The 63,355-nt window shown below is 36.3% G+C and overlaps 4 protein-coding genes, 3 long non-coding RNA genes and 1 pseudogene across 8 annotated transcripts; 6 read left to right on the top strand and 2 right to left on the bottom strand.

Moving 5' to 3' along the window:
• Window positions 1-2,729: 2,729 nt before the first annotated feature.
• Window positions 2,730-3,944, top strand: LOC116195969 (glycine-rich cell wall structural protein-like). Its single transcript, XM_031525437.1, has 2 exons — window positions 2,730-3,228; window positions 3,259-3,944. Exons 1-2 carry the CDS (start codon window positions 2,850-2,852, stop codon window positions 3,654-3,656), a joined length of 777 nt encoding a protein of 258 aa, XP_031381297.1. The 5' UTR covers window positions 2,730-2,849; the 3' UTR covers window positions 3,657-3,944.
• A 3,894-nt stretch (window positions 3,945-7,838) lies between these two features.
• On the top strand, window positions 7,839-10,621 carry LOC116198485. The gene is made up of 3 exons (XR_004155328.1): window positions 7,839-7,986; window positions 9,235-9,302; window positions 9,680-10,621. It is a non-coding gene; the product is annotated as an uncharacterized LOC116198485 (long non-coding RNA).
• A 14,209-nt stretch (window positions 10,622-24,830) lies between these two features.
• On the top strand, window positions 24,831-25,649 carry LOC116203399 (glycine-rich cell wall structural protein-like). Its single transcript, XM_031535104.1, has one exon. It carries the CDS (start codon window positions 24,831-24,833, stop codon window positions 25,647-25,649), a length of 819 nt encoding a protein of 272 aa, XP_031390964.1.
• A 5,952-nt stretch (window positions 25,650-31,601) lies between these two features.
• On the top strand, window positions 31,602-34,081 carry LOC116188804 (GDSL esterase/lipase At4g16230-like). The gene is made up of 5 exons (XM_031518279.1): window positions 31,602-32,287; window positions 32,370-32,500; window positions 32,706-32,951; window positions 33,048-33,303; window positions 33,539-34,081. The coding sequence occupies exons 1-5, from the start codon at window positions 32,035-32,037 to the stop codon at window positions 33,760-33,762; spliced, it is 1,110 nt and encodes a 369-aa protein (XP_031374139.1). The 5' UTR covers window positions 31,602-32,034; the 3' UTR covers window positions 33,763-34,081.
• On the bottom strand, window positions 33,381-35,843 carry LOC116188815. The gene is made up of 2 exons (XR_004152284.1): window positions 33,921-35,843; window positions 33,381-33,767 (listed from the first exon to the last, which is right to left on the bottom strand). It is a non-coding gene; the product is annotated as an uncharacterized LOC116188815 (long non-coding RNA).
• Window positions 35,844-36,320: 477 nt separating this feature from the next.
• Window positions 36,321-44,220, bottom strand: LOC116209210. 2 transcript variants are annotated; one of them, XR_004157176.1, is made up of 4 exons: window positions 44,127-44,220; window positions 43,207-43,274; window positions 42,099-42,183; window positions 36,321-36,812 (listed from the first exon to the last, which is right to left on the bottom strand). It is a non-coding gene; the product is annotated as an uncharacterized LOC116209210 (long non-coding RNA). The 2 variants fall into 2 exon arrangements; XR_004157175.1 differs by lacking the exon at window positions 36,321-36,812 and having other exon boundaries at window positions 41,966-42,183.
• On the top strand, window positions 36,848-39,953 carry LOC116209195 (probable enoyl-CoA hydratase 1, peroxisomal). Its single transcript, XM_031542778.1, has 3 exons — window positions 36,848-37,882; window positions 38,533-38,815; window positions 39,491-39,953. The coding sequence occupies exons 1-3, from the start codon at window positions 37,479-37,481 to the stop codon at window positions 39,593-39,595; spliced, it is 792 nt and encodes a 263-aa protein (XP_031398638.1). The 5' UTR covers window positions 36,848-37,478; the 3' UTR covers window positions 39,596-39,953.
• Window positions 44,221-50,137: 5,917 nt separating the features above from the next.
• LOC116209204 lies at window positions 50,138-53,456 on the top strand (annotated as a pseudogene).
• Window positions 53,457-63,355: the final 9,899 nt, after the last annotated feature.

The following is a 63,355-nucleotide window of genomic DNA, read 5'->3' on the forward strand; positions in this document are numbered from 1 at the left end:
TTTGCGCTCCTCAGACGACTTAGCATATCTTGTATGGAATGTGCTGTTGCAGGCAGTGACCGGCAGCCACCCCCCCGGCCTTGCTGAAACCACCACCACTGCTTGAGGATACTGACTATAAGGTCGGACCGGTTCAAACACATAATCACATACCACAAATTGATCTAGCTTAGGCTGCTCGGTCGACCCAAGCCGAAGGTCAAGCCCAGAAATCCAAGATTGCCTACACCTGTTCAAGTTTAGAGCTCTCCATAACTACAAGTACATCAAATTCCATGACCTATAGAGCATTTTTAGTGTAATACTAAGTGAATTCCCGCGTGTTGCGTGGCCGCCCTTATCTATTAAATGTTATGAATATTAAATATAATAATTTACTAATTTTCTTTACATGAATATTGAATTAATTATATTGTAATATGTAATTATAATTTTTTGTTGCTATATAAATTATAAAACATAATTCTACGATCTCTATCGTATCTTAAACTTATATTTGACAAATATTTTATTTTTCCAAGGAATTATTCTAGTAATTATCTTAAAGATTTTAAAAATCAGACTTATTTTTATTTAAATTTATATGGCAGAACAAATATTTTTTAATTTTTCAAACATAATAATTAAAAGGGAATAAGAATGGTTATCCAAGAAAGAAAAGTGTAATACTGCCAATATTGCCGATTGGACAAAGCCGATCCACTAGCATAGAGCTCTTTACATCAACATTTATTGGGCAGTATTTCAATGAAGGTATAATTATATATTGAAATTACTGACAGTGTTTAAGCCTCCTTCATGAGGTAACTATTTGAACAAATTGATTGAGAATTTTTATTCGCTTGCATGCATTAAGAAGCCCTAATTTCATGAGAAGTGATAATTTAATAAATAAACCAATTTTGTATTGAAAGAAAATATATATTTAGTAAAAAGTGCAAACATACCTCTTCGTCAAGAAAATCATGTCAAAATTAATGATTTTGTTACTCTTTGTATTCACGGCATCTCACACTCTTGTAAATCTCACTCTATTTTGATGTATATTTTTTAGATTTCAATTTTTTCATCATATAATAAATCTTTGTAGCGCCTTAAAATCTGCAAAATTAGATATAGAAAATATAAATAACAAAAAAATTAATTATAGTCACATGTGAGCATGAATTTAGTCTTGCCTAGAACACACTTCATCAAGTTTAATGGAAGAGAGAGGTCATAGTCACCTTTGCTCACGTTGCACACCAGAATGTTACTCTTCTTTAAAAGATTCCAGCAATATGTTCAATTTCTGATTTTTCGTGAGATATATGTATATATATATATATAAAGATTAGAAGAGTCAAATCGACATATATAATCTACATATATTTTTGTATATAATTTAATTGGCATATATATATATATATGCACATATATGCAGGCGGCATATATACGCTCTATATATTAAACAGCATACATAATCTATAAACTGCACACATATAATATAGTAGATATATGCAAACCACATATATATAGATTATATATAAAATCTTGCAAACGGCATATATATGCACACATATAAGCAAACGCTATATATACAATATATGCATATAATTTGGACTATATTTCGTTCTATATAATTTATATATTGGACTATATTGAATTATATCTCGAAATTCTTGACTGCGTATAAGTCTCTTTCACGAAGTAATCATACAAGAATATAAAAGATTTCCTAAATAACAGCTAATTAATCATAATTTTATGAAAAGCAGCTAATTAGATCTCATAGTGTATACAATTGCATAATTAATCATAAAGAATATAAAAAAATTATTGAATAGCATTTAATGAAATAGTCTACTATATATTATGTTCTCTTGTATATGTTTTATTGAGCTATATACAAATAATATATATTCTATTGTATAGTTAATATAAAAAATTTTCTTAATACATAAATGATGATGTGGCAAAGTAAGAGAGTTTCGTTTCTTATTTTTGATGATGTGACGGCATGAGAATTGAGTCCGTGCTTTGTTTATATATATATATATATCTCAGTGTGTGTGTGTGTGTGAACAGATTCAAAGCTGGTTTTATGCTAACTATATTATGAAGACGATGAGGTCGGTAGAAAAGAAATTGGCATTACTATTATTATTGGTATTAGTTATTATTCTGTACATCAGATGATCGATCGAGTAGTTGAGGAAATGGGGAGCATGCAATTTATGAATTCACCGGCCTTTTAATTCTTCTTTCCTAATTGAGTTGAAATTTGCGTGCCTTTGCATATAGTAAAACGTTAGTACTCAAGAGAGGGTATACTGCACTGACGCATCTTCCACCTGATAATCGAGAGGTCTCAGTTTCGATATTCAGCGGGACTACCGGTGCTCTTTTATTAGATATTTTAAATTTTTATTTCAATATAATAAACTCATAAGCCTCGCTTGTAATCGAAAAAAAATTATTAGTACATTCTCAAAAGCCAACAGTTGCATGTGGAATTCTGAGAAATTAGATCTCAACTACTTGCATTAATGCAATTCGTATCACATTCGGAAAATATCATTACTGCTTGATCACAGTTCAGTAGACTGATCTAATCTGTCATATCGACCGACGCGTTTACGATTTGTATAGTGGACCCTACATGGGAAAATTGGAGACGCAGAGGTAATTTGAATAATTGACAACTATCTGTTCTACAAGATCTCACGTTATCTGAGACCAGTGGATAGTATCTTCTCAATCCATTTTGTAGCTGTGTGCCTAAACTATAAATAGGCCTAGACCTCATAGCTCTAAGCACTAAGAAGCAAAGCATTTCTTGGTTTTGAGCTCTTCCTTGTCTTCTCAAAATGGGAAAACTTCGTAAGCATGTCGGGATATTGAGCCTACTCCTAGTGTTGCTCCTCGGTATAGCCGAGTGCCGGAGAATCGAGGAAGACACGTTCTCCGAAGGCAATGGAGGAGGTTTCGGCGGTGGCGGTGGTTTTGGAGGTGGAAAGGGGGGTGGTGGAGGAATAGGTGGTGGTGCAGGAGGAGGATACGGCGGTGGTGCCGGTGGCGGCGGCGGTGCTGGTGGTGGTTTCGGAGGTGGAAAGGGTGGTGGTGGAGGAATAGGTGGTGGCGCCGGAGGAGGATCCGGTGGTGGAGCTGGCGGTGGCTTTGGAGGTGGTAAAGGCGGTGGCGGAGGAATAGGTGGCGGAAAAGGTGGTGGTGCTGGCGGTGGCTTTGGTGGTGGAAAGGGTGGTGGTGGAGGAATAGGTGGTGGAAAGGGTGGTGGTGCTGGCGGAGGAATAGGCGGTGGAGGTGGTGCAGGGGGTGGCGCTGGTGGCGGCTTCGGAGGTGGAAAGGGCGGCGGAGGAGGCATTGGTGGTGGTGCAGGAGGAGGTGGTGGTGCAGGCGGAGGTGCCGGTGGTGGCTTTGGAGGTGGAAAGGGTGGAGGAGGAGGAATTGGGGGTGGACATGGTGGCGGTGCTGGAGGAGGTGTCGGTGGTGGCTTTGGAGGCGGAAAAGGAGGTGGTGCTGGTGGTGGATTCGGCGGTGGAAAAGGTGGTGGCGTAGGGGGAGGTGTTGGTGGAGGTGGTGGTGCAGGTGGCGGTGGAGGTTTCGGCGGTGGCTCCCGTGGAGGTTTCGGCGGTGGGGCCGGAGGAGGATTTTAACTGGCTCTGCTGCCTAAGCGGGCTTTTGTACTCTCCATCTTGATTTGCCAATAGGCTAAATGCCAAGTGTATCGGCAGAATTAGTTCAAGGATAATTAGATGTCCTTCATTTTAATTAGTTGATGTTTCATTTTCACTAAAGTTACTTTACTTATGTATCGACGATAAATTGTTTTTGAGAAAAACTTGCTGGCTTAATTCTGTGGATGAAATCTTCGTGATATTTATTTCACAAATGCTATTCCTGTAATCGACATTGTTGATCAATCCCTCTCAGGTCTCATGCAATATTAGTGGCATTAAATTAATAGACGAAAATCATTTATGAAAACGCATATGTTGTAAATTATATCACTTGGTGAAAGGATTATTCATATTCTTCTCATAGTTGTATTTTGCATTCGTTATTAAAGTTTCTGTAAAATACATTTTATCAAAACATTAAAACATTTATTCAGAATTTTTTTTATTTTCAATAATGTTTTTTTTTGTGTACTCTAGTATTCGAAAAGTGGATCACAACAAATCTACTTCAAACTGAGTTGGTACAGTAATGGGATAAAATTCTCCTAGTATGAATTTTTTCATTTATAAGACTCGAATTTGAGATTTTACTTAAGAAAAACAAGTACTGAACAGTTTGAATTAATTCATATTAGTTATTTTCAGTAATATTTTACCACAAATTTGAACAGAATAAACACCATCAAAAGTTCATGAGAAGGGCAAAGGCGTAGTCTATATATCTATATCTATCTCCCTATATATCCAGTAAAAGCAAAACAAACCGTGCAATGCAATAGATGATCTGCTATCAATATTTTAAAAATAAATGTTACTTAATATGCAAACATAACAAACAAATAATTCTACCAAAAAAAAGTAGAAATTATTATTAACCTATGTACATCTATATATAATTATAAAAGCTAATGCAACTCACCGGGTATGCCATGTAGGACGTAGATGGCTCCTGGTCGAATGACTTCTAAAGTATAACTAATCATAACATAACAAATGACATGTTATAATTTCATCACATCACTGATATAGTTTCAAAAGTTCTTCAATTACAAAAGTCAAAGAGTCTTTTTTATATGTACTTATGTATTTATATAAAAGAAAAACTCACCGATTGTGGATATACACTCCCATTATCTTTCAAAATAACAATCTAAAACATATTCTATCCTATGAACCGATGGATCTCCCATTATTATAAAAGCACAAAAATATATATCTAACACGTATTCTGTAAATAAAGGTCTCGACCTCACAAGATAAACGTAGAAACTTTATCAAAATTGCATATGACAAAAAAAAGAAGAAGAATAAAACTCACTTCCTCCTGGACAAGTTTAGTCACAAATAAACGTTTGTTTTACTATTTCTTTGGATTATATCTAAAAACTCTAGTCCACTCATAAGCGTAGGCCTTTCGACTATTATATATAATAAATAGAACACATTGGCTAGAATAGTAACAATCTTTATTATAGTAAAATTAACAATTAACCCTACAATTATTTTACAAGTTACTATTGTAAACTATATATTTAAATAATAAATGGAAATTAAAATTGGATATTAGAATAATCCCTCTTAAATAATTGAGCATATATATAGAAATTATTACAAGTCACCAATTATATGAATTTGTTGCCAAACAATACAAATATAACATTTAAAAATAAGGTTGTGAAACAACAATTTTAAAAAAGATTAATAACCTAGAAAAGCACGACATTTGCACTTTTTTCTAAATATAGCACGATCTTTGAAAAATGTTGCAGAAAGGCGCAACCATTATATTCAGTTGTGATTCTAACACGGCATTAATTATTCCGTCAAATATAACGGTCACAGTAGATGTGGCGCTAACGATGCCATGTCACAACACGATTGGACGAGTGGGGCCTACATATTTTTATGAACTAAAAATAATTCTAAAAATTTATAAAAAAAATAAAAAGAAAGGAATCAACACCTTTCTAAATATTTTTTATTTTTTACAAAAGAAAGGAGCGAAATTAAAGGAAGCGGAAGAGGCTGATAGTGATCGTCGCGGCGGTAGCCAACACCCCCCAAACGAGGTCGCTGACCATAGCAGAGGTGGCTGACAACCTTGATCAGGATGGTGGTCACCGCAATTGGGGCCCCACAAACAGAATCAAAGGAATCCCAAAATTGAGGGCTTTTCGATTCCATTGGTGGGGGCCCCGACTGTGACCACCACCCTCCCAATTGAGGTGGTCGGCCACCTCTGCTATAGCCGGCGACGTCGATTGGAGGGGTGGTGGCTGCCGTTGTGGCCACCACCATTGGCCCCTGCCCCCCCCCCGCGCAATTATGCTTCTTTCTTTTTTAATTTTTTTAGAATTATTTTTAATTAAAAGCACGGAGGCCACACTAGTGCAATTATGTTGTGTCACGTTGTACTGTTAACGCCACACCAATCGTTACTATTACATTCAACGGAATAATTAATGTCGTGCTAGAATCACAACTAATTCTAAAGGTCGTGTTTATTTGTAGTATTTTTCAAAGGTTGTGTTGTATTTAGGAAAAAGTACAAAGTTCATGCTTTTTCCTAAGTTATTACCCTTTAAAAAAACTAAAAATAAAATTTATAAGTATGAACTGAATTGATCAGTATGTGTAAATTGGGTATCTCTAATATATTCATGTCCTTTACTGGTAATTAAAGGAGGACGCAATGCATTTTAAATAATATAATTTACATGCAAATAAGGGACTATTTTTTTTATAAGTAAGATAATTCATTAAATACAAGAATTAAGTATAGAGTTTGAGAGTCTCAGGTTGGGATATCCTTGAAACATACAAAGCGAGGGGGCATTAGACAATAATCCAAATTGGCCTAAGTCATGAGTAATGGAATTTTCCTCCCTCGGTACCCAAGAACAAACCCAGGAAGAGAAAAAACTAAGAGCTAAAGAAATATCCTCAATTATGCTTTTAATCTCCCAAGGGGAGCTACCAGGGTGCAGAATAGCATTCACAAGTTGCAAGGCATCACATCTCAACCATATCTTCGTCAATCCTCTTTCAGCAGAAATTGATAGTGCGAGAAGGGCTGCTTTGGCTTTTGCTTGGAGAGGTGTATCTTCGTTAGAGGATTGAAACCAGGATAATGAAGGAGTGCCGTTCAAAAGTTGAAGAGTCCCGGAGAGGCATGTTTTATTGATGGTCCAGGCTGCATCTGTGTTTAAGATATGCTTGTGATGCAAATAAGGGACTAAACATCTATTATATCATATAATAAAAATTGTCTGCAGTGCATTTAATGCAAGAATCATTTGAAAAATTACTATTGCACATGTTTTACTGAAACAATAAATACGCGTGTGAAAATAAATGTTTTTGAGTATAATTATTTAAGCATATATATAAATTATCACAAACCACTAATTATAGGAATTTATGGCAAAAAAAGAAATAGAAAATTTGAAAATAAGGATTTGGCATAACAATATATAAAAAGAAAATGCAAAATAAAATTTATAAATCTAAACTACATCTTTATGTATGAACTAAATATTTGAAACATATTCATACATTATATCCGCAGCTGAATCAATATATAATATATATAAAATAAAATAATCACTTGCGAAATTGTCATGAAATCAAATATTGTTGGAAAATAACTCACTGATGCTATTCATGGAAGTTACCAAACACAATTATTACAAGACACGATTCTATGAAGTCATGGCAATGTAAAAATAAAAATTCAGCATTTTGAAAATATTCATTTCGTAAATGTGCAAGGTCCAGTTTATATGTATCCTAATGCAATAGTTGTAATGAAACTGTATATTGTATTAACAGTTACCTAGAGGAATTATTTATACCTATTTATTAGTTATTTATGAGTTATTTTTCATTATACAAGGCCTTTGGCCTTCTTTGTGACCAAAAATAATAATAAGTCGTGTTCATCCACTGCTTAACTGTGAGACCTGGCATATTTTAAAAAAAAATCCATCCATACACATATGCATATATATAAATATGTATATATTATATGTTGGACCTTTATGTTGCTGAAGGGAAAAAAAATAGAAAAGAAAAGAAAGGGGTGAAAAGGGTCCCACGTGGCCCTTATTTCCCCTTAAGCCAAACTGCCACCGCCATTGCTTTTTCCATTTCATTTGTTTTCTTTCTTCCTTCTTTCCCTGCGTTTTGTTCTGTCTTTTTCTTGGCTGGGGTCGAAGAAGAAACAGGGGAAACAAAGAGATTGAGAGAGAGAGAGGATCAGCTTGAGTTGCAGAAACCACAAAGAAGACGAACTGCTAAGTGCACGGTAAGCTGGTCTTCCATGGTCTTAGCACCGATATCTACTGGGTTTAAGTTTAGATTTTTCCCCTCTTATTTGTTTGGGTTTAGTCTTATTTTGAGCTAAAGGAATAGATTAGATGAGATTGCTTAAGCTTGATGAGGGTTCAATGGAGGATGAAATTCACATGTTGATTTTATAATTGAATATTGCAATTGATGTGATTGTTTGTGCGAGAGCTGATCCGTGAAAGTTGAGTTCTCTTAAATGGTGGATTGCTTGATAATACCGTTGTGTTGTTTTTTTTCATGAAGTTTGTATGTATATATGAGCTCATTAAAACACTATGCGGAAGGAATTAAAGGTTTTCCGGTGTTGATTAATTAAGCATAGAGAACTCATTTTATATTTGGGTTTACTAACAGATTTTTTTCCTTATTAATCAAGTTGCTTTATATTAGCGATGAAATGTCGAACCTCCTGCATTTGCTGGTTTGAAGTGATTGCATATAGAAATATGTTTCAATGGAGGAGTTTGAGTAGTATTATTGGTGTTAGTTTATGGCCAAAGGAGCTTTAAATTGCCTTGTTCTAGGAGCTTGGGTAAATGTTCATTAAAACATATAATTACATATATATTATATATTTTGTGCTATGAGTTGACTTACATACTCGGTTGCCATTTCTTTTAGAGGAATAGGTAATGTACATATTTGAGGAAGTTGGGACCTAGCTAGCTATGGGAGTTGGTGAGGTAGCTGAAGAATAATGATTGTAATTTGATTTGTATTAGCTATATATATGGTTAGTGAATTCAACTATATATATTGTTGTTGTTAAGTTACTAAAGTTTTAATATTGTAATTTTAGTTTAGACAAGTTATTATAAATTTTTATAAATAATATTGGGTAAACAATGCTAAGAGATTACGCTTTGCTGTATTGAGTTTTATGATGTCAAATTTCTTGTATAGAATATTATCTGGTTGTTGTTATTATGGTGATTATATATTTTTGGTCTTTTATAAATCTTTCATTTACTTGGAAATTGACAAGAACAATTAGGTTCGTTTAAATGGGAGTTATGGAGATTGTTTTAAGTAATTTTTGACATAGATGAGAAATGGACATAATGAATATGATATCTATATTTATATATATATAAATCGAAACTTATTGAAAATAATAGGCTGTAAGGAAGATTGTGGGTGGTATCGAAAGTTCCTGTGATGGTGCTATATTTTTATTATCTAATCTAATGTTTGCGAATAATAGGGATCGTGGAGACTGAAACCTTGCACTCTGAAGTGTTGACTGAATTTGCTATCTCTGGAGGGTTTTCGGTGAGTACTTCATTCTATTGTGAAATGATATATATGTGTGTGTGTGTGTGTGTGTGTGTGTGTGTGTCACGTGAGTACTCTATTCCCTTATGAAATGATGTATCATAGTTATATAAATTATTTAAGAGGAATATTGTGATAGTTAGGGATTAAGAAATCGGTCTTGCTAGGTTGTGTGTATTGATTTGAGAGATATTGCCTTTTATGTTTCATTTTGATTTGAGATATGCAGTGTGATTATGTATACTTATTGAATATGAGATGTGTCATGATAATATTATGTCATTGTAATGTGATTGGGATTGTGCTGGTGTAATATATGAGGTGAGATGACATTGTTGCAATTATTTATGCTTGTGATTGTTGTTTGATTATAGCCATGGGACCGCTGATCCGGCGGTATATAAATAGAACGCCTAGACCGCTGATCCGGTGGAATACAAAAAGGGACGTCTAGACCGCTGATCCGGCAGGATATAAAAAGGGACGCCTAGACCGCTGATCCGGTGGGATACAAAAATGAATGCCTAGGCCGCTGATCCGGCAGGATATAAAATGGACTCCTAGACTCCTATTGCCAGAGGATAATGGGCAGCCCCCGCTTATGAGATATAGATATTGAGAGTTGAGAATGATATGAATGAGATGTGCGGGGTAACGGTACCGTCATAATTCTGTTGCGAGAAAATGCAACCCTATGACTATATTGATTGGTCGTGTTGTATATTATTTGTCTGGTTTGATTGCTATAAATGTGATGATTGTTGAGATTATTTAAAGTTGTTCTGTGGAAGCTGTGTTGCTTTCTGAAGCTTGATGTAGTTAGTGTGTGCGTGTTAGGTGGTGCTGAGTTAATAGTTAATTCTAATACTATTATATGGTTATAAAGATAATTGATTGTTTACGAATGAATTTAGTATGTATTTGTATGTATTGTATAATATGCTGTGTTGGTGAATTAAATGACGGACTTGGTTATGCTAGTATTATCTATATGAATATTTAGTAGTTTAAAAAAATATTATTACTTAATATTAATTCATTTTACTTTGGAATATAGTACTCACTAACATGCAGTTCACACCCTGCATATATTTTCCATATAAGTTTCTAGCTGCACAGAAGAACCATTTTTGATATCGGGGATCAGCTTGGAGAACTAGGTAGGGACCTTAGTTGTTTGATAGGTATTCTTTTTGTATAGAATGTATTTGAAAATGTTACGACCTAAAACTTTTGTCTAGTTGGTTTAGTGATGTAGCTCTGCTGGAATTATATTTATATAAATATATATGTGAGAGCTTGTTGGATTAGTTATATGTTTTGGGAGTTATGAAAAGCATGTTTTTATATGAATAGTTATGGGATAAGGTATATCGAGGAAATATAGAGAAAATTCTGTTGAAATTTCGGGTCGTGACAATTTTGGTATCAAAGCATCGGTTAGGAGATCTTGTAGACTTAATTTGAGGTTTGATCCCCGAGATTTTTTTTTTGATAATTGTGAAGATTTTGATCAGGTTTGTTTAAATTCCATGCTTATAAACATTTGAGTTATTTATGGTTTGGACTTGTTGGTGAATAAGCATGGGCTTAGGTGAGTTTGTTGAAATTTATATATACACTGTACAATAGGGAAATTGATATTAAGCAGTTGAGGATTGAAAATATCATTAAACAATTGGGCTTTACATATAAGGTTTTACAGAAGTTCTTGCAATTCTTTGAGCATATATATTTGATTTAGTTTGTTGGAATATTATTCGGATCTCCGATTGAATTTAGGATTTGCTGTCATGTTTGTAATCTCCTTCTTTCTTTTGGTAAACAATGAAAATATAGACTTTTGGCACGTGTATACTGATATTCTTGTATATTTATAATTTGACTTGGCTTATATTTGAGAGGGTTGTTCTGCTTGAAAGAAACACAGTGATAGAGAGCTTGATTAGGAGCTCATAATAGGAAGAAAGTCATATAAGGATGATCTGGGGGTCAAGAATAGTAGAAAGAGTGTGATTGATTGAATTTTTGACGATAAGGAAAAATAAAGAAGACTTGATATTGTTTTTGGCTAAATTATTGTCATATTATGTATGTGTTGAGTTCCTATTAATCATATTCTGCTTTTTTCTTAAATCATGTTCCTTCTCTATAAATTGGTTAATGATCCGATCTGGAGCGAAGTAAGGATATATGTGATACATAAATAGAAAGCGTAAGTTATGTGGTTTATTTTGATTTTTTAGGAGACTTATTGGAATCGGAAATTTGGAGAATGGCCTTAAGCAGTAGTAATTTGAGCTTGAAATCAGTTTATTATGGAAGTGTTATGTATGTGCTAACGATTTGATTTCTTCTTGTGTCTGAATATATGTTTTGTGTGAGTTCGATGGTAATGAGCAAATCGAAGAACTAAATTGGCAAGTAGATGGTTAATCCGCTGGAATTTTATTTTATTTTTCTCTGAACTAAGTAAGAGAGGGATTTGTTCACGGACTGATTTAGTGGATTGCCAAATTGGAGAAGTAAAAGGCAAGATCTAAATTGGGGCTTCAGAACAAAGGTGAATTGAATTGGAAGCAGATGTGGCTGGGTTTTAATTGTGATTTCCTTTTTTAGTTGTTATGTTAGTTACTTGATTAGTTTCGAACTTAATTACCCTGTTTACTTATGAGAAACTTTTAATACTTTACTGATATATTAGTAAGATTTTTCAGAGGTTGATGTTCATTAATTTATTTGCGCTTGATTAAAGAATAAACTTGGGACTTAAGTATACTTTTCGAGACCTATCTACATAATTATTATAATGCTATTAAGATGGGTAGAGGGAAGCACCTCAGGTTCCCCATTGGTCAAGTTCCCCATTAAATCGGCGTCAGGATCAGTTATTCTTCGAGCTCCAAACGAGTATTGAATTCAGTTAAGTATCAAAGTGAAGATACATCTCAGCTATACAGACATGATTTCGCAAGGATTCTTTACAGATCAGGTTCAGATGTATTCTTTCAAGAAGTTCCTGCAATTTTTGAGCCTATAAGTCAGATTTATTTCATTGGGATATTTCTTGGAATATCTATTATTCAATTTTGTTGGTCATCTTGCGTTCTTCGGTTCTAGCAAATGGTGATTCCATATTATTTTCTCCTTTATATCTGCAACTAGTCAGGGTTTATGCTGCTGTAAAAATGATTTGACAGGATCAAGAGAATTGTTGCTCTGCTTACTGAACATGATCTTATTTGGTTTTCATAATTGATCTTGGGATTCTATTATTAGCTTTATATCCATGAATTATAGCTCTTTCAATGCTTTTGGAAGTGACACTAGGCCTCGTGTGAAAATTTCTTGCGCACCCATAAAATCTATAATGATGAAAGTCAGCGTACCATGTTTGATGTGAATAAGTGGAAATGATCTAGCATTACATTAGACATTATCATGCAGTTGCCCGTGAAGAAGGCCATAGGGCCTCGTGCAAGAAAAGAATTACTTGTCCGATTTTAATATCCAAAAATGGGAATAGTGGAAGCCTTTAGACCATCTATTGCGATAAGATTCGTTATTTCTTGTGCCGCTTTGAGATTAAGTTATTCGTGCTAAATAATTTACATGCTTTTTAAACAAAGTGAATTGGGGAGCTTCTGATAAACGCCTATTCTATTGACCGGACAATAATAGTAGTAGTAATAATAATAATAATAATAATATTTTCAAGAAAAGAGCAACATAAACCAATGGGCAGCTGTCTTTCTCTGCCTCGGTTTTTTCGGGTTCTGATTGATGGATGATCATTATATTATTATAATTATGACATTGAGTCACACCCAGGAATAGCATAGCAGCCAAGTTGAGGCAATTTGTTTTTTATAGTAATGCAATAGAATATAGTCAAGCTAGAAAGCTTATAAACCTCTTGTGAAACCTTTGATTCCTGATCCGTCGGGGTACGTAGGCACTCCACCCTAGAGCTCAAGTTCCTCGTCACACAACTGGCACATTCCCAGTGAACCAATCGCTCCTCATGGGGCCCCAGCCTTCAGCTAGGCGACACCAGCAAGTCGCGTGACTGCCCCAATAGCAACGTCGGCATCCGACGACTCAGCACTCTCGGGACAGTGTCCTAAGCAAAGCTCTGACCCAACGGCAAGCAAACTCTCCAGGCTCGAGACACGCCCCGAAATGAGGGTCGAATTGTCAATTCCAACGGATGCAATCTCAACCCAAATGGATGGCCCTCAGGAAGGCACATGACGCTGTTGTCCAACCAATCCCCAATCATGCGACGAGCGGTGAACGAGCGGCGAACAACACCTACCATTGCGCCGTCATAAGCCTAATCTGAACTCAAATCCAACGAATCAGAATCTCCCCTTTTCGACGCCCCCCGCCATTCCCTAATACTATTCGTTGCTTCTGCATTCCCTGCATTTTCGCATCATGCCCACATTTACTGCTTTCTGGACTTCACGTCCATATTTACTGCTTTCTAGATTTCGCGTCCATATTTATTGCTTTTCGGACTTCGCCTCTCCATTTACTGCTTTTGGACTTTGCGTCCATATTTACTGCTTTCTGAACTTCGCGTTCATATTTACTGCTTTCCGGACTTCGCGTCCACATTTACTGCTTTCTGGACTTCGCGTTCGCATTTACTATTTTTCTGGACTTCACGTCCTCATTTACTGCTTTTCAGACTTCACGTCCACATTTACTGTTTTTCGGACTTCGCGTCCCCATTTACTGCTTTCTGGACTCGCATCCACATTTACTGCTTTCCGGATTTCGCATCCGCATTTACTGTTTTTCGGACTTTGCGTCCACATTCACTGCTTTCCGGACTTCGCGTCCCCATTTACTGTTTTTCGGACTTTGCGTCCACATTCACTGCTTTCCGGACTTCGCGTCCCCATTTATTGCTTTCTGGACCTTTCGTCCACGAACTTCGCGTCTACATTTACTGCTTTCCGGACTTTGTGTCCTCATTTACTGCTTTTCAGACTTCGCGTCCACACTTACTGTTTTTCGAACTTCACGTCCCCATTTACTGCTTTCTGAACTTCGCGTCCACATTTACTACTTTCCGGACTTCGCATCCGCATTTACTGTTTTTCGGACTTCGCGTTCATATTCACTGCTTTCCGGATTTCGCGTTCCCATTTACTGCTTTCTGGACCTCGCGTCCACATTTACCGCTTTCCGGACTTCGCCTCTACATTTACTGCTTTCGGACTCCGCGTCCACATTTAGTGCTTTCCGAACTTCGCGTCCACATCTACGGCTTTTCAGACTTAGAGTCCACATTTACTGTTTTTCGGACTTCACGTCTGCATTTGTTTGTTTTCCGGACTTCTTGTCCACATCTACGGCTTTCACGGGTTTCGGCCTCGCATTTACTGCTTTGAGTTACAAATTCACGTTTTTTCGCTTCCTTGCCACAATTCATTTATCTTTTTCTCTCGCAACAGGTCCGTATACTCGTACGGTTTTCTCCCATACATCCAAAACTGGAGAGCAAGCGACCATGGGAGAGGTACCAAATCGGTCACCAAGGCCAAGCGGGGTGCTTCTCGTAGTCTTTGGCTGCATCCTCTATCCGAGCACACAACCAAAGAGGGGCAAGCTGTCAGCACCCCATTTTGGTTCATCGGCTCCAAGATAGGACATCAGCAAGGCTCCCGACTAGGATTCTAGAACTCTAACAAAAATGGCAAGGGCAACATATGGAATTTTGCGGCACACACAGTCGATCCCGAAGAGTAAGACACGAATTATCAATATTCGAATCAAAAGCAGTGGACAAAGAGGAAATCACGTCTCTGTATCATTTTCTTCGGTGAGAACGACTATCTTCATGGATCCTAGGGCCAAGTTCGGTATTTTTAGATCAAGGTTTGGTGAGTCAAGGGCATTTCAACACAAAAATTATGTCGAGAGCCCATTCGAGCAAAGAGATAAATTTCGTGGGAACTGGGGTGCCTAAACAGTGAATACAACAACTTGAGCACGGGATTCGACGCATCATATCTTGATCAATCCTGAACCTAAAAGGGTGAATTTCATATGTTTGACCTACGAAATCGAGTTAGGTTCAATTTGACGGGTCATTCATTCCAAGATTCAATACACAGAGAGAGTTATGAATTTTTTAGCGTGCCATGCCCGAAACTGTTAAACCGGGACAGACTCTGCCAGTCAAGGGAGAAAATCCATAAAAAATTCAATTCTTCGTATTTTCGAGCAAGGCCAATGTTTTCGGATTCCCAATTCACTGAAGATTCAGAAAATCAAGAAAAACGGGATGTGTTTTAGGCTAGATTAGTATAGAATTGGAGATTTCCTTATAGATCAGAACCAAATCTCCCAGTTTTGACCATCTGTTGGAGAAAAATTCTTTCAAGTACTTCCCGAAGTCGAACGATCTTCAAATTTTACAAGGATGTGCCTAACTCGTGTAGGAATCAAGGAAAAATATCATGTAGACGGAAAGGTTCATGAACAATTCAAGAAAAATTCGGATGTTCAGGTCAGCTCATGGACCACTGGTCACGGCTCTGTTCCTTCTGCTTCGTCAGAAGGTTGAGTACATGGCACCCTTTTCCCCCCTTCCTCTCCTTCGACACGCCACCTCTGCTCCTCTCCTGCAACTCCCCAGAAACCACCTCCTCAGCTTCTTCTTCTTCTTCTTCTTGACGTAAAGAAAGGCAGCAGAGGACAGACAGAAGAGGGGGCCAACTCTCCTGCCCTCTTGCTCCCTGCTACACGCCAAGATCACGCCTCCGTCAATTCAAGCTTCATCATCTCCAGAGCTCACAAGTCACGGGCTCTCGTGCTCTCCTTCTCACGACTCCTCCACCTCTCTCACGCCCATCAGCGCCATTCCCTCTACCAGCTCGACTCTCATTCCCCTTCAGATCAGTTCACTCCCATTCTTCCCGCAACAATACCTCAGTCCACTCTTTGATTCTCCCGCGAGAACACTTCAGTTGACTCTCAGCTCTCATTACTTCAACCCAACTAATGGATCGCTCGTAAAGCACCTCGAACAGAAGAGAAGTCAACTTTTTTCTGTTCCCAGCTGATGATGGAGGCCAGCACGAAGTGCTTAGCTCGAGCATTGGCAATTACCTTTTGTCACACACCAGCAACAACTCTGAGCTAAGCTTCCAACTCTCAGCCCTTTCCGTTTATCTTTTCTTCTCGTTACATTATGCTTGTCATGCTACTGGCTACCGCTCCCTGGCTTTCTTTTGCAGGTCATTGTTTCCTTTTCAAAGCTACGTTGTTGTTGCTCGACCACCCTCTAGACTTCATAAGCCACTGCAGCCACTGCCACTGGAGCTCCTCGCTGTGCCTCTTGCGTCTGCTGGCTGTTCGTTTTGCAGCCACACTTGACCCTGAGCTGCTGTTGCCACTCCCTCGAGTTCCCTTGGACTGTTGCCTAGCTTCCTGCTTGCAGTTCCCTGTCCCGAGCTGCTGCGATTTTTTTTTTCTCCCTTACAAGTTATTGTTGCTGACCAGTTCTTCCCCGAGTTCATTGTTTTCGTTTTGCTATCCTTCTCCCCCTTTTTTCAGGTCCAAATTCCCATGCTTGACGAGGTCAATTGCCGCTATCCCTCCTCATGACAATAGTGACCCCGTGAGCTCGACTCTTGCGGATTTTTAGATCTTCACGTAGTCTTCTTGACACTAGCACAAGAAAGGTACATGGCTCGGACTTAGTATCATGTGTAGGACTCTCATTTCGGTTGATTCGATGCTCGCATGAATGATATCGATGTGAAATAAGTATTTTGATAGAGGTAACACGAACATGATTAATACGAACTCGACATAAAAAAAAAAGGGAATGTGTAATAAAAAAATTGATATGAGCACGGACTTGAATTCTTGAAGAATCAGACTTCAAATTGACTGTTTGAAACGAGAACGAACCCACACGAACTGGACTCCATGTGCACTTGGCCTTAAGAAATAAAATCGATTAAATACACCAAACCAACCTCATTAATCACTCGGACTTAAAACCGACAAATTAAATATCATTGTGATTATTTTTGCCTACATTCACGTGCTTTGGAATGTTGAATATGTCCTTGATTAAGACCTCGCATGAATTGATTTAATAATGTAAAGTCGATTAAAAATTGGATTTAATTTCAAGACGGTCGGAAATTAGAGTTTTATCGGGCAGTCCACCAACGGCCATTCCGACGGCTTGAAATCCGTAAATTAAAACATTTGGTAAATTTTAATTAACATAATCGATAATTCCACCAAAGGGGTAATTGGGACGTTCATACATTTAATTAAGTCACTTGGCCCTAATAACTTTGCACGAATTGGTAATTAACCGATAACACGCGTCGACAGGTTGCAAACAGACGTTGGTGCCCTTCTCAAAAACTCACAACTTTACAAAATTTGAGATACGCGGTCCGATGTGGCATGGATGTCTAGGAAGGATTTGCACGTCTTGACTCGAGGTTTCATCTATTTCAGGTAACTCGAGTCGAGGTGTGGAAGTCCTTTTTAGATCACTTCCGGATAGACTGACCGTTTCTTTGGCTCTTTCAGGGTTCCTGTACAGCCCTAGAAGATCCAGGGAATCGGTCGACGCCGGTCACAGGCCGAGGTGGCCCACATCGCGTAGTCTCTCTTTTTTTGAAAATAATTTTTATTACAAGGGAAAAATCGTTTATTTGTAGCTTAGCGACACCCTCAGGTTAAAATAAGAGAAACACTACGGTATTAGGGAAGGGACGGACTACCTGTCTAGTCGCATGTTCATTCTGCATAGCCCTTTCTATCCGGCTGATGAGTTTCTGTTATTCTAACATAATTATGGGTAATTAGATCGGGTATTTCGGCTCAAAATACAAATACCGAACTAACCATACACTCGGCTTAAGACAAAACGGGCAATAGTGGGTTAGGCACTAGATTCTAGGACTTTCGGGCAAAATCCATGTTCTATGATAACTTGTAATAGCCATAGTATCACGATACAAAATAAATCCTAAAAAGCAACCCACAAACACAAGACTTGACTATGGACATCACGTCCGTTAGGTCTTCGAAACAATGCCAAATGCGAAATACTCTCTCGGGGTGATCCTTGATCGATTTATATCCATCACCCGTTTGTCTGCTTTAGGGTAGGATTTGCATGCCTAGATATCCCGGTTAATAATCGGTTAACTCACGTAAATTCGGTAATAATGAACCCCTTGCATGCTTTTCTATGCTTGTTTGTTACATTTTCGTACTTGTCTGTTATGCAGGTCGAGCCCGAATTCCTAGGTCGTAATGCACATGAGATCTAACGTCCCAACTATCAATCACGGGGTCCAACGCCCCCATACACCAAGCGCGCACCTTAATTTCAATATTAGTCTTTTCAAATCACATGGTGAGCACAAGCAGAATAATGGTCGAATGCGAATCGACAGGGATTCAGTTATTGTAATTTGTATTTTATTTATTTATTTGAGAGAACAATGTAAGGGTTTATGTTGTACATTTATTCATGTAAGAATCCCGGTCGGAGTGTTTCTTCGAATTTACGGTGTCAAAACGGACGAGTCGAGCGTAACCCTAAATCATGCGGTAAATAAATAAAATGGCAAGCCTATCAAGCTAGAGTACCGAAAGGGCGTGTGGGATATAGGCCCACACGTAATAGAACCTCCGAATTCGGAATTTTCGGTTTCATACGGACTATTGTCTTAGCATACTAGGTGTATCCCAAATTTTCTAGACCCGGGCGACTCACCTGCCCTCAACCTTCAGGTCGTAAATAGGTAGTGACAACTCCTTCTCACGTGTGCCCGTCGTGCGTCCCCGGGAAGGTGGACACTCCCAAGTCGCGTTACATCGAGCGTGCCCATGCGTGCCCCGACGAGATGAAATTCGGGTGCGCACAAGTGAAGTCCATGATATCATCAACAGAACAGAGTAATTGTTAGAACACTTTCATTGCTAGAACAAAAAGACAAGGGAATGGAGAGGTTCCCTTTGCCAGCTACCTTTGCCACCCGATAGTATTGCAGGTTGTTATTGGCCAAGGTACTGTCGGAGGCATTCAAGCAGGTGCCATCAAGATCGGAGACTTTGCTGGATCTATTGACAACATCATTCATTGCAACTTGTACAGACACTGCTGGAACTATTTTCAAGCAGCCTTTTTGTGATGTAAAGTGAAACATGTTTGTAGACGGAGGCATGTGTAAAGAAATGTATAACACCATCGCTCCTGTGACTTATGGAATTAGAATCTATGAAGGTATCCCAATTTGCTGTCTAGATGCTTGCTGGGGAAATTTAGTGGTATTTGTAACTTAAGAGCTAACTTGGACATACATTTGGATACTTTCTAGGAATCGCAGTTGGAAGATATGTGTTCCCTGGATCGACTCTTTCTGACCATGTTTTGCGATTTAACAACATTCCGCAGGTAACGACTTTTATTATATAAAAGCATGAACAAGATATTCATACGGTTTATGAGACTAGGACACCTCTCCCTTGATGCACAACTCTTATCATTTTAGGACTGCCCTTTTCCCTCACAACATGTCAAGCACATGTTAAAATGATGGTTATACTTGGAGAACTCGGGGGTCCAGATGAGTATTACCTTTTTGAAGCACTAAAACAGGGAAAAGTGACCAGACCAGTTGTTGCCTGGGATAGCGGAACTTAGCACAATTGTTCCCACTTCATATGAAGCTTTCGAGGCTGCCATTTAGGAGGCATGTGACAAACTGGTTAAGGAAACAAGATGTTCCTTCTCTAGTTAATACACTAAATTTGCTCCTCTTTGACAATGTTCAGTATCTCTTAATTTCTAGATTGAAGAAGGATAAATAACACCTGTGAAGTCACCCCTCCACGGATCCCTTAGGATCTTAACATTGCGATTAAGAGTGGCAAAGCTCGGGGCCCCACTCATAGTATTTGCACGATTACTTCAGACGATAGAGGTACATTTGGGAACAATGCTTGTTATAATTGAATAGTTGGATGATAAGATACTATGATCCTCATTCAGAAGTGCCACAACATTTATCTATCTGGATTAACCTCTCAGGTGAGGAATAGCATTTGTCTACCATGGCTTCCATGTTCCCGGCGCTTGCAACACGCTACTAACAATTGGTCCTCAATTTCATGGTGCAATTGATGATGCAGCTCGACACCTCAAAGATGCTTATGACAGTGTAAGATGGAACTCTTGCTGTGCATTTGAGCTGTTGGACATGATAATGGTACTTTTGACATCAACTGCTGACAATAGAGCAAGAAGGGCATTCCTGTCCCTCGAATCGGGCCCGGTGTATAGAGTTTTTTTATAATTCTTCCTGGTTTCAACTGGCTTCCACATTTTAATGGACTGAAATTTCCATTTGCTTTGTGGGAAAGGATTTAGAGGGGAGACAACAGAGATAAAAGAGTTGAGCCTGCTCCATTGGTCTAAACGAGAAAGCTTTGATTTACATTCTGATGCGTTATGATTCCATCTTATCCTTACTGTGATCTTCTGTTACTTATCGCAATATTAAGTGGGTCTAATATTAATTGAAATTTATGCAGACGGATAATAAGTAAGCAGCGTTACCTTTTCACTTCATCATCCAGTTCTCTCATTGTGCCGGCCTGCTCTTGATTTGAGCTGCTCATCGAATGAAATTTACTCAGTGTATATGCTTAGAAGATTTTCTTTTTCTTCCTATGGTATTGCCCTACTGAATTCCTGGTTGAACCTGTGAACACATTACTGGATCTGGTTCTTAAAATTATTCACTGTGATGAATCTTGTTCTTCGATTGTTAGAAAGTAAATTGCGCATTGTGCAAGTGTATGGAGATCTAGTCCACAGAAGGGAGTGCGAGAGTGAGATCAGTGCTCTGTTCCTAGAGATGGTTCATTGCCCAATATTTATTATTCATCTATAATATGTGTTCTGATCGACTCAGCTCAACTAACTAAATTTCTGCCCCAGTGTTTTCAGGCATGCATTTGACCAGAAGAGGTTGAAACAGCGTCTGTACCGACATCCGCGGGAGGATGTTCTGTCCACCGAGTGAAGCACACATTGAAAACCATATCTTGCAACTTTGAACTGAGTGTTTTTTTTAATGAAATTTCACCGTACCTGTTCTTTGGCACCAATTGAATTACTTGTTTGTAATTTGTAAGTATGAAGTGGCGAGGAATGACAATTGAGTCGATGAATTATTGAACAACTCATTGTTTCCTTTCATGATTCTGTTCTGGAAACGGAAGTAGTAATGGGATATCTGCAATTTTTGTTATCATAATTTTGGCTTCAATCATTCTAGTTGAGATCCAATGATCAACAGTAGAGCGGAGTAAACTCAGTATTGATTGCATATCTATAACTCTGCAATAATTCTGCAGCTTTAACGGTGAAACGGTTAATTATAAAGTGCCAAACAATTTCAGGCAATTCGATCAAACTTTAATGAGTCCATGTTAGATCCCAAGCCTAAAAGAGGAGACCTATTTTGATCAAACTCTCCAAGGCTTGTCTATAAATGGTCAGTATGTAGACATCTCAAATGGTCAATTCTCAATAGTCGCACATGCACGTGATCCTGACTATCGACTTAAATGGATGTGTCTATAATCAGTAGGACAATGCAATCAAAGTAACTCCTCAGTTGTTGTATAAACATGTGATCCTGAGTATTGATCAATCTTGTCAATGGGTTAGCTTTCTTAGGAAGCTTAGTAAATCATTCATCTAAACTGTTACGCATTGTTGAAAAGATTCCCAGGAATTCGGTGAAGAAGTATGTTTTGATATTTCTTATACGTACTCTCTCTGTTTCTGGTAAATTTCTCATGCTTTGCTGCTCGGTCGACCCAAGCCGAAGGTCAAGCCCAGAAATCCAAGATTGCCTACACCTGTTCAAGTTTAGAGCTCTCCATAACTACACGTACATCAAATTCCATGACCTACAGTTAGAGCATTTTTAGTGTAATACTAGGTGAATTCGCGCGTGCTGCGCGGCCGCCCTTATCTATTAAATGTTATGAATATTAAATATAATAATTTACTAATTTTCTTTACATGAATATTGAATTAATTATATTGTAATATGTAATTATAATTTTTTTGGTTGCTATATAAATTATAAAATATAATTCTACGATCTCTATCGTATCTTAAACTTATATTTGACAAATATTTTATTTTTCCAAGGAATTATTCTAGTAATTATCTTAAAGATTTTAAAAATCATACTTATTTTTATTTAAATTTATATGGTAGAACAAATATTTTTTAATTTTTCAAACATAATAATTAAAAGGGAATAAGAATGGCTATCCAAGAAAGAAAAGTGTAATACTGCCACTATTACCGATTGGACAAAGCCGATCCACTAACATAGAGCTCTTTACATCAACATTTATTGGGCAGTATTTCAATGAAGGTATAATTATATATTGAAATTACTGAAAGTGTTTAAGCCTCCTTCATGAGGTAAATATTTCAACAAATTGATTGAGAATTTTTATTTCTTGCATGCATTAAGAAACCCTAATTTCATGAGAAGTGATAATTTAATAAATAAACCAATTTTGTGTTGAAAGAAAATATATATTTAGTAAAAAGTGCAAACATACCTCTTCGTCAAGAAAATCATGTCAAAATTAATGATTTTGTTACTCCTTGTATTCACGGCATCTCACACTTTTGTAAATTTCACTCTATTTTGATGTATATTTTTTAGATTTCAATTTTTTCATCATATAATAAATCTTTGTAGCGCCTTAAAATCTGCAAAATTAGATATAGAAAATATAAATAACAAAAAAATTAATTATAGTCACATGTGAGCATGAATTTAGTCTTGCCTAGAACACACTTCATCAAGTTTAATGGAAGAGAGAGGTCATAGTCACCTTTGCTCACGTTGCACACCAGAATGTTACTCTTCTTTAAAAGATTCCAGCAATATGTTCAATTTCTGATTTTTCGTGAGATATATGTATATATATAAAGATTAGAAGAGTCAAATCGACATATATAATCTACATATGTTTTTGTATATAATTTAATTGGCATATATATATATGTATGCACATATATGCAGGCGGCATATATATGCTCTATATATTAAACAGCATACATAATCTATAAACTGCACACATATGTATAGTAGATATATGCAAACCACATATATATAGATTATATATAAAATCTTGCAAACGGCATATATATGCACACATATAAGCAAACGCTATATATACAATATATGCATATAATTTGGACTCTATTTCATTCTATATAATTTATATATTGGACTATATTAAATTATATCTTGAAATTCTTGACTGCGCATAAGTCTCTTTCACGAAGTAATCATACAAGAATATAAAAGATTTCCTAAATAACAGCTAATTAATCATAATTTTCTGAAAAGCAGCTAATTAGATCTCATCGTGTATACAGTTGCATAATTAATCATAAAGAATATAAAAAATTTATTGAATAGCATTTAATGAAATAGTCTACTAGATATTATGTTCTCTTGTATATGTTTTATTGTGCTATATACAAATAACATATATTCTATGGTATAGTTAATATAAAAAAATTTTTAATACATAAATGATAATGTGACAAAGTAAGAGAGTTCCGTTTCTTATTTTTGATGATGTGGCGAGAGAATTGAATCCGTGCTTTGTTTATATATATATATATATATATATATATCTTTGTGTGTGTGCGTGTGAACAGATTCAAAGCTGGTTTTAGGCTAACTATATTATGAAGACGATGAGGTCGGTAGAAAAGAAATTGGCATTACTATTATTATTGGTATTAGTTATTATTCTGTACATCAGATGATCGATCGAGTAGTTGAGGAAATGGGGAACATGCAATTTATGAATTCACCGGCCTTTTAATTCTTCTTTCCTAATTGAGTTGAAATTTGCGTGCCTTTGCATATAGTAAAATGTTGGTACTCAAGAGAGGGTATACTGTATTGACGCATCTTTCACCTGATAATCGAGAGGCTTCAGTTTCGATATTCAGCGGGATTACCGGTACTCTTTTATTTTAATATAATAGGTTCATGAGTTTTCCTTATAACTGAAAAAAAAAAAATCAAAAGTCCACAGTTGCATGTGGAATTCTGAGAAATTAGATCTCAACTACTTGCATTAATGCAATTCGTATCACATTCGGGAAATATCATTACTGCTTGATCGCAGTTCAGTAGACTGATCTAATCTGTCATATCGACCGACGGGTTTACGATTTGTATAGTGGACCCTACATGGGAAAATTGGAGACGCAGAGGTCATTTGAATAATTGACAACTATCTGTTCTACAAGATCTCACGTTAGCTGAGACCAGTGGATAGTATCTTCTCAATCCATTTTGTAGCTGTGTGCCTAAACTATAAATAGGCCTAGACCTCATAGCTCTAAGCACTAAGAAGCAAAGCATTTCTTGGTTTTGAGCTCTTCCTTGTCTTCTCAAAATGGGAAAACTTCGTAAGCATGTCGGGATATTGAGCCTACTCCTAGTGTTGCTCCTCGGTATAGCCGAGTGCCGGAGAATCGAGGAAGACACGTTCTCCGAAGGCGATGGAGGAGGTTTCGGCGGTGGGGGTGGTTTTGGAGGTGGAAAGGGGGGTGGTGGAGGATTAGGTGGTGGTGCAGGAGGAGGATACGGTGGTGGTGCCGGTGGCGGCGGCGGTGCTGGTGGTGGTTTCGGAGGTGGAAAGGGTGGTGGCGGAGGAATAGGTGGTGGCGCCGGTGGAGGATCCGGTGGTGGTGCTGGTGGTGGCTTTGGAGGTGGTAAAGGTGGTGGCGGAGGAATAGGTGGCGGAAAAGGTGGTGGTGCTGGTGGTGGCTTTGGAGGTGGTAAAGGTGGTGGCGGAGGAATAGGTGGCGGAAAAGGTGGTGGTGCTGGCGGTGGCTTTGGTGGTGGAAAGGGTGGTGGTGCTGGCGGAGGAATAGGCGGTGGAGGTGGTGCAGGGGGTGGCGCTGGTGGCGGCTTCGGAGGTGGAAAGGGCGGCGGAGGAGGCATTGGTGGTGGCGCAGGAGGAGGTGGTGGTGCAGGCGGAGGTGCCGGTGGTGGCTTTGGAGGTGGAAAGGGTGGAGGAGGAGGAATTGGGGGTGGACATGGTGGCGGTGCTGGAGGAGGTGTCGGTGGTGGCTTTGGAGGCGGAAAAGGAGGTGGTGCCGGTGGTGGATTCGGCGGTGGAAAAGGTGGTGGCGTAGGGGGAGGTTTTGGTGGAGGTGGTGGTGCAGGTGGCGGTGGAGGTTTCGGCGGTGGGGCTGGAGGAGGATTTTAACTGGCTCTGCTGCCTAAGCGGGCTGTTGTACTCTCCATCTTGATTTGCCAATAGGCTAAATGCCAAGTGTATCGGCAGAATTACGTATACGGTTCATATGTATGCCGATTAAGAAATAATAATAATAATAAGTTGAAGGATAATTAGATGTCCTTCATTTTAATTAGTTGATGTTTCATTTTCACTAAAGTTACTTTAGTTAAGTATCGACAATAAATTGTTCCGGCAGCACAGTCTCGTTAAATGAACATTTTTCTTTCGTGGAAAACTGAAAACGATAGACAACAACATTTAGATTGTAATTGTATGGATGTGTCATCCACGATCGACCTAGGGGAACGATAGGAACTAATCCAGCATGTACGTAGTCTAACTGTAACCTCATATATACAAGTCCCTTTCATTTCTCTCCATTTCCCTCTCCTCTCCCTTCGAACTACATGAAATCAATTGGAATGTAGAACCTATATTATACAAAACAAACTGGTGATAATGAGAAAAACTTGGTGGCTTAATTCTGTGGATGAAATCTTCGTGATATTTATTTCAGAAATGCTACTCCTGTAATCGACATTGTTGATCAATCTCTCTCAGGTCTCATGCAATATTAGTGGCATTAAATTAATAGACTAAAATCATTTATGAAAACGCATATTCTTCTCATAGTTGTATTTTGCATTCGTTATTAAAGTTTCGGTATAATACATTTTATCAAAACATAAAACATTTATACAGAATTTTTTTATTTTCAATGATATTTTTTTTTGTGTACTCTAGTATTCGAAAAGTGGATCACAACAAATCTAATTCGAACCGAGTTGGTACAATAATGGGGTAAAATTCTCCTAGTATGAATTTTTTTCATTCACAAAACTCGAACTCGAGATTTTACTTAAGAAAAATAAGTGTTGAACAGTTTGAATCAATTCATATTAGTTATTTTCAGTAATATTTTACCACAAATTTGAACAGAATAAACACCATCAAAAGTTCATGAGAAGGGCAAAGGCGTAGTCTATATATCTATATCTATCTCCCTATATATCCAGTAAAAGCAAAACAAACCGTGCAATGCAATAGATGATCTGCTATCAATATTTTAAAAATAAATGTTACTTAATATGCAAACATAACAAACAAATAATTCTACCAAAAAAAAGTAGAAATTATTATTAACCTATGTACATCTATATATAATTATAAAAGCTAATGTAACTCACCGGGTATGCCATGTTGGACATAGATGGCTCCTGGTCGAATGACTTCTAAATTACAACTAATCATAACACAATAAATGACATGTTATAATTTCGTCAGATATAGTTTCAAAAGTTCTTCAATTACAGAAGTCAAAGAGTCATTTTTATATGTACTTATGTATTTATATAAAAGAAAAACTCACTGATTGTGGATATACAATCTCATTATCTTTCACAATAACAATATAGAACGTATTCTATCATATGAACCTATGGATCTCCCATTATTATAAAAGCACAAAAATATATATCTAACACACTATTCTGTAAATAAAGGTCTCGACCTCACAAGATAAACATAGAGACTTTATCAAAATTGCATAAGACAAAAAAAAAAGAATAAAACTCACTTCCTCCTGGACAAGTTTAGTCACAAATAAACGTTTGTGTTACTATTTCTTTGGATTATATCTAAAAAATCTAGTCCACTCGTAAGCGTAGGCCTTTCGACTATTATATATAATAAATAGAACAAATTGGCTAGAATAGTAACAATCTTTATAATAGTAAAATTAACAATTAACCCTACAATTATTTTACAAGTTACTATTGTAAACTATACATTTAAATAATAAATGGAAATTAAAATTGGATATTAGAATAATCCCCCTTAAATAATTAAGCATATATATAGAAATTATTACAAGTCACCAATTATATGAATTTGTTGCCAAACAATACAAATATAACATTAAAAAATAAGGTTGTGAAACAACAATTTAAAAAAATATTAATAACCTCGAAAAGCACGACATTTGCACTTTTTCTAAATATAGCACGATTTTTGAATTAAAGGAAGGGGAAGAGGCCGATAGCGATGGTCGCGGCGGTAGCCAACACCCCCCAAACGAGGTCGCTGACCATAGCAGAGGTGGCCGACAATCTTGATCAGGATGGTGATCGCCGCAATTGGGGCCCCACAAACGAAATCAAAGGAATCCCAAAATTGGGGGCTTTTCAATTCTATTGGTGGGGGCATCAATTGTGGCCACCACCCTCCCAATTGAGGTGGCCGGCCACCTCTGCTATAGCCGGCAACGTCGATTGGAGGGGTGGTGGCTGTTGTCGTGGCCACCACCACCGGCCCCTTTCCCCCCTTCCTGCAATTATGCTTCTTTCTTTTTTAATTTTTTTAGAATTATTTTTAATTAAATAAAAGCATGTAGGCCACACTAGTGCAATTATGTTGTGTCACGTTGTACCGTTAACGCCACACCAATCGTTACTATTACATTTAACGGAATAATTAATGTCGTGCTAGAATCACAACTAATTCTAAAGGTCATGTCTTTTTGTAGTATTTTTCAAAGGTTGTGTTGTATTTAGGAAAAAGTACAAAGTTCATGTTTTTTCTTAAGTTATTACCCTTTAAAAAAACTAAAAATAAAATTTATAAATGTGAACTGAATTGATCAGTATGTGTAAATTGGGTATCTCTAATATATTCATGTACTTTACTGGTAATTAAAGGAGGACGGAATGCATTTTAAATAATATAATTTACATGCAAATAAGGGACTAAACATCTATTATATCATATAATAAAAATTTTCTGCAGTGCATTTAATGCAAGAATCATTTGAAAAATTACTATTGCACATGTTTTACTGAAACAATAAATACGCGTGTGAAAATAGATGTTTTTGAGTATAATTATTTAAGCATATATATAAATTATCACAAACCACTATATTTATGGCAAGAAAAAGAAAAAGAAAATTTGAAAATAAGGATTTGGCATAACACTATATAAAAAGAAAATGCAAAATAAAATTTATAAATCTAAACTACATCGTTATGTATGAACTAAATATTTGAATCATATTCATACATTATATCCGCAGCTGAATCAATATATAATATATATAAAATAAAATAATCACTTGCGAAATTGTCATGAAATCAAATCTTGTTGGAAAATAACTAACTGATGCTATTCATGGAAGTTACCAAACACAATTATTACAAGACACGATTCTATGAAATCATGGCAAATGTAAAAATAAAAATTCAGCATTTTGAAAATATTCGTTTCGTAAATGTGCAAGGTCCAGTTTGTATGTATCCTAATGCAATAGTTGTAATGAAACTGTATATTGTATTAACAGTTACATAGAGAAATTATTTGTGCTCATTTATTAGTTATTTATAAGTTATCTTTTATTATATTAGGCTTTTGACTTTCTTTGTGACAAAAAAAAATAAGTCGTGTTCATCCACCGCTTAACAACCCTGCTGAATATTTAATTTAACTTAAATAATCAGGCGGGTCCCCGAATCCATTTTAAGGCTTGTCCGACTGAGCAGACAGTTTTAAGGTAATCAATAAATTATTTGTATAAGGATTGGATTGGCTCAACATTATACAATAGACCTCAACAAAATCTCCCACATTAATTTAAAAAATGAATCCCCCCAACAAGACCTGGTGAAGAATCATTTATTACGTAGAGATGGGCCATCACTTGCACCGCAATAACTCTATATCCATGAATTATAGCTCTTTCAACGCTTTTGCATGTGACATTAGGCCTCGTGCGAAAATTTCTTCCGCACCCATAAAATCTATAATGATGAAAGTCAGCGTACCATGTTTGATGTGAATAAGTGGAAATGATCTAGCATTACATTAGACATTATCATGCAGTTGCTCGTGAAGAAGGCCATAGGGCCTCGTTCAAGAAAAGAATTTCTTGTCCGATTTTAATATCTACAAAAATCGAAATTGTGGAAGCCTTTAGACCTTCTATTGCGATCCGATTCGTTATTTCTTATGCCGCTTCGAGATTAAGTTATTCTTGCTAAATAATTTACGTGCTTTTTAAACAAAGTGAATTGGGGAGCTTCTGAGAAACGCCTATTCTATTGACCGGACAATAATAGTAGTAGTACTAATAACAACAATAATAATAATAATAATAATAATTTCAACAAAAATGCATCATAAACCAATGGGCAGCTGTCTTTCTCTGCCTCAGTTTTTTCGGGTTCTGATTGATTGATGATCATTATATTATTATATTTTATGACATTGAGTCAGACCTAGGAATAGCATAGCAGCCAAGTTGAGGCAATTTGTTTTTTATAGTAATGCAATTTATTATGCTGAATTATTTATTTAGCATTCACTTCTCGACACGTGAAATCCTCTGATTTGCAGTTTGAGGAGGCATTAGGTTCGTTGGAGGTTGTATGAAATAAATATTTTCGAAAACTCATCCTATTATAGTCTCCAGTGTAAAAAGTACTTATATTATTAAGCCCTTATATTTCTAAGGATATACTACCAAAAAAATAAACCATAAACCCTTCTGAAAACTATATAAGTATAGTTCACATTCATACTTAGCTGGAATAAAAAAAATAATAATTCACTTCTCATTAGTAAAATTTCACGTGCCCTTAATTTCTTTTAGATTTTCATATACGATGTTTTGTTGGATCCCACATATTTTTGCAAGTGTAGAAATTATTTTCTAGAGCAATTAGCAGTTATATTGTCTCTTTTTTTGGTAGGCAATATAATATTGTCTAATTTTTTAATCTATGTATTTGCCTTCAATTTGCCATAATCTAATTTCTATACGCCAGAGAAGAATCGCATAATAAATACAGTAGTATTATATATATTAAACTCTTTCATGGTGATTATATTATATATAATCTCATAGATTCTCGATAGACATAATTATAATCATTCAATGGCGTTGGATGTCTCCTAACCAATCTATCCTGCATTTGCTTGACAAGCGAGTTGTCACTAAAAACAACCTCACCAAAGAAGAATCTCCAAAGACGATTTAGAGTGCCTTTGGATTGAGAGTTGAGTTGAGTTGAGTTTTGGTTTTAATTAATTTGTAATGATTATATTGTTGAATTATGAAAAAAGTGTGAAAAAGTAATAAATAATTGAGAAAAAATAATGATTAAGTAATGATTGTGTTGTTGAATTGTGAAAAAGTAATGAATAGTTGAGAAAATTTAATATTAAAAATTGAATTGAATGGTTAAAAATATTTAAAAAATAAAAAAAAAATAATGATTGTAATGTTAAATTGAAGATAAATGAAATTGAGTTAAACTTTGTTGCGAAAACAAACAAACCCTTAATTTTCATCATGTTTACTTTTCTCAGTAGGATTCATAACATTAGTTATAGGGGAAATGAATAGGAGAATGAGGAAAAGATTATAAATGATAGTCTAAATTATTTCATTAAGTTAAAATGACTTAATGAATAAGTAAAAATTTTTAACTTAATGAAACAAGTCATTTTTCATTTATCAGTGTTTTTAATTATTCACAAAATATTTTCTTATCCTTATTATTCATCTCATCTTCCTATACATTTTATTCGTTAATGAATTAAGTGTTTAATTTTTGATCACTTAATTTATTAAACACTACATTAGGTTACCTTCATTTATTTTAGTTTAGATGTATTTTGGCTTTGGATTTACATGTCTCGCTCCACGCAAGTCACACAGTGTCTTACCCATACTTTAGACAGTTATTGTCATCTGTTTTTCTTTTCTTTTTTTTTTTAAATTCTTTTAGATTTGCATTGGAAATCTAAAATTGTGGAATTTTTTAGTTTCATGGATTGGTTCTGATTTTTGCTGCGGCATTAAATGTTTGTTTCTTCTATAAAATCCAACACAAAAGGGTCTCTCATCATCTCTGCCTTCGCCATTACTATTCATCTATCTATTCGATTCTTCTTCTTCCCCACTTCTTGTTTAGTCTCTTTAATTTGGACGTTTAAACCTTCCAATAACGATTTCAATTCATTTTGATGTCGCATTCCTTCTCAATTCTCCCGTTCTGAAATTAATTAAGAAAGTCTTTGTTTCGCGTTATAATATCTTATTCATCCTGTAACTACAAGCTTAACTTCACTCTTGCAGTCAAATCCTTTTGAAATATTCGTGACTCTTATTTGATTTAGTCGTGAGTACTTTCCTAACACTCGATCGGGTTACCGTATTGGGATTTATCCAGATTCACATTCTTTGATGTGTTTCTCTGCCAATATCCTGCAGAAGCCGTGGTATAGCAATTACTAGTTCTATCTTATTCATCTTTCATTGAAATACATAATATACACACATATATACACGGTTCCAATGGGCACACCATTCGATAGACAAAACACAGCTCGGGTTGTATTTACGGCCTCGGTGTTCTTGGTTTTGCTTGGGATTTGCTTGGGTAAGAAGCTGGTTCCCGCACATTTCATTTTTGGAGATTCCTTAGTCGATGCTGGGAACAACAACTACATCGTTTCACTCTCCAAGGCTAACTACATGCCCAATGGGATCGATTTTGGTGGGCCTACGGGTCGGTTCACAAATGGGAGGACCATAGTTGATATCTTAGGCAAGTCTGTTTACTGTTCAAAATCGCAACTGTTTCATTGATTAGCTTGATCTTTCTATTAAATGGCCCCTTCGTGTCGCAGGTGAAGAACTGGGATTCAAAGATTACACTCCTCCTTACTTGGCTCCGACGACAGTTTGGCCCGTGATCCTGGAAGGCGTGAACTACGCCTCTGGCGCAGGTGGAATCCTTAATGAAACTGGGAAGCTCTTCGTAAGCAAATTCTCACAACTTAATCCCATTTTTCATGCTCGGCGCATTTTATCTGACCTTTGAAATTAATTAGCAAATTATTGTTGTGAGTTTTTTAAGAGCAGCTTCGGACTTCGGGCATTACATCTGACGGCATCCACAAAGCGATTGTTGTGTTTTTGGGATTTCCAACATTTTAAGGTTAAAAGCTACTCTCTGCTGGCAGGGAGGTCGAATAAACTTGGATGCACAGATTGATAATTTTGCTAACACGAGGGAAGACATAATTTCAAACATGGGGGGACCGGCAGCTCTTGAGCTATTCAGCAAGGCTCTCTTCTCAGTCACAATCGGTTCGAACGACTTCATAAACAACTACTTGACACCAGTCTTCTCAGCTGCAGAGCAAGCGTTCATATCTCCCGAGACTTTTGTTGACTCCATGATCTCAAGATATAGGCTTCAACTTACGGTAGATACTATCATCCCACGGAAGTTTTTGGTATTTTTACGATAAACGGAAGTTAATGTCATTACTTATATGTAGATGTTGATGAAATGATTGCAGAGGCTTTACGATCTGGGTGCAAGGAAGATTATCGTGGTGAACGTGGGACCAATCGGGTGTATCCCGTATGAGAAAGATACGAATAAAGGCGCTGGAGATCGCTGCATCGATTTCCCAAATGAGATGGCTCAGCTGTTCAACGCCCGATTAAGAGACCTCATACCTGAGCTTAGCTCGAATTTGGATGGGTCGAACCTCGTTTATGCGGACGTCTATCGCATTGTGGATGATATAATCGAGAACTACACTTCATACGGTGAGAATTACTTTGTCAAATTCTCTGGTTTTCTGTTTCTCTTTTCGTTTTCGAAGAAAATATAAAAGACAGCCAAAGGACGTGATCGATTCGATATTTAATTAGGAAAACCGTAAAATTCATCGATTAAATGTTTCTCAAAAAACAGGAAAGTATTCTTAATCAGAAGCCGAGAACCAGAGGCGTTCTTCAAATTAAAGGCAAAGCCAATAAGAAAGTTGAACCTTCTGTGCAGGATTTGAGAGTGCAGACTCATCGTGCTGTTACGCAGCGGGTAAGTTCGGGGGTCTGATCCCTTGCGGGCCGTCTTCTAAAGTCTGCCCGGACCGGTCAAAGTTTGTCTTCTGGGACCCTTACCATCCATCCGATGCCACAAACATCATAATCGCGAAACGGCTAATGGACGGGGGCACGGAAGATATATACCCGGTGAACTTTCGGCTACTCGCTGAATCTTAACTGGCCTGTCATCAACTAGAAACTGATTTACCGGAAGGAGATGCTGTGGGCGATTGGTCAATCAAGTAATTGCATACACATACTTTATGACACGACAGAGTGAAATCTTTTAAAGGAGAAAAGAATAAGTTCTACCTAGATTAGAAATGATAAATTACCTGGAGGTTTGATAAAGAGATGAAATTGAATGGGTAAAGTGTAGCCATTCACTGTCCCAGACAAGCTAGAACTGCAACAACAATGTGTGACCAAGAGTGAAATAACATATAATCAGATTTATTCGATGTTACATGAGAATTTGACACAGAAAGTTCTTTAATTTTGGTAAGTATCATAGAGCAATTCATCGATGTAAGAAGTCACTCATAAATTTCAACTTGCATATATCTAAGCTGGGGCTTTAGAGACCATCAAGAGCAAAGGGATCTCCGAAGTGGATCTCATGGAAAAGTAGATCTTGTGGTCCGTCGGTTGTATTCTGCAAAGCTTTTTTCAAATTACATAAACTGGGAAAGTCTTATCAATTTCCACCACATTTTATGTTAAATGAAAGATTTGATAACATGAGACTATTCCTCACGCGTCCTCTGAGATTTTAAAGAATCTGGAGGGCCCTCTAAGCACCGGGAACGGAATTGATCACCATCCTGAAAATGGGGTCTTGCAGAGCTTATGAAATTGAAGATCATTTTTCCGGCCAATCAAGAAGAGTATTAGTTCTTAATCCAATCCTTTGCATTAGGGAAAGATAAGAAAACATAGTAACTTTTACATCATAACAAAAAAATTATAGGACAGAATCTACAAGAGACTTGCGACTCGGCAAATAAAAGAAATAGAAAGTAAACAAATTTAGAATACGATAGTCGATTGAATCATTAATTGAGATGGTAACTATTTATGAAAAGAGAATGAAGCATCAATGCCTCGATCAAAAGAACAGTTCGATATCCGCTATGCAAGAAGAAGATTCATTAAAAAAAAAAAAGATGCCTATAGAAACAACCCTTCAAAAAAAAATCTAGCATTTAATGTTGCAAACATAAAAGCAAATTGAAATATAATTAAATGTATGAACACATAACCTTGCAGAAATAGATGAAAATATACTTGACCATGGAAAACCGGTTTCACTTAAGAAGCAGAAGCTAAATACTAACATTGATAGAATTGGAAATAACTGTGAGTCTAACATGATCCATTTCCAGCTAAAAGAGATGTTCAATGTGCATTTCAGATTGCGCTAGTCAATACGACACCCAACAATAACATTAGTGGCAAGAACACTGACAGTCTAGATCAAAAAGTCGAGGCTACAGGCTGCGATGACTTAAATTAACTGTGGTCGAATAATATGATGGAATATGAAAATATAAGAAACATTGGGGCAAAAGCAGTTAAAACTGATGAGGGAACAAACTGGGGGAACCTAATAGCCGCCTGTGAGGAGATTCACCCACGCCCTACTGGATGTGGCGGGATTAATGTACTGTCGTTTTTAAGCGGCAAAAGGCAAGGAGGGTACTGTGTATGCCTGTTGTCTCGGCAATGTACGGGTGGGGGGAGAACTCGTCAACAATGGCTGGCAGCAGGTTAGCGGGGAATGGGTGGAGATCATTTTCTCTTTGAAGGAAGGGCCTGATGTCCGGCGTTGTAGAGGTCCCAATAAGTTTGTATGGTGAATAACGAGCAAGAGATGGGAAAAGCCTACTTGTGATGGGAACCACTGGCGGTGAGCAATCAAAGGCCACATTTCGGAAGTGGGACTGTGAACATGCATAAGCAGCAGAAGAAATGGAGCGCTGTCTCTCCTAGAAATCCTCTCACTCTGGCGATGCTCATGAGATCTCACCGGAGGAAGCGAACGAGATCAGGAGGAGAACACAGCGCATCAAAGAGAAGAACACGGGGCGGAAGGGAGAGGCGAGAGAGAATGGGAGAACAAATCGCGGACAGAAGGAAGAGGGACGTGCAGGGGTGAAAGGAAATTGAAAGGCAACTGTGGTTGTTGTACCGCTGGCAGCGGAACAAGTGAAAACACAAGAAAGAATGAAAACACGACAGCGAGATTTCCATTTTATTATATAGACGGTATTATAATCTTTTTTAATTGCATGAATGTTAGGTGGCTTTTGATAGAATAAAGTGACGTTTTATAAATTAAGGGTTCAAAAATTAAGCATTTGATTAGTTAATGACTGAACTATAAGTAGGTGAGGAGGAAGGATAAAGATGAGAAAAGTTTTATAAGAAACAAAGAACACTAATACGTGAAAAATGACTTATTTCATTAAGTAATTTTGTACTTAATGATTAAGTAGTTTAGACAACCATCTCTCATCTTTCTCTATTTCTTCTATTCACTTCCCCTTATAACGAACTTGTAATTGACTTTTAAATATTTATTTAATTAAGTTGAAACAAACACACTCTAAGTACTTAAAAGTTAAGCACTTAATTAGTTTAGAAAAAGTGCATGTGAAGAAAGAAAGATTGATAAGGAATAAGGATGATGAATTATTTTTTTGAAGAGTTAAAAGTACCAATAAGAGACAAATGACTATTCCATTAAGTCAAGGCTTGAATTTGGAATATCGAAGTAAAATGACTAAGATATCCTTATGCTAATTATTTAAGTATAAATTAAATTATTATAAATTTCTGAAAATAAAAAATAATTTCAGAAGTTGAAAAAAGAAAAGGAAAAGAGCAACTAAACAGTCGAAGAAACATTCAGCGAGCTGGTGGTCGGTCAGCACCTACGAGCGCTATCCAGGCGAGAATGCCGACAACCTCAACTGTTCGGTGGTTGCTGGCATCGAGAGGCCGCCGCTAAATAAACACCGTTTTCGCCTTCTCCCACCTCCTCTCTCTCTCTCTCTCTCTCTCTCTTCGAAGAGAGGAGAAGGAACTCGATTTCAAGGGCGGTGGAGATAAAATGGCTGCCACCATTGCCTAGTCCAGGTCGCCGACAACCTCATTGGGCAGTGATCGCAGATGTTGGCCTTCTGCCCACCATGACCCCTTCTTTATTCTTCTTGGTAGATGTCCTATATTTCAAACAACGCCAAGGATAATAATGTCGGTTAGTACAGATTAATATTTCAATCCACCCTTAATCCATCTCCTACCTGGATTAGTTTCTTAACAAAAATATTCAGTCTTAGCTCAATCTCAATTCTCATCCTGCAGTCACTAAACACGGATTTAGAAACCAACAAGGTTAGTCATTAGTGTTAAGAGCTCCTAGCTACTGGATCGGCCTCCTCTCTCGGCCATTCGCTCTCCGTGATATCTTCTAATGATTGTTAAGCTTGGATATCGTAGAATTTTCGGTTCCCAACTCCCAATGGCGAATTCTATGTCCATTTTCTTATTATAATCCGACTCGGTGACCCGATCATGAATCAAATCAGACGGAATCAAACGTGCCTGCGACGCAAATTCAACTTCTTCCCGGTAATTTTTGCTCCACTCGCTGGATTAAATCTCCTTTGGTTTAGGATAACGCCCCATGCCCTGCCTTCTCGTATCACATTAATGGCGCAGACCACCACGTCCCCGTCACCACCTCCTCCTTACGCAACCCAATAACTCAAATCTGATCAGTTCACCAACTACCCGACAATCAGAAAAGAAAGAAGTAGGAGTAGAAGTAAAAGAAGCTTCTTCTCGAGCTCTCCGATTAGCCTGCACCGCTAGCTGCTCCGCCGTCCATGGACACCTCCCGTAGTCACATCCTCGTGGCCCGGGAGCCGGGCGGCATTGCCACGGTGACGATCAACCGCCCCAAGGCCCTCAACTCCCTTACCCGGCCCATGATGGTGGACCTCGCCCGCGCCATCAAGGCCCTTGCCCGGGTCGACTCGGTACGGGTCATAATCCTGTCCAGTTCCGGCCGGGCCTTTTGCTCCGGCGTCGACCTCACCGCCGCCGAGGACGTGTTCAAGGGTGACGTCAAGGATATCGAGACCGACCCCGTCGCCCAGATGGAGCTCTGCCCCAAGCCCATCATCGGCGCCATCAATGGGTTTGCCGTCACGGCCGGTTTCGAGATCGCCCTCGCCTGTGATATTCTGATCGCCGCTAAAGGGGCTAAGTTCATCGATACACATGCCAAGTAATTCATCCGCCTCTTTAACGATTTTCAGCATCTTTGCTGCTGATTTTACTCTGGGTTTCATTCTTGAGCTGATTTTAGCTTAGAAAGCTCTGATTTTGGGTATGCAATTGAGAAGAAATGAGGGCTTATATCTTCTGGGTATACTGTGAAGTTGTTCTTCTTGCTCTTTTGATGGACAAAATAAGGAGAGTCTGGTCTACAGCTGATTCAATGGACAAAAAGAACGACTTCCTGGGTTGTTTTTGTTTTATTATGTGAAGCTTTTAGGAGGCTCTGGATTTTGCTTTTTCTCGGTTCTGTGCTTATTGTTTTTTAGTTGTAACAGTGAATGACATGAGCGTATGTTTGGGAGAAAGAAGCGATCATTAGATGAATGTGGTGTTCGTGATACAGGGAATTACGAGGTTGTTTTCATGGTATCAAATGGATCTTGAGGTTCAGGACAGAGTGATTGATGATAGCTTAAAGTTCACGAGAATTTACTCTTCCGATATTAATTACACTTTGAAGCTTCATTACCTGGACAGTGTCAATAAGGGACTGAGATTTCCCAGGATGGTGTTTTCATTTACTGGATCATACTGTCTTCGATTTTGATATAAAGTTTTACTGGATAGGCCAAAATTTACGAGTAACTTTACTTGCAGGTTTGGGATCTTCCCTTCATGGGGCCTCTCTCAGAAGCTATCCCGAATCATCGGACCCAACAGAGCGCGTGAAGTATCTTTGGCGGCCACGCCTCTCACTGCTGAAAATGCTGAGCAGTGGGGTTTAGTGAACCATCTAGTTGAAGAACGTGACCTAATGAAGAAAGCTAGAGAAGTCGCAGAGGCCATCATAAGGAACAACCAAGACATGGTGTTGAGGTACAAGTCGGTTATCAATGATGGCCTCAAGCTCGACCTTGGCCACGCGCTTGCTCTAGAAAAGGTAATTGCCTCTCTTTGATTGCAAACTATCAACCTTTGCTAGAATCATTATCGAGGATTTGGAAATCTCTGTGAAGGTCCAAAGCTAGGGTAACAGCTAATATAAATTAGAATATGGTAGAGTTATGATTAAATATATTGATTCTTGAGAAAAATCTGAATTAAGCTGCCCCTAATATAATTGTTCTGTATTCGTCCCCTTTTAAGCATGTTTCATTTTTTCATGTTGCCTTTTGTTGTATTATAATTAAGAGGGTTTTGTCTGTCCTGGTTTTTGTGCTCAATTGCTACTCATCCCGTCACTCAGAGTTAGGTTGTTTCATTCTGAAGGTCTGTCTGAAAATGCGGTATGAAATAACATAAGCGTGCCATTTGGGAGTTTAGAAATCCTTGTCCTGCAATTCTCTGTTTCATTTCTTGAAATTTAACGAAAACAGATGGAACCTTGGTTTAGGCAAATTTTCAAGGTTTAGAGTGAAAAATTCTCTTCATTTCAAACCTGAGGTTTTTCAGTGTTTTTCTTTACTGATGGGCCATCGTAATTCACAGCTCTAGGGTTATGTTTGCTTGATTTCACAATCATTTTTGCCCTCAAGAAAAAGTAAATACCCTTTTCGTGAATTTCTTGTCTTTCTCTGTTTCTTGACTGTTGATCGTTCTAACTGGTGATTATCAGGAGAGGGGTCACGAATACTATAATGGGATGACGAAGGAACAATTCAAGAAGATGCAAGAATTCATAGCAGGACGGGCCTCCAAGAAGCCCGCCTCCAAAATGTAGAGCTGCTGCAGAAAACAGAGAGGCCCAAGTGGAAAGAAGAAAAGGGAAACAAGTTATTCCCTTGCACCAAAATTTGCACGAAGAAGGAAGCGTAAACGACTTCCAGTTGTGGAAAAATAATGCATAGTAAGTGGAGAAACGTTATTGCATAGAAACCAGTGGGCCGAGTGATGTATCATGACCAGTTTAAGTTGCAAGTGTATGGTCAGGAAAGTTTCTATTCAATCCTTGCTCTTCTCTTTTTCCCTTCCAGTGATGAAATAATGCTATTGAAAAGTTGAACAATGTGCTATTTCTGTATCTTGGTCAGTTTTGGCACAGAAAGTGAAACTTAAGATTGAACCTCCATGTTGCCGCACATATAAGAAGCCATGTTTGAGAGCAATAACCCATTTGCTTTAATTCTTGTTTCTTCCGAACCCGAGTAAACTCAGATACAAACTTCTGGCACAGCTCCTGCCCAATTGAGGTCGACATTTTGAAGCATTACGGTTCATGGTTTACTATAATCATATGATTGGTTTCTTCTAGAGTCGGTTTCTACTAGAGTTAGTGGATGCTCTTAGAGATAGTGGAAAGATGTCGTGGTTGCTATATATATATTGGAATTTGCTCCTCGGTAGTTTGTGATTGGGGTGTGTATAGTGTAGTTTGCAATTCGGGCAATTTCTGCACTCTTCTGTCGAATTTTTTGGGGATAAATAAAACAGCATATTATTTGTCAACAACAACTTCTTTGGGTAGATAGGATCAAATGTTTAATACTCCTCTCAATGGAAAAGTGAAAATCGTAATCTTAGATCAACTGATCAAACATCACAGGGGGCTGTCTGGTTCACTGAAGTTTTCTCCCAGAAAACTAACACAGAATGATGTTTAATTTAATGTTCCTTTTAGTTGAAATCTGGTTGCCCGAGGGATCAGAATGAAGTTGATCCCATGTTTATATGCGTTATCGATCTAATTGCGTGAACAAAATTTTGACACGAAACTGTGTGGTCAAAAAACAATTGCGTGAACAAAATTTTGACTCGAAACTGAGTGGTCAAAAAACAAAATTTTGATACGAAACTGCGTGAACAAAACTTTGACCAAAACGAGGGAATTATACAAAAGAATTGATTTCTAATTGAATCTAACAAAATTGAAAAGATCAAATTGCGTGAACAAAATTTTGACACGAAACTGTGAACAAAATTTTGAAGAATTGATTTCTAATCTAATCAAACAAAATTGAAAATCAGCCGGAAGGGTTCTTATTTCATTCATTATTATTGTTCATTCATCCATAAATTCACCAACAAAGAGGCTCTTAATAAGTAGAAGGTTGAAGACAAACAGATGATCCAATTCCGGTGGCCAAAAGCCATTATATGTAAAATGAAAAATATATAAAAGCTAAAGCCTGGCCTACCTTTTCATTTTTCCTTTTGCAGATTTATTTATTTATTTACATATTTATTTGATGGGGCCTGGTTTGAGTCGACGGAATTGGGATCGCTGGCCTGGCCTGAGTTGGTCGGCGACCCAAACTGGCGGGTTGATAGCCGACGAGGGCGCCCTCGAAACCCCCTAATTTGGGGGATCCCGTCGCTAGGATCCTTAAATTGGGGGATTCTGGGATGCCCTTGCCGGCCACCCAACCCTCGATTGGGATCGCCAATCGGCTCTAAGTTGGTCGGCAAATCCAATTGGGGGGTTGGGTGGTCGGCGCCTCCCCTCCGGAGCCCCCTCTTCTTTCTTTTTTATTTTAATTTTAATTTTTCCTTTTTCATTTTAGTTCGTTTTAAATCTGTGAAGTTTTTTTTGTGCAAAATTGTCCCAGAAAATGTCGTAATATTACCATTTAATCCAATTTTGGATAGGAAAGTAACGGTATGATGTGCTATGAAAAATTTTTAAAAAAATTCGCGATGTGTAGTGAAATTTTTTGAAAATATGATTTCCCCTTATATATGGTGTCATTTTCCCTTTAATAAATCAAACAATAAAGCACTTAATCAATTAATGAATGAATTGTATAGGAGGCGAGGAGGAAGGATAAAGATGAAAAAAGTTTTGTGAGGAGTAAAGAGAACTAATAAGTGAAAAATGACTTATTTCATTAAGTCAAAATTTTCTACTTATGTTATTAAGTGATTTTATACTTAATGATTAAGTAATTTAGATCATTATCTCTCATCTTTATCTATTTCTTCCATTCACTTTTCCTTATAACTAATTTGTAACTAACTTTTAAGCACTCATTTAATTAAGTTGAAATAAGTTGTCATGACCCGAAATTTCAGTAGAGTTTTTCCTAAATTTACTCGATATCCATTATCACATAAACTATTCATATAAAACATGCTTCCTGTAAATTCCTAAATGTATATAATCAATCCAGCAAACTCTCATATATATATATTTCAAGAGAGTACTTTTTTTCACTCACATCACTAATCCAACTAAATAAAAATTTCAAATCGTAACATATTCAAATACATTATATATAAAAGATTACCTATCAAATAACTAAAGTCTCCACATAGTCATCTGAACTGATCCCCGATATCAAAAGTGATTCTTCCGCTCGGCTAGAAGCTTATCTGGACAAATATATGCAGGATGTGAGCTGCATCTCATTGAGTATCATATTCCAGAGTGAAATAAACTATCATTAACTAAAAAATATATTTATGAGCAAATATAATACTAGCATACCCAAGTTCGTCATTTAATTCACCAATACAGTATGATATGCATTATACACAAATAATTACTAAATTAATTCTTAAACTATCAATCATCTTTATAACCATATAATAATGTAAAATTAACCATTAACTCAGTGCCACTTAATATTCATACACTGACTATATCCAGCTATGGCAAACAACACGGCTTTCATAAAATAACTTCAAACAACCTCAACAATCATCACATCTATAATAATCAAATTAGAGAAATAATATACAGCACAATCAATCAATATAGCCATAGGGTTTCCTTTTCTCGTAACAAAATTGTTATGGTACCGTGACCCCACACATCTTAAATAATTTATTCGCATGTCCCCATAAACATATCTCATAAGCGGGGGCCGCCTATTAACCTATGGCGGTAAGAGTTGACCTCAATTTATATTTCGCTGGGTATAACGACCAATCGGGCTCCTTTTTCTAATCCGCTGAGTCTAGTGACCGATTAGGCTCCTATTTATATTATGCTGGGTCCAGCGGCCGATCAGGCCCCTTTATATTTCGCACGAGTCCAGCGGCCGATCAGGCCTCCATTTATTTTCCGTCGTGTCCAGCGGTCGATCATGCCCCCATTTATATTCCGCCGGGTCCAACGATCCCATGACTATAGTCAAACAAACAATATCATTACACAAAAGCACAATCACAATCATATTATAATGGTAACATATCATCATCACATATACACAATCATCATGCACAATCACATCATGTATCTCAAGTCAGAATGAAACATAAAATGGCAATATCTCTCAAATCCCTTTACACAACATAGCAAAATTGATTCCTTAATCTCTAACTATCACAATATTCTTCTTAATAATTTATATAACTATAGTATATCATTTCACATGGGAAAAGAGTACTCACCGATAACTCCCAAAAATAAATCACCAAGTTCAAGTCTTCGAGATACATAGTTTTGGTATACTTCATCCCTGATAGATGTTAAATTTAATAAGAAACCAATGTAAGCATATATCACATCACAAAGAAACTAATCATACCTTTTGACAATACTTTTATTCCCCTAAAAAAATTATTAATTATATTGCAAGTTAGTTCTCAATTTCAATATGACTTAGAATAGTTTTCATGAAAAAGTAATCCAATACTAGTTTCTAGTATGCTTATCTAGCAATAAAAATAATGAAAGTAGCACCTTATTAACCCCCATGATCTTTTTATAATTTTATCTTAAATAAATCTACAGAATAATGCTTCATGGAATGATGCAAATTAGTACCCAACCTTTTCTATTACTCAATTCATCCTTTGACATCTTCACAATTAATTCAAAAATTTGAAAATATTCCCAAACAAAACCAGTTAATCCCAATAACATTTCAAACAGTAAAATGAGCAAATTTATAACTAAAATATCAATAATCAATTCACCGCTCACTTAATCTCCATTCAAAAAATCCATTATCAAGTTCCTCTTATCTAGCCAAGAAAAGTAAGTTTCCAGCATATTAACCAACTAATTTCCCAATTTGGTACTTCAAGTAGTTCATTATCCTTGAATTCACAACAACAATTACCCAATCAGACACATTCTCAAGAAAATTTGTTCTTACACCGAGCAGCAAAGCTCAAGATCCAAATGGATATTTTGGCCAACCATTGCCATGGCATTCTACAATGGCAAACCAAGACACCGAGTATGGAACCTTGCCATGGCTGCAACTTGCCTCAAAATCGCCAAGCCAAAATACAGACATTTCCCAGAGTATATTAGCTCACATTTCGATCGCAATGCATGTAATCATCACGACCTCGAAGATTACCATTTCGATTGTGGAATTAGGGACGCTCATCGGCTCCCTCCTCCGACCCTTTCTTATCTCTCAATCTGCTCTGTTCTCCTCTCTTCTCCGATTCTTCTCTCTATCCTCTCTCTCTATTTTCTTTCTCTCGAACTCCCCAGAACCCAAAAAGAAAAGGAGAATAATGGAAAATGGTAAGCGGAAGCTGAGGCAGTGGGAAAGAGAATGGGAAGGATGATAGGGTGTGGGCAAGTCCATAATAGACAAGTTAGACATCCTTTGAATGATAGGGTGTGGGCAAGTCCATAGTAAACAAATTAAACATCCTCTTCTTTTTTTTTTAATTATATTATTGTTTCAAGCCACCTATAAAACAAATATGATATATGTAATATATATATATATATATATATATATATATTTATGTGTATGTATACGAAATTTGTCTGGTCTCACAATCTCTCCAACTTATAAAAATTTCATCCTTGAAGGTTATTTGAGGAACCATAAAAGATTATTAAGGTTCATAGCACCCTTAGGTCCCCAAGTTGCTTTTGTACTAATTCTTCTATAGTATCATGCTTCCGCTGCCACTCTAATAATTCAGATGATCTGAGCCAAAATCTTGTAGAATGTCCAAATCTCTATTTCAAAAGTAACCGTGATAAAGATGATCAAAAGTTTCTAGCAAGACAACCAACTTTTTAACCCATAAATCAAATAAGCTATCCAACAATTAATTGCATCTCTCAATGTAGAGCAATTCTCAATGCTTCTAACAGTCTCTTTGATATAAATAAATACCCTAAAATTTCCTAGTCTGAATATTGAAAACTCTGTCCAAAACCTAATCAATAGAATTCCTACCATGTCGCTGGGATATACAAATTCAAATAAACTCCAAATCTGCATTAGGTGATCAAAAGATTGATATGTGTCCCTGATGATGGTAGAATTGGCCAATCTCAATCTGATAATTTTTTTAGTGGAATAATTATCCATTCCAAAGTAAGTTGCTGATAGCAATAATTTAGAATACTAGAAACACATGTTGAACTCATATGATTATGCCAGACAATAAATATGAAGTTAAGCAATAATAGAATTCCAAGATCAATAATGAAAACTAAGTAAGATCATGTTCAGTAAGCAGAACAACAATTCTCTCGATTATGTCAGATCATTCTCACAGCAACATAAACCCTAACTTGTTGCATATATAAAGGAGAAAATAAATTGGAATCACCATTTGCTAGAACCGGAAGTATGACAGGCAACATAGAATAATTGATACTCCAAGAAATATTCCATTGAAATAAATCTGACATATATGCTAAAAAGTCGCAGGAACTTCTTGAAAGAATACCTCTGAACCTGATCTCTAAGGAATCCATGTGAAATTATATGTGCATAGCTGAGACGCATCTTGACTCTGATACTTAATTGAATTCAATACTCGTTGGAGCTCGAAAATAATTGATCCTGACGTTGATTTTAGGAGAAACTTGACCAAAGGGGAACCTAAGGTGCTTCCCCCTACCCAAATCTTATATCATAATCATTATGTAGATAGATCTCGAAGAGTATTCTTAAGTTCTAAGCTTATTTTTTAACCAAGCACAAAGAAATTAATGAATATCAACCTTCGAAAAATCTTACTAATATGTCAGTAAAATATTAGAAGTTTCTTATAATTAAATCGAGCATATGAGACTAAAACTAATCGAATAACAACATAACAACTAAACAAGGAAATCAAAATTAAAACTCAGCCACAACTGCTTCCAATTCAATTCATCTTTGTTCTGAAGCCCCAATTTAGATCTTGCCTTTCACTTCTCCAATTTGGCAATCCACTAAATTAGTCTGTGAACAAGTCCCTCTCCTACCTAGTTCAGAAAAGGGAAATTCCAGCGAATTAACCATCTACTTTCCGATTTAGTTCTTCGATTTGCTCAAAGAATTACAAGAACTCCTGTAAAACTTGATATGCAAAACCTAATTGTTCCATGATGTTTCCAATCCTCAGCTGCTTAGTATCAATTTCCCTATTGTGCAATGTATATGTAAGTTTCAATAAGCACACCTAAGCCCAGGCTCATTGACTAACAAATCCAAATGATAAACAACTCAAATATTTAACAAGCATTTAATTCAAAGAAATCCTATTAAAATCTCCACAATTATCAAAAAATTTCTCAGAGATTAAGGACCAACTTAACTCTACAGGATCTCATAACCTAAGCTCTGATACCAAAATTGCCACGACCCGAAATTTCAACAGAAGTTCCTCTAAATTTCCTCGGTATCCATTATCACATAAACTTTTCATATAAAACATGCTTCCCATAAATTCCCAAATGTATATAGCCAATCTAGCAAACTCTCTCTCTCTCTCTCTCTCTCTCTCTCTCTCTCTCACACACACACACACACACACACACACATATATATATATATTCCAAGAGAGTACTTTTTCTTACCCACATCACTAATCCGACTAAACAAAAGTTTCAGGTCGTAAAATATTCAAATATATTCTATACATAAAGATTACCTATCAAATAACTAAAGTCTCTACATAGTCATATGAGTTGATCCCCGATATCAAAAGTAGTTCTTCCGCGCAACTAGAAGCTTATCTGGAAAAATATATGCAGGGTGTGAGCTGCATCTCAGTGAGTACTATACTCCATAGTGAAATGAACTATTATTTAACTAAAAATATATTTTTAAATGAATAAAGATAATACTAGCATACCCAAGTTCGTCATTTAATTCACAAACACAGTATGATATACATTATACACAAATAATTACTAAATTGATTCTTAAACTAACAATCATCTTTATAACCATATAATAAAAGTAGAATTAACCATTAACTCATAACCACTTAACATTCATACACTGACTATATCCAGCTCTAGCAAATAACACTGCTTTCATAGAATAGTTTTAGACAACCTCAACAATCTATAGCAATCAAATCAGACAAACAATATACAATACAATCAATCAATATAACCATAGGGTTGCATTTTTTCAAAACAGAGTTATGACGGTACCGCGACTCCGCACATCTCAAATAATTTATTTGCATGTCCTCATAAACATATCTCATAAGCAGGGGCCGCTTATTAACCTCTAGCGGTAAGAGTTTACCTTAATTTATATTTTGCTAGGTATACCAGTTGATCAGGTCCCTTTTTATATTCCGCCGGGTCCAGCAGTCCCATGGCTATAGTTAAACAAACAATATCAGTATACACAAACATAATCACAATCATATTATAATGGTATCATATCATCATCACATATACACAATTAGTATGCATAAGCACATCACATATCTCAAGTCAGAATAAAACATAAGAGGGCAATATCTCTCAAATCCCTTTACACAATATAGCAAAACTGATTCCTTAATCTCTAACTATCACAATATTCTTCTTAATAATTTATATAACTATAATACATCATTTCACAAGGGAATAAAGTACTCACCGATAACTCTAAAAAATAAATCACCAAGTTCAAGTCTTCGAGATACATAGCTTTGGTATACTTCATTCGTGATAAATGTTAAATTTAATCAGAAACCAATTTATAAGCATATATCGCACCACCAAATAACTAATCATACCATTTGACAGTACGTTTATTCCCCTAAAAAAATTATAGATTATATTGCAAGCTAGTTCTCAATTTCAATATGACTTAGAATAGTTTTCATGAAAAAGCAATCCAATAACTAGTTTCTAGTATGCTTATCTAGCAACAAAAATAATGAAAGTAGCACCTCATTAACCCCATGATCTCTTCATAATTTTATCTTTATAAAAATCTACATAATAATGTTTCATGAAATTATACAAATTAGTACCCGACATTTCCTATTACTCAATTCATCATTTGACGTCCTCACAATTACTTCAAAAATCTGAAAATATTCCCAAACAAAACCAGTTAATCCCAATAACATTTCAAACAGTAAAATGAGCAAATTTATAACTTAAATATCAATAATTATTTTCACCGCTCACTTAATCTCCATTCAAAAAATCTATTATCAAGTTCCTCTTACCTAGCCTAGAAAAGTAAGTTTCTAGTATATTAACCAACTAATTTCCCAATTTGGTACTTCAAATAGTTCATTATCCTTGAATTCACAACAACGATTACCTAATTAGACACATTCTTGAGAAATTTGTTTTTACACCGAGCAGCAAAGCTCAAGACCCAAATTGATATTTTGGCCAACCATTGCCAGAATGAAGCATGTGGATAATAATGTCATTTCCACTAAGTTGTATCCAAAAAAAAATCATGGCATTATACAAAGGCGAACCAAGAAATCGAGTATGGAACCTTGGCATGGCTGCAACTTGCCTCAGAATCGCCAAGCCAAAATACAGACAGTTCCTAAAGTATATTACCCGACATTTCGATCTCAATGCATGTAACATCACGGCCCCGAAGATTACCATTTCTATTGCGGAATCAGAGAATGGGAAGGGTGATAGAGTGTGGGCAAGTCCACAATAGACAAGTTAGACATCCCATGAGTGATAGGGCGCGGGCAAGTCCATAGTAAACAAGTTAAACATCCTCTACTTCTTTTTTTTAAATTATATTATTGTTTCAAGCCACCTATAAAGCAAATATGATATATGTAATATATATATATATATATATATATATATTTTGTGTATGTGTACGAAATTTGTCAGGTCTCACATAAGTGCACCCTAAGTACTTAAAAATTAAAAACTTAATTAGTTTAGAGAATTGTATAAGTAGAAAGGAGGATTGATAAGAATGAGGAGATGCTTTTTGAGTAGTTAAAGGCATTAATAAGTGACAAATGACTTATTCCATTAAGTCAAATATTTTAACATAAATCATTATGCTATGTTTGTTTACAAAATCAAATTTAACTTAACTCAACTTTACTATACTTTTCCAATAATTCAACAACACAATCATTACTTTTCTATCTTAATCTTCAAATTCTCTCTCATACTCTTTTTTATTTATTATTACAGTTAATTTTTTAATCTTGAATTCCTTCAATTATTCAACATTTTGCTCTCAATTTAACAATACAATCATTATTTTTTTTATATTTTTTTTCAAATTCTCTCACATATTTTTCCCAAATACTTTTGTTTTCATCTCCCCAAATCAAATTAAATCAGACTTATTGCTCTACCAAAGGCAATGTAAGTGGTTTTTTGCTTAATGATTAAGTAACTTAGACTATCATCTTTGATCTTTCTCTCTTTCTTCCTTTCATTTTTCCTTATAACTAACTTGCAACTAATTTTTAAGCATTTATTTGATTAAATTAAAACAAACATAACCTTATTGAATTTTTCAATTTCACTATTATAATTTTTTTCATCACAACTTGATTAGTATTTTTTATGAATACTTAATTAGGATTTAATAGCATCATTGATTGCTTCTAAAGGCAATTTTACTATATATTATAATTATAGTTATTATTGTATATGAGGTGGAATTATTTAAACTATGTTTGAGAGGAATGGGAGTGGGATGTGTTGGAATCTTAAATCCATGGATAACTATGCTTTGTTTGATTCTAGAATTTATTTTTAACTGTACTCCACTTATCTTCACAACATAATTATTACTTTTCACATTTTCTTCAATTTTTTTAATCATTCAATTCAATTTTTAATACTAAATTATCTAACTATTCATTATTTTTTTCATAATTTAACAACATAATCATTACTTTCTCTAAACTATTTATTCATTTTTCACATTTTTTCTCATAATTCAACAACACAATCATTACAACCGAATTAAATAAATAAATAAATATATATAAAGTTAAAATAGAATTGAGCTTAACTCAATTCTAATCCTAACAAAGGTAAATATTCTTTCAATTCTAATCTAGTACTTGGGATATAAAGACAGTAAAATGACCAAGATATCCTTATGCTAATTATTTAAGTATAAATTAAATGATTATAAATTTCTTAAAAAATAATTTCATGAAAAAAAAAGGGGGGAGGGAAAAGACAGCACCTACGAGCACTATCCTGGCGGGAGTGCCGACAACCTCAACCGTGCGGGCCAGCACCTACTAGCACTGTCCTGGAGAGAATGCCGACAACCTCAACTGTGCTGTGGTTGCCGGCGTCGGGAGGCCACCGCTCGAAAAACACCGTCGTCGCCTTCTCCTTCCTCTCTCTCTCTCTTTTCGAAAAGAGGAGACGGGACTCGGTTTCAAGGGCCGTGGAGGTACAATGGCAGACACCATCGCCAAGTCCAGGTCGCCGGCAACTTCGTTGGGCGGTGATCGCTGATGTTGGCCCACCAGTACCCCTTCTTTATTCTCCTTGGTAGATGTCGTATATTTGAAACAGTGCCACCTCCTTCTCCTACGCATCCCAAGAGCTCAAATCTGATGATTTCATCAACTACCCAACAATCAGAAAAGGAAGAAGAAGTAGGAGTATAAGTAAAAGAAGCTTCTTCTCGAGCTCTCCGATTAGCCTGCACCGCTAGCTGCTCCGCCGTCCATGGACACCTCCGGCAGCCTCATCCTCGTGGCCCGGGAGCCGGGCGGCATCACCACGGTGACGATCAACCGCCCCAAGGCCCTCAACTCCCTTATCCGGCCCATGATGGTGGACCTCGCCCGCGCCATAAAGGCCCTTTCCCGGGACGACTCGGTACGGGACATAATCGTCTCCGGTTCGGGCCGGGCCTTTTGAGCCGGCGTCGACCTCACCGCCGCCGAGGACGTGTTCAAGGGTGATCTCAAGGACATCGAGACCGACCCCGTCGCCCAGATGGAGCTGTGCCCCAAGCCCATCATCGGCGCCATCAATGGGTTTGCATTCACGGCCGGTTTCGAGATCGCCCTCGCCTGTGACATTCTGATCGCCGTTAACGGGGCTAAGTTCATCGATGTACATGCCAAGTAATTCATCCGCCTCTTTGAAGATTTTCAGCATCTTTGCTGCTAACTTTGCTCCGGGTTTCATTCTTGAGCTGATTTTAGCTTAGAAAGCTCTGATTTTGGGTATGCAATTGAGAAGAAATGAGGGCTTGTGTCTTCTGGGTATCCTGTGAAGTTGTTCTTCTTGCTCTTTTGATGGACAAAATAAGGAGAGTCTGGTCTACAGCTGATTCAATGGACAAAAAGAACGACTTCCTGGGTTGTTTTTGTTTTATTATGTGAAGCTTTTAGGAAGCTCTGGATTTCGCTTTTTCTCAGTTCTGTGTTTATTGTTATTTAGTTGCAACGGTGAATGACATGAGCGTACGTTTGGGAGAAAGAAGCGATCATTAGATGAATGCGGTGTTCGTGATACAGAGAATTATGAGTTGTTTTCATGGTATCAAATGGATCTTGAGATTCAGGACAGAGTGATTGATGATAGCATAAAGTTCACGAGAATTTACTCTTCCGATATTAATTACACTTTGAAGCTTCATTAAACGGACAGTGCAATAAGGGACTGAGATGTCCCAGGATGGTATTTTCATTTACTGGATCAGACTGTCTTCGATTTTGATATAAAGTATTACTGGAAAGGCCAAAATTTACGAGTAACTTTACTTGCAGGTTTGGGATCTTCCCTTCATGGGGCCTCTCTCAGAAGCTATCCCGAATCATCGGACCCAGCAGAGCGCGTGAAGTATCTTTGGCGGCCACGCTTCCACTTCTGAAAATGCTGAGCGGTGGGGTTTAGTGAACCATCTAGTTGAAGAACGTGACCTAATGAAGAAAGCTAGAGAAGTTGCAGAGGCCATCATAAGGAACAACCAAGACATGGTGTTGAGGTACAAGTCAGTTATCAATGATGGCCTCAAGCTCGACCTTGGCCACACGCTTGCTCTAGAAAAGGTAATTGCCTCTCTTTGATTGCAAACTATCTACCTTTGCTAGAATCATTATCGGGAATCTTATCATGCTCTGTTTGGATTCAGAGTTGAATTTTAAAATCTTACTTTAACTTAATTTTACCCACAACAAAATAAAATTCTATACACAACAAAACAAAATAACTCATACAAAGTCAAAGGGTGAGCCCCATTTATACCACTCATTTTCAAAATCAAAATTACATAACTCATACAAAGTCAAAGAGTGGGCCTCATACATAACTATTTATACTACTCTTTTTCAAATTCAAAATGTGATTTTAAAAGTGTTACTTACAAACTAAACGCAGCATGAAAATTTCCGTGAAGGTCCAAAGCTAGGGTAACAGCTTCTATAAATTAGAATGTGGTAGAGTTATGATTAAATATATTGATTCTTGAGAAAAATCTGAATTAAGCTGCCCCTACTATGATTGTTCTGTATTGTTTCCCTTTTAAGCATGTTTCATTTTTTTCATGTTGCCTTGTGTTGTAATATAATTAAGAGGGTTTTGTCTGTCCTGGTTGTTGTGCTTCATTGCTGCTCATCTCGTGACTCAGAATTAGGTTGTTTCATTCTGAAGGTCTGTCATGAAAATGCGGGATGAAATAATATAAGCATACCATCTGAGTGTTTAGAAATCCTTGTCCTGCAATTCTCTGTTTCACTTCTTGAAATTTAAAGAAAACAGATGGAACCTTGGTTTAGGCAAATTTTTAAGGTTTAGAGTGAAAATTTCTCTTGATTTCAGGTTTTTCGGTGTTTTTCTTTACTAATGGGTCATCCTAATTCACAGCTCTAGGGTTGTGTTTGCTTGATTTCACAATCATTTTTGTCCTCGAGAAAAATTAAATACCCTTTTCGTGAATTTCTCGTCTTTCTCTGTTTCTTGACTGTTGATTGTTCTAACTGGTGATTATCAGGAGAGGGGTCACGAATACTATAATGGGATTACAAAGGAACATTTCAAGAAGATGCAAGAATTCAAAGCAGGACTGAGCTCGAAGAAGCCCGCCTCCAAAATGTAGAGCTGCTGCAGAAAACAAAGAGGCCAAAGTGGAAAGAAGAAAAGGGAAATAAATTCTGCCCTTGCACCAAAATTTGCACGAAGAAGAAAGCATAAACGACTTCCAGGTGTGCAAAAATAATGCATAGTCAGTGGAGAAACGTAATCGCATAGAAACCGGTGGGCCGAGTGATGTATCTTGACCAGTTTAAGTTGCAAGTGTATAGTCAGGAAAGTTTCTATTCAACCCTTGCTCTCCTCTTTTTCCTTCCAGTGATGAAATAATGCTATTGAAAAGTTGAACAAAGTGCTATTTCTGTATTTTGGTCAGTTTTGGCACAGAAAGTGAAACTTAAGACTGAACCTCCATGTTGCAACACATATGAGAAGCCATGTTTGAGAGCAATAATCCATTTACTTTATTTCTTGTTTCTTCCGAACCCGAGTAACCTCAGATACAAACTTCTGGCACAGCTTCTGCCCAATTGAGGTCGACATTTTGAAACACTACGGTCCATGATTTACTATAATCGCATGATTGGTTTCTGCTAGAGTTTGTTTCTACTAAAGTTAATGAATGCTCTTAGAGATAATGGAAAGATGTCGTGGTTACTATATATATATCTCTTAGAGATAATGGAAAGATGTCGTGGTTTCTATATATATATTGGAATTTGCTCCTCCGTAGTTTGTGATTGGGGTGTGTACACTGTAGTTTGCAATTGGGGCAATTTCTGCATTCTTCTGTCGAATTTTTTGTGGATAAATAACACATTATTTGTCAACGACTTCTTTGGGTAGATCATATCAAATGTTTAATGCTCCTCTCAATGGAAAAGTGAAAATAGTAATCTCAGATCAACTGATCAAACATCATAAGGGGCTGTCCTGTTCACTGAAGTTTTCTCCCGGAAAACTAACACAAAAAATTTGATGTTTAATTTAATTTTACTTTTAGTTGAAATCTGATTGCCCGAGGGATTAGAATGAAGCTGATGCCATGTTATATGCATCATCGATCTAGTTGCGTGAACAAAATTTTGACACTAATCTGCATAAACAAAATTTTGACCCAAAATGAGGGAATTATACAAAAGAATTGATTTCTAATCAAATCAAGCAAAATTGAAAATCAGCCGGAACGGTTCTTATTTCATTCATTCTTATTGTGCATTCATCCTTAAATTCAACCAAAAATTTTGACACGAAACTGCTTGAACAAAATTTTGACACGAAGTGAGGGAATTATACAAAAGAATTTATCTAATTGAATCAAACAAAATTGAAAATCAGCCGGAACGGTTCTTATTCCATTCATTATTATTGTGTAATCATCTTTAAATTCAACCAACAAAGAGGCTCTTAATAAGCAGAAGGTTGAAGACAAACAGATGATCCAATTCTGGTGGCCAAAAGCCATTATATATAAAATGAAAAAAAATCTATATATAAGCTAAAGCCTGGCCTACCTTTTTCCTTTTTTCTTTTATGGATTTATTTATTTGATTTGATTTTTTAGTTAATTTTCAACTACTGGTTTTGGCCAACTGCAATCATGTTAAAAAGATGCTTGTTGTGACAAGAACATGATTTAGAGTCCCATAAGTACTAATGCAACCCACAGGAACAGCAATACAAGACTGCTATCGTGAGTCCGACAAACTTTTCCCCAGCACGTTTGAAATTTTGCAGCTCCAAATGCCATCACAAGGACCCCCATCAACAGTTCCTTCTGTAATCCAAACAAGTCCGTGTAGGGTTCCCGGTCGGTATCGGAAATCAAAGGTCGGCAACAGTTTCTGATACCAGGTCAGGAATTGTAAGAGTCGAGCTCTTGGTTCTTAAGGTTGTGCTCGGTATGAGCTTTGCACGTTCTTAGGAAATGTCATACATAGTGAATCAAAAACATACTTCCTCGTTTCTTTATCAAATAGTTATAAGTTTATAACCGTACGGCACCATGGAAGCCACCGTGGTAATTTGATGACATTTTACGGTGGAAGCTAATTTTCAATTCTGAGTTATCTGGAGTAAAATCCGAAGAGAAAATAGAATGACAGGGCATACTCGGTCGATATGGATATGCCTATGAGGCGAGTCTCTCCTTCGCAGGAGGAATTTACTGAGACCCGACTCGATTATCACTGAATGACCCATAGGTGAAAAGCATGCATGTGATATTAGTATGACTATGAGATTGATGGGGGGGGATAGTGACACTAGTGTGGGAAGGACTTCAAATTGGTGGACATGTTCCCTGATTTTGCATGTGGCCATCACAACTAGGGCTTGGGGGGAAGATTGATGAGAACCTTTCTCCCTTAAATTGGCCCCACTTAGGATGTGCAGAGAGACAACCTTTGTGGTGCTAAACCCATTATTAGGAATGGACACCCTTATGCTTAGACACATAGATGCCAAGTTATATCATCACATTGCTCTGTGTGTGATAGAAACCCTAGCGGACAGCGATTCATCACACTGGGATAAAGCGACTCGAGCCGAATACGACCTCAGGTCGCTGAGATACGCAGTTCGAACTCGACATAGCATGATCACTATTTTAATTTGAAAATTCATATGTTCCGATCCCCTCCTCCAGGGACAAACATTTATTTAGTTCTACAGGGTCCGTTGAAAATTGTCCACGTAGTATCAAAAAGATCATCAGTAAGTAAAAGAATGACTGCAAGACGGACCTGATACGGCACATAAACGGGTCGTTGTCCAGTAGAATTACAATTTTAGAAGCTATTGGAGTTATATTATGACATAAATATGCATCTCCTTCCATAGTAGGGGGCAAGTGAATTATGTGGCACCATAACTGGTTCTATAATTTAGAATTTAGTTTTTATTTTTGGTAAATTAGAATTTAGTTTTCGTTTTCATCTTTTCTGCTGCCTTTAAAGTGTGTTCAATATAATTCCACAATTTCATCCCAACAAAGAAATAGTAATCGGTTCAAAAAAGAAAGAAAGAAAGAAATAGTGATCGATCCACTTGCAATTGGTGAATAGTAAAAAGTCAAGATCGACCCAAAATTACTAAAATAATAAAGATATAAGATAATTTAAGATATGAATTCATACAATTACAAACCCACCGAAAAAAAATTGATACAATTACAAGCAATAACGAGATTTTTTTTATAAAGGATATATATTTCTTTTTATTGAAAGAGACAAAGATATTTGTTTTATACGAAGGTAAAAAAAAAAGAAAAAAGAAGAAGAAGAAAAGATCTCATTGATTCCCATTTAAGTAGAAGTAGATGCATATTTTTTTCCCTCGATAATCAATGAATGTCTATTGATGACAAATACGGGTACAAGACGAAAATATTCAAGAGGGCAAATTACAGATATAAAAAAAAAATACTACAAATCCATCTAGGCCACTATAAAAGGAGAATAACAGGACAAGAGTACATCGAATAAGCTAGTACAATTACATTAATCTTTCATGTTGATATATTCCGTTCTCAACCTCTTAAGATTACACTCTATAAGGACCTCAGTGAAAATCGGGAAGTAGAACATAGTGTAATCCTTATAAAAACTGCTTCTACTGTGAAAACAAAGAAGCAGAGTAAGAGGAATCTTGAATCGGTATCCGGTGCAGGAATTCATCACAGATATCACATATAGACTAACTAGACATCCTACCATGCATTACGCGCGGGATTGTTATTCATGAAAAATAATATTTTTAAAAATATTAACTAGTTTATGATTGTAAAATTTAGTTTTTGATTATTTACAAGTTGACGATTAAATGAAATGATTAAAGTTATTTTAATAGAAATTAAGGTAGTTAAAATTACAATATAAATTTATCCTATGCATTACGCGATCCACTTAATATTTTTATTATTGCATTTTGTTTTGAAACCTGCATCTATATATTTATGTGTAAATTCTTCTACAACATTTTACTTTTTCATCAAATTAATGGTAGTTATTTAGTAAAGAACCTCTTAATTATGTACAGAACAAAAATTTTATTATTATATTTTATATCAAATATGTTTTTAAATGTAATTTATGATACGTGAAACATATAATTCTTCGAACGATTTATTATTAAGTAAAAGATGTAAAATTATAAAAATTAAAATATCTTCGACAATTTCAATTTGCAAGAGAAGCCTTGTTTCTTTCAAGAGGGGGCCCTTTATTCTTTGTCGGGTAAAGATGAAAATGGGAGTTTGGACAATTATTACTATTATTATTATTTAGTTTTGATTTGTAAGAGAAACCTTTTTTTCTTTTTAGAGGGGGCATTTTTTTTTGTCTCGGTCAAAGATGAAAATAGGAGTTAGGGGAATTATTATTGATTTGTTCTTTTATTTTCGATTTGTAAAATAATCTAGAGACTACTCTTTTTATTTTTTTCAGTCAAAGATAGAATATGGGAGTTTGGACAATTATTATTGAATTCTTTTTTTCATTTCCTTGTTGGTCAAGTTATCTCCATGAGTAAATGAAAGGTAACACAATGATTAGCTGAGGATTTGAGACTTGGAACGACCTTGTTAATCCCCTCTCTCAACTTGGAGCGACCTCGTTAATCCTCACTCTTCATTTTACAATTATATATTATATATAAATTCAATCAACCACTTCTTAAACTGCCAAATCCCTAGACATTTAAATTAATTTAGTTAAGTTCCTTTGATTAGTTTAAACCAATGGCAACTTAACTAATAAAAAATCAGTTAAACCATAAAATCTGAGTACCTAGAAGCAGACTTGTTAGGTCTTCCCTTTGTCTCGTTGTATGTATGGGAGTGGGAAGCATTATGATCTATCAAATTAAAAGCTCACGTGCTTATGCATAAGTGAAATTTTTATTATCTGCTACTTTTCATATACATCGAGATTCTTCTTTTTGTTATGGCAATGTACGGTGCTTCTATCATGACTTTGTGTCATGATAACTATAAACGTAGGATTCGCGTAGACCCTACGTTCACTATCTCATCCTACGAGAGAGTTAGCATGACACAAAGTCATGCTAGCAATTCCCTATGAAAATAATGTGTCTCCTCGCATAGTAATATGTGACTTTTCACACTTACTAATATGTGCCACATGTCCTTGGAAATTCCCAACAATTGTCCACTTGGGCTTACTAATCACTACCGAGTAAACATTCAGTGAGTGTTACTCAGTCAAGTGAGTTATGTAATATCCAATAAAAATGCATGTAAGTGATAAAATATGACCCGCAGTGGTTATACAAATTCTCCGCTCATATCTATTTTGATTGGGTGTTACTCACTCATTAATCATTATGTAGTTGAAATAATAAGTTTGTTTTTATAAGTAGTTGAAATAATAAGCTAGAACGCATAGATGAATATCCTACTTTAAATAAAATTAATACATAGACAAGTACACAAGAGAGGGGTATGAAAAATTTTGAACTCGTTTACATAAGAAGGGGATGAAAAATTTTGAACTCGTTAACATCATTACATATTTATTACTCGAATAAATTTCACCATACATGATTTTCTGAAAATTTTCACCACATAACATATATCTTATTAATTTTATCAAATTGCATGATATTTTGAAATTTTTTCATGACATAGTATGATATCAATTTTTCGTCAATTCCTTAACGGAGAGCTGAAATGGTCGACATTATGGGCCCACCTTGACAACTGGACTTTTTATGGGCCCTAAACTTTTCACAGTATAGCACGAAACCTTTAAAATTTTCACAATGTAGCACATATAGTATTAAAATTTTTACAGTATAATACGAAACTTTAAAAATTTTCACAATATAGCACATATGACATTAAGGGTAGGCTCGCAACGTCGGCCACGTCAGCTCTCCGTTAAGGATTTGACAGAAAATTAACGCTATGCAATGTTATGAAAGAAATTCAAAATATTGTGCAATTTGATAAAATTGATACGATATGTACTATGTAGTGAAAAATTTTAAAATATCGTGCTGTATAGTAAAATTAACCCATATTACTCAATACTAATTTCTCATGTATAAATTCAAAAGTACATTTTTGTTCTTAAAATAATATGAAAAGTTAAAATTGTTAGATGAAAAGTATACAAACGTGTATGCTTATTATAGTTTTTTTTTCTTTTTTGAATAAAATCACTAGGTATTCTTGATATATTGGTTCAAACTAATTTCCTTTAGAACATTGGCATCTCCCCGGCGGCCACGAGTGCTTGATCTATAGTTTCACTTTTAGATTTTTTTCCTTCAATAGTTTGACAATATATACAGTAGATCTTCCACTTCATCTGAAAGGGACTATATACACAGTCCATTTTCTTCTCTCTCTCTCTCTCTCTCTCTCTCTCTCTCTCTCTCTCTCTTTTCTTCTTTTTACGATTTAGTTAAAATGAAAAGATATAACGTATATGTATAAATATAATCAAAAATACAATTATGAGGCATATGACCAAAGAGAGAAAAAAACCAAAAGAGGTCTCTCTCGATGGCGATCATTTCTGTCCTCGTTCAGTTTCTATTTTTTTTCCCTAAGTGAAAATATTCTATATATAATATTGTCGACTAGTCTGCGCAAATTGAACATGTGACCACGTAAAGCAGTGTTGTAATATTGCATAGCTCCGCTTCATTATAGGCCGTGGGAAAGCCTGTGTTTGGATGATCAGAAAGCCATCCTTGTTCGTCCACATTCATGATACGCCGTGAAGGACCTGAAGGAAACCGGGCATGTCTTGATAAACAGTTGCCGGAAATTGCAACAGTTTGCTCAAAGAAGACTACCGGTATAATCTTAGGAGCCGATGACTGCATTGTGAAAATTCTGAAATTGAGACTATGATGGTGTTTGATAACTTAATTAGTTAAGGGAAGAAATGTATAGAAAGCAGGGAAGAAAAGTATAGAAAGAATGGATGAATGAATAAGAATGAGAAAAGTTGTATGAAAGATAAATAGCATTAATAAGTGAAGAATAACTTATTTTGTTAGGACAAAATTTGTTTGTTTAATGATTAAGTAGTTTAGATCTTCACCTTTCATATTTTCCTTTTTCTTATATTCATTTTCTCTTATAATTAATTTATTATTAACTTTTAAACACTTATTTAATTAAATTGAAACAAACACACTCTATGTGTAATACTAAATAATTATCCGGTTTTCAGACTTGTGACTTGTTGGATGGAGATGAGATTTGATGGGACGGAGATTTGGCAACTTATGAGACCGGTTACGTTGGACCGAACCCGTCAGCTAGCCAGGAAGTTAGTCTTCGAAGTCCGAACACACGGGATAGAATGAGGATGGTCGGGCAAACCAAACAGAGCCCAAGGAGCACATCAGGTGGAGGTCTCTTTCCATGGCAGAGAACGCTACTGGAAGTGAGGGAGACAAATTATTCACTATCAGTGGGAGCTTTCAGCTTCTGCAAAATTCTTCTCCATCACAAAATTTGTCTGTCATTACCTCTGCATTTGAAAATTTAATACTAACGTTGCATCTTATCCTGCAGAGATCAGAGGCCCCCATTTCCTACCTGGGCTGTGGGTAAAAACCCCCATAAAAAAATAATAAATATAAATTTCGGCTTTGAGTTTTAGAGTTGATTTATAAATACGGTGCAGATTGAATAGATGCTCTCTTTTTTTTTAGTTCTCAAGTAGAAGTAATGTCCGATAAATTATTTTAAAATCATGATTTGATTAATTTTAGTTGTTTGTTAATCAATTTGTCAAAAAATGCTTAACAAAATTGATCATGCTTATTCTTATTCTCTATTTGAAGCATCAAATTTTTTTATTAGAAAAGAAGTCTATGTACCTAATATATTGAAATTGGATTCCTAAATATTTAATAAAGAGATACGGATAAACCTGAAACTTTTTTATTACCAGGCGAGAAGTGCGTTATTACGCTATATCCTCTCTTGATAAATATCAATTTTAACTTCAAACACTTTTAAACTATTGTCTCCTATACATTCTGATTCCAGTTTTTATTGTCATTTCTCTTAGTTACGTTTTTTTTATTCATATATACTATTTGATAAATTTACATATAATATGTATATCCTAGATATTTCATTAATGCAGAGACATTCTCAACCGTTGTATCTTTGGGAACTTTTCTAACTAAAATAGCCACCCTCAACTTATTCATTAATAATGAAAAGAGATCGTAGCGTAGTAACACATGCTCTCATCCGATAATCAAAAAATTTCATGTTCGATACTCAGTGAAACTATTTTATTGTACTAGACTAACAAATCTTTATTGTAACTGAAAAAACTTATTCGTTAATATAAAATGCCATATTCATATTACTCATAAAAAAATATTTTATTAATATATAATGAAATAAAAGTTTTAATAATTAATAAATAATCATTGTTAGTTTTACAAAATATTAAATTTAAAATTTATTAATTATTTTAATTATCAAATCAAAGTGTATTCTACTGCACCACATTCTCTTTTTTGCATTCAGGACTTTTACACAAGCAATAGATAACGTATTAGATATCCACATGGTGCGGACAACCGAGGTGGATATATGAGAAGATAATAAAAAACGATCTCAATTCACGCGGTAATTTCTCTTGGGGTAATGAAAAGTCTATAAATCGCTATCGAAGGACCTATCAGTCTCGATTTTCGGCAGAGGGTCCCATTTTACCTATTTGTGTGGGGTCCACTCATCTAGACCAGTTCTATTAATTGAGTGGTTCCCAAAATTACCATTTTGCCTCTTCCTCTCTCAGTGAATTGTGGTCATAAGTCATTTTCAACTTTCATCACTTTCAACATTTCCTTTCTAGCTAAAGGCCCATTCTTTGCCACAATTAAGATCCGATGCTCTATTTGCAAGAAAAATCCCAAGTAGGGCTCAGTTTAATTTGTAAGTAATTCCACATATCTCCGAAGCTTAACGGAATTTGAGAATGTCTCGATCATGTTAAATTTTTTATCGTTTTGACTTATTGAAACTTCGCATTACATTTACATTATGATAAAATATATGCTACGAACGAGAAGACACATGAATGAGGAAGTACAACCTTTTATTCAACCAAAAGAGAGAGAGAGAGAGAGAGAGAGAGAACAACTCTTTATGATCAAAATATTCGAAATGGTTGAAGAGACTAAGGTTTATGCGGTTTTTCCTATCTTCACCCCCCATTTCATCCGGTTCTCCAGTCAAAAGACTCGAGAGGGTTTTTAACCTTTATCAAGATTTACATGCAAAACTTTTTACTGGACGAGAGATTTAGCTCAATAGATAATTGGTAATTACCAAGAGGTGTAAAGAAGTTACATTCACAATTTAGTAATTTATCACAATATTTATATAGAAAATAGCGCGAGACCTACGTAAAATATGAAAAATGGCCACTTCAGGGATTGGTGCGAAAGCTCCATAGATTAATTGTTCACACAACATCTAATTGACATATTCATCAAAAAACAAAAAGAAGAAGAAGAAAATCTAACTGACATTTTGTTTTTGAGTGTTAATGTCACGTCGGAAGAAGTTAAGCAAATGAGTCGAGAACAATTGCAACTGGCAATCACTCGATCCTAATTAAGAGGGCCCGACTCAATTCTCATTGGTGGATAGTACAAACTAATAGTGCTGGTTTGCTCTAGTCTTTTCGAATACGATCAATTATAACATTGTTTCTTATTAATGGTCCCAAAAGTGAAGACCAAGATCTATAATCTCTGGGAAATTCGCCCCTAAATTGCAGCTGAAGACATAGGAATAGGAGCAAATAGCAATGCCTCCTATAGAAGTAGCAGCTCATAGCTGTCAACAACTGTCATCTTCCTCCCCAGTGAAAACCATCTGACTCAATGAAAAAATCATCCGATTTTCCCTTTTTCTTCTTCCTGTTTTCCTCCGAAAGCAACCAATGGAAAACGTTCACTCCCGAGACTGAAAACAGAGAAAACATGGAAACAACCAAACAACTTTTGCAAACACAGAAAACAACAAAATGTTCCCCCGAAATTGTTAGAAAGGCAAAGGGACAAAAAAAGGGGTCTGCAAAAACAAACGGGCAATAGACAAAATCCTAAAAACAGTAGTCCCATCAAATTTCTAGCCAAAAAAAAAAAAAAGTCCCCTGCAAATAGTGCAGTCCCATAAAATTTTAGCGGTAACCATAGATCTTGTTATTGACAACAAATAATGAGATTTTTTCAGCCAATAATTAAGAAGTTCATATTCAATTCTTACGGCGAGATTATCGTACCTCTTTGTTCAACTTTCTATTCCCTATGCAAGGCTTATGACTTGTTTTGTAACCGAGAAGAATGCGGAGAGCCGGATCC

The sequence above is a fragment of the Punica granatum genome, chromosome 1, assembly GCF_007655135.1.
Source record: "Punica granatum isolate Tunisia-2019 chromosome 1, ASM765513v2, whole genome shotgun sequence".
NCBI lineage: Eukaryota > Viridiplantae > Streptophyta > Magnoliopsida > Myrtales > Lythraceae > Punica > Punica granatum.

Coding starts and splice junctions, on each gene's coding strand:
- LOC116188804 (XM_031518279.1), top strand. CDS start 32,035: ATGGGCACACCATTCGATAGACAAAACACAGCTCGGGTTGTATTTACG. Junction 32,501..32,705: donor ATGAAACTGGGAAGCTCTTC/GTAAGCAAATTC, acceptor CTCTGCTGGCAG/GGAGGTCGAATAAACTTGGA. Junction 33,304..33,538: donor CGAGAACTACACTTCATACG/GTGAGAATTACT, acceptor CCTTCTGTGCAG/GATTTGAGAGTGCAGACTCA.
- LOC116203399 (XM_031535104.1), top strand. CDS start 24,831: ATGGGAAAACTTCGTAAGCATGTCGGGATATTGAGCCTACTCCTAGTG.
- LOC116209195 (XM_031542778.1), top strand. CDS start 37,479: ATGGACACCTCCCGTAGTCACATCCTCGTGGCCCGGGAGCCGGGCGGC. Junction 37,883..38,532: donor TTCATCGATACACATGCCAA/GTAATTCATCCG, acceptor CTTTACTTGCAG/GTTTGGGATCTTCCCTTCAT. Junction 38,816..39,490: donor ACGCGCTTGCTCTAGAAAAG/GTAATTGCCTCT, acceptor GGTGATTATCAG/GAGAGGGGTCACGAATACTA.
- LOC116195969 (XM_031525437.1), top strand. CDS start 2,850: ATGGGAAAACTTCGTAAGCATGTCGGGATATTGAGCCTACTCCTAGTG. Junction 3,229..3,258: donor TGGTGCTGGCGGTGGCTTTG/GTGGTGGAAAGG, acceptor GTGGAGGAATAG/GTGGTGGAAAGGGTGGTGGT.